The sequence below is a fragment of the Staurois parvus genome, unplaced genomic scaffold (genome assembly GCF_062004578.1).
Source record: "Staurois parvus isolate SC_StPar_1 unplaced genomic scaffold, SC_StPar_1.0 ptg000133l, whole genome shotgun sequence".
Lineage (NCBI taxonomy): Eukaryota > Metazoa > Chordata > Amphibia > Anura > Ranidae > Staurois > Staurois parvus.
The window spans coordinates 1075465-1136412 of record NW_028317929.1 but is presented as its reverse complement, the minus strand read 5'-3'; the positions used below and the strand labels follow the sequence as shown (position 1 = coordinate 1136412).

At 42.0% G+C, this 60948-nt stretch overlaps 1 long non-coding RNA gene across 1 annotated transcript; it reads right to left on the bottom strand.

Annotated features, from left to right (window-relative positions):
* Nucleotides 1–1416: 1416 nt before the first annotated feature.
* On the bottom strand, nucleotides 1417–21091 carry LOC149466028 (uncharacterized). Its single transcript, XR_016312169.1, has 3 exons — nucleotides 20977–21091; nucleotides 2117–2226; nucleotides 1417–1592 (listed from the first exon to the last, which is right to left on the bottom strand). It is a non-coding gene; the product is annotated as an uncharacterized LOC149466028 (long non-coding RNA).
* Nucleotides 21092–60948: the final 39857 nt, after the last annotated feature.

The window sequence follows — 60948 nt, the reverse complement described above, 5'->3', positions numbered from 1 at the left end:
AGACTATTGTTTTTTAATTAGATTATTACAGTATCACTCGCTTTCTGCTCATTGTTCGCAGTGTATTATTTTCAGATGACTTGTCATAGATTTCTCTGCAGGTTTCTAGTTGCCCACTAATTCTAATGAATTCAGCAAGTTAACTGTCACTGCTGTCTGTGCAGAAACCTGAAGCTCACCTTCTTTTTTTGGGTAATATTTTTTTTGGATTCCATTTTTTTATGACAGATTATTAAAGCTGAAGTTTAATTTGCTTATATATAGTTTCCCTTGTTCCTCCCTCTTTCATCATTGACATGGCTATTACATTTTAAAGTATAACTAAAAGCAAAACCTTATTTAGGCCCCTTTCACACAGGCATTCTGTATATCCGTTTTTCATCTGTCCATTTATATCTGAGAAACGGATACCCATGTATTCCTATGGACTAGCGGATGTAAATGGATGATCATCTGTTTACATCCATTAATGTCTGCATCCGTTAACATCCCTTTTTTGAACGGAAGAAAACCCTATTTTTCTTCCATTAAAAAAATGGAACGGATGAAAAACTGATGTAAATGGATGCAAACTTAAGAAAAATGGATGTAAATGGACAAAAATGGATGTAAACAGACAAAAAAACATACAGTCCATTTTTGCATTGGTAATGGATGCAAAAAAATGGATGTAAACTGATGAAAACCAGATGTAAACTGATGAAAAACAGATTTTTCTTCCATAAAACAAAACGAGACACATGGAAAACAGATGTAAACAGATGATAAATGTATATAAATGGACATAAACAGATGAAAAATTGATGTAAACAGATGTAAACGAACAAAAACAGACGTAAACTGATGAAAAACGAATAAAATGGACATAATAGAATAGATAGACGAAAAATGGATGTAAATGGACATACTGTCCATTCTTGCATTGATGAAAGACTGACGTAAACTGATGAAAAACTGATGTGAACTGGTGAACTGTTGAAAAACTGATTTTTCTTCCATAAAAATAAATGTAACACATGAAAAACAGATGCAAGCGGATGAAAAACGGATGTAAACTGATGAAAAATTTATGTAAACAGACAAAACAGATGAAAACAGATGAAAAACTGATGTAAACTGATGAAAAATTAATGTAAACGGACAAACTGATGTAGGGGGCAGGCTAGGGACAGTAAGGCCAGAAAGGAAAGTGCTGGGTGATGCTGGATGACCTCAAGCCAGAAAATGAGATGGGTTCTATCTGACTCAGTGCAGACAGTCTGCAGTGAAATTAGAGTAAGAATTTTCAGTACGAAAAAATTTAATTTCGCCAGATGAACTGGATATCGTGGGCACCACATTCTATGAAAATGTAAAAACACCAAACTTTGTTTTGAAATATAAGGAGGTGCCAAAAAAGGACATAGACAATCTCTATAAACATTCAAATTTTTATTTCAAAGAAATGCAATTTAAAAGACAACAGTAGTTTTTGTGGTTGTTCTTTATTAAACCACCAGAAAGGTCCATGTAGCTCAAGAACATCCATACTGTACAGCAGTTTCAACTCAACATGTTTCGCCAACCATTGCCTTCCTCAGAAGAACAGATTACTGCATAGGATTGCCATTAAAAATGAAAAAACAAATATACATAAATACATTATATATAAACATATAATGATACATCTAATATTAACACAACTACATATAATATTAATTACAATGGCTCTTCAATGGCCATCTCGCCAGGAATGCTCAAAGCCAAAGTAGAACTTTTTTTTTTTAAGTTAAAAGATCCAAGCACCCACATGACCACCTAAAGGGGGGACTAGCACCCTATAAGAGGGACACAATCTGTGGAAAGATCCCTAGACAAAATAATATTTATCACCAAGGGTGGAACGACAAGCATATACAGATTGATAGTTCTGCTGTCTAAGGCATAGCTAATTGAATCATCTTATATTGTGGGAGCAATTATAGGGAGTCTACCAGCTTTACAGCGGTTTAGGAAATCCCCTATAGTAACAAAGAATATGAATAATAAGGACAGGGAGAAAGCCCATTGTCACTATCAAGAGTATTCACAACATAGATAAGCTTCAAGCATTGCGGAGTTCAAATATGTCACTTACCTAACATACAAACTTGGTGTTAAATAGGCCAGAACCATCCCAAGCAGCCAAGGCCACAGCATGTCAGAGCAAACATACAAAGGGTTTCCCAGCAACACTTACCAGCCAGCCTGCAAAACAACCAATTTGGCCTTAGTCTAACAGTTTGCGTTAAAAGCAGAGCGTTTTGTTTGCACACATTTGCAAATACATGCGTAAGCCACAGTCCTGCGTTAAGGGTCCTTTGTATACTGTGGCCCTAACTAAAATTTCCAGAGTCTCCATAGTAGGAGCACATGTTTCAATGGATAGGTTAAGTGCAGGTGTGCCTGGAGGAGCCCATCCCCCCTTACAGGTACAGGACGCTCGTGATGTCCAACTATACCAAAATGACAGCAAAGGCATCCAGTACGTCCCTGCATCCAAATTAGCCAACAACACAAAAAATATCAACCGTCCCAACCTATAACCAGCCTTAACATAGGCCAGAACCATCCCTGGCAGCCAAGGCCAAAGCATGTCAGCACAAACAAACAAAGGATTTCCCAGCAACACTTACCTGCCAGCCTGCAAAACAACCAGTTTGGCCCTGTCTAACAGGTTGCTTTAAAAACAGAGGGGTTTGTTTGCACACATTTACAAATACATGCGTAAGCCACAGTCCCACATCAAGGGTCCTCTGTAGCCCAATGTCACTATCAAAAGTATTCACCAACATAGATATACATCAAGCTCCAAGCCAGGGGCGGACTGACCATTTGGAAACTCGGGGACTGCCCGGGGTCAGTAGGGGGCCCCATGAGATGCCCCTGGTACCTTTTTCAAAGGCTTTTTTGAGTTTGGGCAAGGACACAGGTGCCCCATGATCCCCTATTGCCCAGGGGCCCCATGAGTTGTCAGTCTGCCCCTGCTCCAAGCATTGCAGAGTTCAAATCTGTCGCTTACCTAGCATATAAACTCGGTGTTAAATAGACCAGAACCATCCCTGGCAGCCAGGGCCATAGCATGTCAGCCACCACATGGCTGATTTTATGTCTCCCCCATTCCACCAGCGTCTGACGTCACAGATGGGGTGCGGACGCCCAAAACAAACCATGCGCACAGCTGCCCACCGATAGTGACATCATACGCATGCATGACGACACTCCTGCGCCAACGTGGAAGGTCTCCCTGCCCAAACAAAGGTTCGGAGTGGGCCTTCCACAGGCAACCACAGCCTTCCCACATGGTATGGTCGATGGCTGCAGACACATCAGGGGTTGCGAGGATAAAGCTCTGGATGGAAATGGGAGGGGACACCATTGCAGGGGTCATCAAAGTGCCGCACCAGAGGGGGACCATGCCAGCACCGCTAGGGTCAGCAACCCAAGCAGCCAGCCCCTACCCCAAGGGCGCCCGATGGTCGCTAATCCACCCAAAGGAGGCCAGAAAAAAGGAGGAGGTGCACATAATAAAAAATATCAATAAAAATATTAATAAAATAATAAGTATTTTCAGCACAGGTGAAGAGCCTCTACAACTATTAGTAAATATAAGCTTTTACAGCTTATAATATCTTATCCTGACACCACAAGGTTTTGATAATTCGACTATTAGGTACATCACACACAACAGTGCCTGAAAAGGTAGTAGTTTTTTAACTTGACAAAGTATAGATAACGTTTTACCATTGAACCTGTCAGTAACCAAGCTTCTGTGCATTTTTCTACTAAGGGTTACAGATTTAAAGCCCATCCGTGGACAAAGGTCTCTCATCTCCAATTCCTCCATTCTATCTCTTCTCATCCATTCAGCAGCTTTAAAAAACAAATTACTTTGATGCTTTTTATTTTACTCCCCTAACTCTGCCATCCAGGTCATGCGCCGGCACCGACAAATCATCTTTGTGACATCATTACTCTGCTATTGGAAAGTGTCCTTGTCACCGTAATGTGGACACCCAAAAAAGAATCCTCTTCCTTTACAGTAAAAAAGGTTTAGAAAGGTTAAAAGATTTTTCTTTTTAAAGTCGACCATACTGTACATGGTTTGAAATGTGGCCAGTTCAGCAGGGACTGGCCATATTCCGATCCATGTATGGGCACCCTGGATGTACACAAGTCAATCTGTCAATTGGTTTGTGTACAATCAGCCTAGCTTTTTTTTTCCTGAACGATTAGTGCCACCTGCTATAGCCAGCAACACTAATCATTCTGTTCTGCTGGCAGGGAAGGCTCCCCACTGGCTGAACACAATAGCGCTGCGGAAAGGATTCCCCCATCAACACTGAATGTGTTGATGGGGTCACCAAGCAATTTTCTTTCTTTCCACTCAAGGTGAAAGGAAAGAAAATTGAATAAATCATGGCATGCCTAACTTATTTTGTGGTTAGCGGAGGTGAGTGTTCTGCTCAATGTCCGCTTTAAATAAAAGTCACAATTAGTAAATAATTGTCAAAAAACTTGTAATAAGTAGTTTTGGTGATCTCCTCCAAATTCAGTTGACTGACTATTGTACTGAACCTCTTGGTCCAATACTTCTTGAGTTCAGGAACAACCATACAGATAAGTCACAAAAATACCGAAGTCTTTATCTTCTTTATTATTCTGGTTTAGTAACTAGAAGTTAAACACTAGAAAAACACTGAGGCAACCACAGTAGTACCTTCAGAAGAGGTTAACATACCTCAAAAGAGTTAATTGGTCTAGTACTAATTATATGACTATATGGGTACACATATTTATAAAGCAGTGAATCTGACATTCACCAAACAACCACTGCAGGGGAATCTTCTAGGTGTTTTCAATGACAGTGATTAATTCATCACCAGTGAATAATGGCTGAATGTCACACTTTTTTTGTTTGTAATTCCTTTACAATCTATGTGCCAGTAGCCTGAGAGCGATTGTTACTGGGTTAAGTTAATTACGCAATTAACCCTTCAAACTCCAAACTGCCAACAGATAGCTTCACAATGTTAGCAAGAACAAATGTGAACAATAAATGTCTGTAACCACAAACAAGTATGTTCAGAGGATTACTATATACAGCAGCACTCTTCAAGAGAAAGGAATTCTTTAGTTTGCATTAAAAGCTTTAAAGACAGTTTCAACACTTTTCAAAATAGGGTTTATTACTAAAAAGGTCAAAATGGTACAATTTAAATATTTACAGAAAGGAATGTTACAAAGACATAAAGAGAACAATAAAGCAACAGAGAAATAAAAGAAAGGAGTTAAGAAGGCGGAATACTTGCAACGTCCTGGTATTAGCAGCATCCAATTGTCCAAGTAAAAACGTTGCCTTGGCTCTCAAGTCCATTAAGATGTTCCTTGATTGATGTTAAACGAGAGCTCAATCTTAACAAGTCCTGTCAGTCCCTTTTCCATGATATCAAGGGGTGTGGACAGAGACCAACTGACCAATAATCCGGTTTAAGGGATGGGTGCAGGTAGGTCACCAGATTTATGACCAATTCCCAAATACAGTTTGGCACTAATATTAATAACCTCCAATACGTGCAGTTGGTATTCTAGCAACTGGCAGATTAATATTCAGAATTATATTTTGAACCAGGGATACCAAACACAGCGTACCTTTGTCACCCAGGAGGGAAGGGACAGCTTTCTCCCCTTTCTTATGTGCTAACATATTCATGTATGACCTTGATTTGTTCGGTATAATATTCCCTATTCAAATATATACCTAATATTAATGTGCCCTGTTCCTGTTGAATTCTTTGAATTGTATGTGGAATTGTTACATGTGGAATAGACGATTTATGGCATGCTCTGCATTCCTAGAACCTTAATGGCCTTACAGGTCATGTGTGACTGCTTGACTGAGTTATTATTGTTTTATGATAGGGCAGAGGAAAGTGTTTTCCATGGTTAGTGGAAACAGACATCCTGCCAAGACTAATTAACTGTTTTACAGGTGGAAACCAGACCTAGGCTCTGGCGTCTATTGTGTTTTAATTAAGATAAGAGGCTCTTTTGAAGTCTGTTAAAAACAGCTAAAAATTCCATAGCTTTCAGGAGAAGGGAGGGGAGGAAGATCATGGCTCATGAAAAACAAAATGCTGAGACCTTAACAAGATGGGTGTTGTGTACAACTTCCATGTCTATATTGCACACAATCATTACACAGAGAACTAAAAACAAAGAGGGGGAAAACTTGGCTATGAGTTGCGGAAAAAAAATATGGTGGTCTAACTGGTAAGGGACCAGTTGTCCCTAGGAGGGAGTTAAATAGAGTGAAGAAAGTAAAGTATCAGGGTCAAAGTAGGAGAGAGGGAAAAGGAGAAAGATGGGAAGACTGAGACAGGATTAGAGGGAGAGGTTAAGGGGAGGAAGAAGGGAAGACACGGTCCCTCTCTCCTGAGAGACTTAAGAGAAGTACGGAATCACAAAGGGGTGGAAAGCTTTTTGAGATAGGCGTCAGTGTACACAAAATAGTTCCAGGGTCTTCAAGTTTCTGTGAACCCCTCCTCAATCTTGTGCAAAGTAGCTGTAAGGTCTTCCATGTCCCAAAATTGTTAACTCTAGCAAACCAGAGAACTTTTTTAGGAGGAATAACATCTCTCCAGCGGAGTGGGATTACAGTCCTTCGCAGCATTTGAAAGCTGCATCATAAGAGATGTCTTGTATTTTTTTATAGATTTCTCCATCAGGTGCAACAAGCAGGCTGCTGGGTTGTCATGCAAGTCTACAGTGGTGAGTTGTTTAATGATACCAGTCACCTCTTGCCAAAACGTCTAGATTTTCGGACAGGTCCAAAAAATGTTGAGCATGGCCCCCCTTTCGTGCCACAGTGCCAACACGAGCTGGGTACCTGTAGAGAGATTCAATGAAGCATGGTGGGGACCCTGTACCATCTGGTGAGGATTTTGTAGCTAGTCTCTTGAACCCTGGTGATGATTTTTGGGGAAAATAAAGAATTTTCAATCTCTGATTAGGAGTGAAATGGAAGCCGGGATCAGATTCCCATTTGGTGACAAAGGAGGGCACAAATCCTCCTTCTGTGTGAATCAGGGAGGCATACATAATGGATAGAGAGTGTGGTACCTGATACTCTTTATGGCACATGGACTCGAAATCCATAAGTGGTCGAGAAATACTCAGAGAGCGCTGACAAAGAAAATTGCGAAGGTAAAGTCCACCTCAGAAGTCCAGGGGAGGGTCGGCGAGGTGGGTAAGATCTGTAGGGATCAGGGCATCCTCTAAAGTTAAAAAGTCTGAAAAGTGAGTGTAGCCTTGAGTTTTTAGACAATGGAATTGCACATTGTGACCAGGAGTAAATTTGGGATTGCCCAGGATGGGAATCATAGGCGTGGGAAGCAAAGCGACTGTGGAGCTATGGAATATCACTCGCGAGACCTGAAGAGTACTACTAAGGGTAGGATGTGCACAAAGCTCTCCGGGCAGAGGAAAGGCAAACTGAGGCCAACTCATGCTGTGCCCTGAGAGTCTTCGAATTCCATGGCAACCCAGTGCATAGTCTTACTGTGGCAGTGCCAGTTGATTAGCCTGGTAAGATGGGTCACCTGATAGTAAGCACAAATATCTGGAAGGGCTACTCCCCCAGAAGACTTAAGTAGGGATAAGTTGTGTAATGCCAGACATGGTTTCTTGTGGGACCAGGCAAAATTCTGGAACCAAAAACTAATGTTCTGGAAAAAGAGAGGAGGAAGTTGTATAGGAAGGGCTTGTGTCAAATACAGGACTCGGGGAAGCACTGTCATTTTGAGTGCTCTGCATCGACCAAACCACGTCAAGGTTAATGAGTGTCAATGCAATAATTATCCTTTGAGCTTGAGGAGAAGCGGCTTGAAATTTGCAGCATAAAACTTGGACAGATCAAGTGTAATGTTCGTGCCAAGATACCTGATTGCATTGGTTGCCCATTTAAAAGAAAAGGAGAGATGATGAATTGTGCCAGGGTCCACAGAAATGTAGAGGGTGGAAGACTTTGCAAAGTTAATTTAAAGTGGGACAAAGCTCTGTAAACCCTGAGAGCCTGTAAATGACTTGGTAAGGAAATGAGCCGGTCTGTGACAAAAAAGATCAAGTCATCTGCAAAAGCCTCTACTTTATGAATGCCCAAAGGTTTATGGGAGCCAGTGATGTTGGGATCGGATCAAACTGAGCAGAGCAAAGGCTCCAAAGTTAAGATGAAAATAAGTAGGGAGAGGGGGCACCCTTGCCTTGTCCCGTCACAAATTTGGAAAAAGTCAGATCTAATCTCATGGACTTTCACGGCAGCTGAATTAGCAGAAATCCAGCAGAGCATGGGGGTCCCAAGACCGATATGTTCCAGGGTCACCAGGCATGAATTGCCAGTGGACCCTGTCAAATTCTTTTTTTGCATCTGTGGAGAGCAGCATAAACGGGCGCTTAGAGGTCCTGGAAGTGTGTATAAGATTGAGGACATGTATCATATTGTCTGAAGGTTCCCGAAGAGGAACAAAGGCTGCTTGGTCGCTGGCTGGTAAGTTGTCCAAGAACATTGTTCTCTCCCCTTTATTCACTATGTGATGCCTGTTTATGTGTCCTTGCTTCATAAGCCAGTTATAGACTTGGGCGGGTGGCCACTTTTATGCATGTTTGAGTTTTTGGTACGTGGGTGCACTAGGGCCCTGGTTGCCATTGTGCTACATGCTGGGGTCCAGTGCACTCCTTTGCCTTTAAGAGGGGTGGCTCCCTCAGGTCCACCTGCCCATGATCTATCCATTAAATGCATGTGCCTCTACTATGGGGACTCACAAATTTTAGAGTTAGGACCACAGATTACCAGGGTGCTGTGTCGTGGCTCTGTGGCTTACGTATGTATTTGCAAATGTGTGCTAACTAAACCCCTGTTATAAACGCATACTGTTAGACAGGTTAATTCGGTTGTTAGCAAGCTGGCTGGCAAGTTGTCCAAGAACATTGTTCTCTCCCCTTTATTCACTATGTGATGCCTGTTTATGTGTCCTTGCTTCATAAGCCAGTTATAGACTTGGGCGGGTGGCCACTTTTATGCATGAATTGCCAGTGGACCCTGTCAAATTCTTTTTTTGCATCTGTGGAGAGCAGCATAAACGGGCGATTAGAGGTCCTGGAAGTGTGTATAAGATTGAGGACATGTATCATATTGTCTGAAGGTTCCCGAAGAGGAACAAAGGCTGCTTGGTCTCTGTGTATCAGGCGAGGAATGTGCGGAAGTATCTGATTGGCAAGGATTTTTGCAAAAGTTGGTGTTTAAGGGAACAATCAGTCGATAGCTGCCACACTGAGCGGGGTCCTTGCCTTCCTTGGGAACCAAAGAAATGTAAGCTCTAAGGGTGTCCAGAGGCATAAATTCCCCCTTCACTAGAGAGTTCAGCGCGGTCACCAAGCATGGTGCGAGTAGATCAAAAAAGGCCCTAAAAAGAGGCCATCAGGGCCTGGTGCCTGCTTCGGTTTAGACTGGGAAAGCTCCACTCCGAGTTCCTCCTCTGTCAATGGGGAATCCAATTGCTTATGGATGGAGAGAGGGAGAGATAGCATGCCCGAAGACACAATATAGGAGTGGACAGTTAAGGGCTTGTGCAACATCATAGGTGGGTGTTGGGTCCAAATTGAAGCATTGAAAAAGATCAGAATTCAGAAGCCATAGTGTCCAAAGTGGGCACCATGGATACCCATATATGAAATGATGTGTGGGACAAAGCATGAGGACCACGGAAAGCCCTTACAAAAAGAATGTCAGGTTTACTTAAAAGCTTGCACATTGTATGATGGGACCATACCAGTTTTTGTTTGGCTTTGTGAAAGAGAATGTCACACTTGAAACGGTAGTAATTTGCCACAAAAATAAAAACATTGGGCCCACTGCAGGTTTAAGTCATAATGCACTAGTATGCACTGCATACTAGCACATTATGACAGACTTACCTGCACATGGAGCTCTCCAGTGCAGCGCTATCACAGCTCCCCAGCTCTTCCATCTGTATGAATGCTCGAGGCCACAATTAGTTCACTCCCACACATGCGTGTGGTAGCTCTGACCATGACACAGCACTCTGCATTTCCCAGCACGCTGTATGCCCCGAATGCAGAGTGTCACTGTGCCTGTGCTGGTGACGTCATCAGCTATTGCCAGTGTGAATATTCCCTAAACGGTATATGTTTAGGAGATAGTCATTGTATCTACAGGTAAGCCTGAAGGTAAGCTTATCTGTAGGTAAAAGTAAAAAAATAGACTTTAGTACCACTTTAAAGCAGAACTACATTGCATCTGAGCACCACAAACCAAAACGCTATTTCATTAATTTTTAATATTCAAAGCAAACTAATCAATCCACGTCTCCTTGTTTTATTTTACTGAGAAATCACTTTGAATAACACCTCTAGCATTTCTCATTGTGGCCTTAGCTCAGGCATGCAGGCAGAAAGGTGTGCCTAGCTGAGAAAACTCTTCCTCCCCTCCTGAAGACTTCTGGAATGTAGGATATCATTTGCATAGGACTGATAACCAGGAAATAAGTGAAGAAATTAAAAGGATTAAAAACAGTCAATGTTTATTGAAAGAGTAAACTTCTGCTTCAAAGTGGCTGCAAAGGCTGAAGGTTTTTTACCTCCATGCATTCTATGCACAAAGGTAAAAACCTTCAGTGTGCAGCGCCGCCCTCCCCCCCATACTTACCTGATCCTGATCTCGGTCCAGCAATGTGCATGAGAGCAGTGGCTCTCCCTCCTTGTTGGATGAGACCAAGCAGTAGCAGCTCTTGGCTTCTGCTGCTGTCAGTCACAGCCAATGAGGGGGAAGGGGGGTGAGGCCAAGACACACTCTGTTGTCTTATGGACACACAGAGGCAACTTGGGAGTGAGCAGGCACTGGGGTCACTTAACAGGGGAGAGGAGCCAGGAGCACCGTCAGGGACTCGAGAAGAGGAGGATCGGGGTTGCTTAGTGCAAAAACATTACACAAAGCAGGTAAGTATGACATGTTTGTTACTGTAAAAAAAATCTTAACTTTTGCTATCACCTCAACTACTTTGTAAAGATGCCCCTGTGAGCTGAAATACATAGGTCTTTATATAACCACAATGATGTACAGACACCCAATTCTGATTTCTGCTTTTATCTGCTTAATGTAGTCAGACGAATGAAAGATAACTGATGAAGGATGCTAGGGGAGCGAGGACTTTTCACATTCCCTTGCCTTATTACATGTAGACCGTATTGTATGTCTTCCTCTAAGGAGAACATGTGTAGTTTTATACTAAATCTTGCAATTATATTATTAATTTCAACCTTGGTACAAAATAGCACATATCTTGCTCTCACCACAGCACTTGTCATTTGCCTAAATATAGACAGAGGTATTAAAATAGTAACATACATTCTGTGTTGACTGGAGAGATAATAAAAGTGACAGTTCTGCCTCTCAGACAGGCGATGTGTTCCTGAATCACATTGTGATTAATGGCAGTCTCCACAAAATTCTGCTTTGTAATGCTGACTTGATAGAGGAGGACTGGTGTGTATTAGCTTAAAATTTGATATCTTTCTGCTGATAGATAAAGATACCCATAGGAATATGATCACTGCCCTTCCAACTAATAGCAGTCGAAAAAGGAAAAAGATTGTATGGTGTGGCAGTACGGTATCCTGCCACGGTGGAAATCACGATGGAGACCCAGGATTCTCAACCATACAGGTTGAGGGGCTCCAGGCAGATCTCATAATGCAGAGGAAACTGGTTTATCAGTTTCCTCTTTGGTTTGTAAAGCCTGTTTTGGGACCTGTAGCCTGGAGGTTTCTAAGAGATTTGGGAGGGATGAAATCTCCAATCCTGGGCCCATATTTTGGGAGCAGCCAGCGCGCTGATTGCACAGGTGTGTGCAGGCCTTTTTGTGGAGGCCAAGCCATGATTCTGGGCTCCACCCCGGCAGATAGGAGTCAGGAGGGCTCCACCCCGGCAGACAGGAGTCAGGAGGGCTCCACCCCGGCAGATAGGAGTCAGGAGGGCCCCACCCCGGCAGATAGGAGTCAGGAGGGCTCCACCCTGGCAGTTAGGAGGGCTCCACTTGGAAGACAGGAGGTCACTGCCTGGAAGTCAGGTGGGCTTCACCTAGGAGAGGTGGAAGCCAAAAGCAGCAAGGGGCTGCTAGAGACTAGCTGTGTGCAAGAGCCATAATTCTTGAAGAAGTCTGCAGGAGACAGACATCAAGCTGAGTATAAGCCAGGAGGCTGAATCATTGTTTTGTTTGATGGTGGATACCCCTGCGTGGGAAGCTTTATGTTATGGGACATTTATTTAAATAAAATTGGGCAAAAAGGCCCTTAAAGAAGCGAGTCGCTGTGTGCTTTAAATGAAAAGCTCTACCACTTTGAAACGAGTTCCCACAATGGGTATAGTCATCTGGCCTAATGGAAAGGATTGATCATCAAACATTTTTGTGGAGCTTTAGGTGCTAGAAACTAGTTAATAGCAACTTTTCATTTACTGTCTATACGTGGAAAACTATCCCTGGCACTAAAGAATTCCCCCTGCACAAACTCATTAAAGTGATCCTTTTCATTGTGTGTTAAAGCATGCGCGTTAATGCTCATTATAGCATGGGTTGTATTAAGGCATTCTGTTCATCATGGATAGAATGTCAACACACCATAATTCATGAAAAACTGTGGGTGACTCTTTTTTGAAAAAACTAAGTGCACCACAATGCATGTTCATCACGCATAGAGCAGGTGTGAATGAGCCCTTAAAGTGGTTCTAAAAGCTCAAGGTTTTTTTACCTTCATGTATTCTATGCATGAAGGTAAATAATCCTCTGTATGCAGTGCCCCCCTCCCCCAATCCTTACCTGAGCTATTCTGACTCAACTACCAGGCCATAAACTTTATCTCCCAACGATGTATACAGCTATACCACATAGTGTTGAATGTATCCCTTGCATCAGATCAGAAAGTTTAACTCAATGAATAAACTCACATGTTGAGGAAATCAGATGAGGAAACCCATTCAAATGTTCCATTTAATGGAGAATATCATAGGCAGAAAAATGTTAATGTTGTAGCCTCATGGAAGATGCATTCAAGAAGGCAGGATACAGTGGAATGATTACAGGGAGAGGCAGGGGGGAGGAGTATACACAAGTACAGTGAGAGAAAGAGCTTAGCTTAGACAGAAGGAGCCGGCTTAAAGACACAGAGCAATAATAAACAAGTGATGATCACAGAGAAATAATAATAACTCAAATAGTGTAACACAACATGATCCCCCTCCGATCCAGCAATTTTCTCGACAGCCTCTGCTGTCTGGGGACTCTTCCTCCTCATTGGCTGAGACAGGAATTTTAGGAAACTTTGTAGCAGAGTCATTGTTACTTGTGAAGAAATTGGCTCCCACTGCTGTCAATCACAGCCAGTGAGCCAATGAAGAGAGAGTAGGGGGGCTCTATGTGTCTTGTGGATGCATAGAGCAGCGGCTTGGGCACGAGTATGCAACGGTGCTCCCAGGGCAAACAGCTTTTCCTGGGGGCACTGCTTGGGAGAGGAGCCAGGAGCACCGGCGGGGACCCGAAAAGAAGAGGATCAGGGCTGCTCTGTGCAAAATCACTGCACAGAGCAGGTAAGTATAGACATGTTTTGTTTTTTTTTTTAAATGAAGATTTAGTGTCATTTTAAAGTTTTTCCAAAGTTATACCATAATATATACACTGCTGGGGCATGTCTAGGCAGGCAATGTGAACAGCTGTACTTTCTATAGCTCTAAAGAGACTCCTACAGCTGTAGTACACATAATGAACTGGAAGCAGCTTGTTTTTGAATCAGATACCTGAACACCACCCTGCATGGACTATCAGCAAAAACAACCTCCACCTGCTATTCACAAGACTGCATGATGACCAGATATGGCGGACCCATGCTGGCCTAAGACAATTGTCTAGTCCCCACTACAGAGCTTTCAGGACAACCCAAAGATAGGGTTGCCACCTCATCCTTTAACAAACGAACATATTAATTACACAGGTTCTGTGCCTGATTAAAGTGGTAATTAAACTCACATAGTTCCTTATCTGCATTAACCACTTCCCATCTGACCCATGTACATAAACGGCTGGACGGGAGTAGTGCAGGAGCGGGTGGCCATTTATAAATGGCCTCCACATTCCCTGCCTGTGCACGCTCCCTGGGGCCGATCGCTGTACGGGACCTCTGTGAGAGGTCCCGATTCATGTGATCAGTGATCACATGAATAGTAGTAAGCAAGATGTCACTTCCTGACATCATTGCTTACTACTTGTGAAATCTGTAAATGATCACAGAGGTACAAGGCTATTCACAACAGCCTTGTGCCATGTGACAAGCTGTGACCAATCACAGCTCTCACAGTATTTCTCAATGGCTCAAAGAATGCAGCCAGAGGGAAGGAGAAATGATTGCTTTTACAGCCTTTATGGGTGTAAAAGCAATCAGTGTAAAAAAAAAAATAAAGCTTCATCACCCCCCATAAGTAGTACAGTGTCACTATGGTGACACTGTACTGCTAGGGTGACAGTATGTTAAAAAACCCATAAATAATAATATAAAAAATAAAATAAAAATGTAAAAAAGTTTTTATAAAAATTATAATTTTTGGTTATAAACTAATTTGGGTTATTTTTTTACCAAAAAGATAGCTGAATACATTTTGCCCAAGATTTATGAAGAAAGATTATTTATTTGCAAAATTTTATAAGAAAAACGCTTTTTTTTCTAAATGTTTGGACATTTTCATTTATATAGCAAAAAAATTAAAATCCCAGTGGTGAATAAATACCACCAAAATAATGTTTTATCTGTCTCAAAAAAATGCTAAAAAATTAATACGGGTACAGTGTCGCATGACTGCGCAATTGTCATTCAAGTGTGATAGCACTGAAAGCTGAAAATTGGCCTGCACTGGAAGGGGGTAAAAGTGTCCGGACTCGAAGTGGTTAAATTAGCCTCAGAACCTGTGTAATTAATATGTGTTTGGTTTTAAAGGGATGAGGTGACAACCCTACCCAGAGAAATAACCCCCATCATCCCCCACACTCATTAGCATTCTTTTATTGAGCATTATTGGAACAGATTTTCACTATCCATTGATGTAGTGGCCTTTGACTCATGTATGGAACAAACCCTTGTTTAAGTTCTAAAATTAATTAAAGTGTAACTCCACCTTTGCTGAGAAAAAACAATTCCCAGTGGGTGATCAGTGTACATTGCAGGGATTTTAGGAAACTTTGTATCGGATTCATTGTTACTTGTGAAGGAATAGCAGACTAATTGTCTGCTGATTCTAAATTGGGGTGACTGGTCCATTATAGTCATCTGATTTATTTTATGTGTTCTAATGAGGAAAGCTGCAGCATCTGCATCCCTGTAGAAGTATTTAACCCTTGGGGAGTATCTCCCCAAAATGTATGCAGTAAGACCTGTGTACCTACTTATTTTTAATCTACGCTAGACCAGTCTTAACCTGCAGCTCGGACTCCCCTGTATTAGTGGGCTGCTTCTACAGGTGGAAGGAGGGAGCGCCAACAATGGCTGGACCATGGCAACCTATGGGTGACGTCATGGCTTTCAAATTCACAGCCGTTGATGGAACGCTCCCTTATACAGGGAGCTGGAGCTGCAGGATCATGTGACCAGACCAGACTGGAATAAAAATAGGTAAGTATCTTTTTTTTATACAGGGTAGGCAGGATAGGTAGGAGGAGGGGGGTTGGGAACATTCTTAAAAATAGGCTTTTCTTCCACTTTAAATTACAGCATGGCTTATGCACAGGGGTGGACTGACCATTGGGGAACTCGGGCAGTGCCCGAGAGCCTGGGGTCAGTAGGGGGCCCCATGAGATGTCCCTGGTACCTTTCATAGGCTTTTTTGGGTGTGGTTTGAGTGTGGGCATGGGGCCCCATGAGTTGTCAGTCCACCCCTGCTTGTGTAGCAATTGTATATGCTGTATTTGTTTTATTTGCTATATTTTTTTACAAGATAGTAAAGTTACCCTTTAAAGCTAAACAAAAATCCCTGCTGGGGAAAACAGATGAGGTGATGCTAGATATTAACATTCTGAGGGTGGATGTTCAAAAGTTCAGAGAACGTGCTGCCAGTGTGGAGAGATGCATTGAGGATTTGCACAGCTGAGAAATACACAGCAGCATGTTTCCCAAATAAACCACACACAGCACATGTTGTAAAACACAACACAGCACACAGTTAACCCTTTGATCGCCCCAGATATTAACCCCTTCCTGCCCAGTGTCAGTACAGTGTCAGTGCTTTTTATTAGCACTGATCACTGTATTAGTGTCAATGGGATGTCAGTGGCCATTAGTCAGTTCTCACTCAGTGTCAAAATGCCCACCACAGTCCTGCTATAATTTGATAACCTGTGCGTTTTTATTTCTTGCGCTATAAACAAAAAAAAGGCCGACAACTTTGAAAAAAAATTAATATTTTTGACATTTTGCTATAAAACATATCCAGTAAAAAAAATGTAAAAATAAATTTAGGCCAAAATGTATTCTGCTACATGTCTTTGCTAAAAACAAATCCAAATACATGTAAATTAATTGGTTTACGTGAAAATTATAGCGTCTCCCGCTATAAGTCACTGATCGCCGCCATTACTAGTATATATATACAGCTGCAAGAAAAAGTATGTGAACCCCTTGGGATTACGTGGAGTTTTGCATGAATTGGGCATAAAATGTGCTCTGAACGTCATCTAAGTCACAACAATAGAAGAACACAGTCTGCTGAACATAATACTACACAAACATTAGATGTTGCCATGGTTTAATTGCACATAACATGTAAACATTCACAGTGCAGGGAGGAAAAAGTATGTGAACCTTTGGACCTAATAACTGGTTGACCCTTCTTTGGCAGCAATAATCCCAACCAAACGTTTCCTGTAGTTGCAGATCAGACCTGCACAACGATCTGGAGTCATTTTGGACCACTCCTCTTCACAAAACTGTTTCAGTGTAGCAATATTCTTGGGATGTCTGGTGTGAATCGCTCTCTTAAGGTCATGCCACAGCATTTCAATGGGGTTGAGGTCAGGACTCTGACTGGGCCACTCCAGAAGGCGTATTCTGTGCTGTTGCAGCCATTGTTTTGTTGAATGACTTGTATGCTTTGGGTCATTGTCCTGTTGCATCACCCATCCTCTGCGGAGCTTCAGTTGGCGGACAGATGGTCGTACGTTTTCCTGCAAAATGTCTTGATAAACTCTGGAATTCATTTTCCCATCAATGACAACAATCCGTCCAGGCCCTGAGGCAGCAAAGCAGCCCCAAACCATGATGCTCCCTCCGCCATGTTTCACAGTGGGGATGAGGTTTTGATGTTGGTGTGCTGTGCCTTTTTTTCTCCACACATAGTGTTGTGTGTTCTTCCCAAACAACTCAATCTTGGTTTCATCTGTCCACAGTATATTCTGCCAGTAGTGCTGTGGAACATCCAGGTGCTCTTTTGCAAACTTCAAACGTGCTGCAATCTTCTTTTTGGACAGCAATGGCTTCCTCCGTGGTGTCCTCCCATGTACTCCATTCTTGTTTCATGTTTTCCTTATTGTAGATGTGTCAACAAAAATGTTAGCATGTGCCAGAGATTTCTGTAGGTCTTTAGCTGACACTCTGGGATTCTTCTTTACCTCATGCAGCATTCTGCGCTGTGCTCTTGCAGTCATTTTTACAGGACGACCGCGCCTAGGGAGAGTAGCAACAGTGCTAAACTTTCTCCATTTGTAGACAGTCTGTCTTACCGTGGACACATGAACATCAAGGCTTTTGGAGATACTTTTGTAACCCTTTCCAGCTTCATGCAAGTCAACAATTCTTGATGGTAGGTCTTCTGAGAGCTCTTTCCTGCGAGGCATGGTTCACATCAGACAGTGCTTCTTGAAACCAGTAAACCCAAAACAGGTGTCAGCAACACATCCAATATCATCACACTGATTGGAGTCAAGGTTGGCTCACTCCTGGCTCCAATTAGCTCTGGGAGAAGTCATTAAGCTAGGGCCTCACATACTTTTTCCTCCCTGCACTGTGAATGTTTACATGTTATGTGCAATTAAACCATGGCAACATCTAATGTTTGTGTAGTATTATGTTCAGCAGACCGTGTTCTTCTATTGTTGCGACTTAGATGACGTTCAGAGCACATTTTATGCCCAATTCATGCAAAACTCCACGTAATCCCAAGGGGTTCACATACTTTTTCTTGCAACTGTATATACAAATAAATTCTAGTATATATACCGCCATTTGTAAACACTATAACTTTCACATAAACCAATTACTTTACATGTATTTGGATTTGTTTTTAGTAAAGACATATAGCAGAATACATTTTGGCCTAAATGTATGCCGAAATTAGATTTTTAAAATTTTCTACTGGCTATGTTTTATAGCAAAAAGTAAAAAATATTGTTTTTTTCTAAATTGTCGGTCTTTTTTTGTTTATAGCTCAAACAAATAAAAACGCACAGGTGATCAAATACCTTATGGACCCACAAAACTAACCCTGGAGTCAGCCCATACAAGTGCCCCCAAAATTAGTGGCTTGCAATGGTGGGCATTCGGTGAGGGGAAGGGGCAAAGAGTGGATCTGAGAAAGGAGGATTGGGTCTGCTCTGCGCAAAACCATTGCACAGAGCAGGTAAGTATACCATGTTTTTTTTTTTAATGTAAACTTTTACAATCACTTTAATCAATTTAAACTGCACAATGCAACTTTTAGATACTGTAAGTACTTACACACATTACAATCAATTTGCAATTAAAATAGTTTACCTACCAGTATGGTTTTGGTTTGCAGTGTCACTTCTGAAACTACAGGTTGGGAAGAAAATGCCTATCTTTATCTTGACTTATTCTACTGCTGCCCTGTTTACCCTTTATCTAATCTTATCATGTTTGGGAGTAAATGATGCCTTCTTGACCAGATCACTATTTGCAATTTTAGTATCTTTTAGTTTGCTTAACAATCACTGTCTAACCCTTTAACAATCACTGTCTAATTCTTTAACATCTGGGGCGATCAAAGGGTTAACTGTGTGCTGTGTACTGTTTTATATAATGTGCTGTGTGTGTTTTACTAGGGAGACATGCTGCTTTGTATTTCTCTGCTGTGCAGAGAAATACAAAGCAGCATGTCCTTGCTGGCAGGAGAGAGACCTGTGTTGTTTACACAGAGGACTCTCCCCTGTCAGCTTTCTCCGACGGTTGTGGGGTGACGGCAGGGAATCTCCAGCAGGGACCTGGTGATTGACATCCATAACAACCAATGGTGGCACAGGTAGGGCGGTGCGTGCCCCCTACCCAGAAATGCAAATTACGTATATTTTTACGCGCAGCCCTGCCACCCTGTAGCAGCAGTTCTACTATAGGGTGGCGGGCAAGCGGTTAATATACCAAAATGATAGGAATATAATGGAAGTGTCACCTGCACTGGGATGTACATGAAGCACTTTATTAGTTGTATGTTTCATTGGAACACTTGGATTCATTTTATTATTTTTTCACCAGATTTATTTAGAGGTCTATTTGAATTAAACAAGAGTGCTGTTGTTATTTTAAAAGTAAAATTGATAGGCATGCTATGAGTGACACTTGCTACTATGCAGGTACTGTTTGGCAAAGTGGTCTACTCTCTGTAAGTGCCTTCATGGCACTGGAATTGACATCACTTGCCAGTAACAAAACCTCCAGTGCAGGCCATAAGGCCTCACTTTGTCAAAGGCTTTGACAGATAGTACGGGGAGAAGTTTCTCCATACAATCTTTCAGTTTTGAAAACAGCACGGCCGTGCGGGGTCCTGTGCACACGGCCGCGTCAATCATTCACGGATTTCTGTGAATGAATAAACTGCAAGTCCCGACAGCCTTAGTGGCTGTCGGCTTGTAGTTTTCAATAAACTACCACGACACTGTGGAGCACCATGGTAATTTATTGAAGCTTCCTGTCAGAATATCTGCTTGCTCGTACATCACATACGGCAATCCTGGGGATAAGGGTGGTCCTCTGGGAATTTCTGGGATTTCTTCTGTTAATTTCGATATAATGGCAGATTGTCAAGGAACATAATAAAGGATGAGGGTGGACCTCAAGGGATCTCTAGGGATGAGGGAGGTCCTCAGGGGATCTGCAGGGATAAGGGTGGTCCTCTGGGAATCCTCAAGGATAAGGAAGGCCCTCAGGGGATCTCCAGGGATGAAGGAGGTCCTCAGGGGATCTCCAGGGATGAGAGTGGTCCTCAGGGGATCTCCGGGGATAAGGGTGGTCCTCTGGGAATCTCCAGAGATAAGGTTGGTCCTCAGGGGATCTCCAAGGATATGGGTGATCCTCTGGGAATCCCCAGGGATAAGGGTGGTCTTCAGGGGATCTCCAGGGATGAGAGAGGTCCTCGGGGATCTCCAGGGGTGAGGAAGGTCCTCAGGTTATCTCTAGGGATGAGGGAGGTCCCCAGTGAAAGGGGGTCCTCTGGGAGGTGGGGGGCTTTGGTGATAATGGGTCTCCAGGAGGGTCTCTGGTGATTGGGGGGCTCTGGGAGTCTGCAGAAATTTGAAGGGTCAGCTCAGCAGCCTCTCTTATGGGGCCTAAGACAATCTTACCATAAAAAGTATGATTGTTTTTGTGATAAAGTTTAATTTGTTTTTTTTTTTGCATACTTCTCTAGATCAAATTAAAACATGTTGATCCATTTGAAATTTAGTCTTATAAAATTACTTGAGAAATAATGTGAAAACATGGCCATAAAGTTAATTTTTTTTATAGATCAGAAGTTCTAATTGTTTTCACTCCCATGTAAAACTGGGGGCTCTGGGCTGTTGAAGGGAGCAGTGACAATCACACGTGTAAGGCTTTGTCTGGGTCTGGGGTGGAATCTCCCACCTGAGAGCTCGGAGTCCGCAGGCTTCTTGGCTTGCTGCTTGTGGCCTTGTTGTGCCTGGTCTGTGGATGGTCTGACTGTGCCACAGTCTGTGTCAGTCACAATCACTCACTCGAGGCTGTGTCTCTGCTCCAGCTGCTCAGATTCTGGGTTTTATAGCGGTCGCCGGCCAAACACACACTTAGATGGTGTCAGGATTCGTCAGGAGGCTCCAGATTCCAGAACATACACAGTTCCAAGCTGTCACAGCCATTTTTCCCATTATGGGCATTTATGGGCAGGAGAAAAGTGCCCCATTTTTACTGGCTGTCCGTAAAAACACAGACGGTTGGCAACACTGCTCTGCACTGGCCAGTAAGCTAAAAGTATACAATGTATCAGTGTGGAAATGTTCTGCTCTGAGCTGAGGCATGGAAATAAATTGTAACATTCACCAGAGAGAGATCAACTTTGAATGAAAGCACACTACAATGTTTTCACAAATTCATAATATCTCTGTGCACATTTATTTACAGAACTATCTTCCTCTGGTGCAGTGTTAGCATGTGAAAAAAATGTGGCAAAACAACATCAAAAATAAAGCTAAATTTAAGTTATAAATATCCCAAAACATAAATATTTAACAATGCATAAACACGTAAATAACGCATGTTTTTTAGTGAATCAACTACTTTTGAGATTAATACTGTATGAGTTATTTAACTCAAAAATCTATGCAGTATTTATCTCTCTTGACCCCATTCTCACCTAGGCAATAATTCCAGATATGCTGCTTTGCAACACATATACAGTATATAATTTTTTAGTGTTTCTAAATAGCTTTATTTAATATGTCTGGGCGGCACTTCCAGTCCCAGCCACCTAGGCGACGACGTTATTAGGTGATTCCCATGAACTCCTGGGATATCGGCGTCATTTATCCCAGGAGTCTTCAGGAAGCCTAATAGTTAAATCTTGCGTTATTTTGATACCAAAAATTACGCGATCGAGATGAGTTCTCTGTTGATGGACAGGTTGCCATAACAACATGGCGGAAACTTTGGCCAATGCCACCATTACTTTGACAACCTTTAATCAACAAACTGCGCTGTGCAGTATCATTTCTACGCAGGTGCAGGATCGAGAGATGTACGTATACTAGGTAGCCAGCTGCACCTAATCCCAGAAATACACAGGAGCAAGCTTCAGATGCTCACATCCTTGATGGCCTCTGTAACCGAAAAAGGAGGAAGCCAGAATCCATTGTGATCTTTGAGCCCACTCCCTAGCGCAGGAGATTTTGCATTTTGACCTCAATGGCCTCTACCTGCTTCCAAGATCATGTAAAATATTACAGATTTAAAAGCAACAAGCATGAACACAGTTAGGACAGTATCCAAATATTAATGTACAGTTACTAACAATAACGGGAAGTTTTTATTAAAAAAATGATTATGGGGACTGGAGCTCCACATTAAAGGTATACAATGTATCAGTATGGAAATGCTCTGGGAGAGGGAGATCATTCTGTGAATGAGAGCACACTAGAATGTTTTCACGGTTTCATAATACTGTATGTTTATGTACATTTATTTATTACAGAGTTATCTTCCTCTGATTCAGTGTTAACATGTGAAAAAAAAATGCAAAAAATAAAGCTAAATTTAAGTGATAAATATTGCAAAACAAATATTTAACAATGCATTCAGTAAATAACGCATCTTTTTTAGTGAATTGACTACTCTTGAATAAATACTGTAGGAGTTATTTTAACTCAAAAATGTATGTAGTGTTTATGCCTCTTGACTCCATTCCCGCCTAGCAAAAATTCCAGATGTGCTGCTTTGCATCTCTAAAATTCGCCCCTATTTAACTAATGAAAACACCAAGCTAATCCTTCACTCCCTTGTTACCTCACACCTTGACTATTGTAACTCCCTTCTCATAGGACTAGCTCTCCTCTTCAGTCTATTATGAATGCTTCTGCCAGACTTTTCTACCTTACCAACCGCTCAGTGATCACTGCCCCTCTCTGCCAATCCCTCCACTGGCTTCCAATTGCCCAGCAAATTAAATTCGAAATGCTACCGACAACATACAAAGCTGTTCACAACTCTGCCCCGAGCTACATAACCAATCTTGTCTCCAAATATCACCCAAACCCTCCTCTCCACTCCTCTCATGATCTCCTGCTCTCAAGTTCCCTTGTCTCCTCCTCCTATGCTCATCTTCAGGACTTCGCTAGAGCCTCTCCCATCCTCTGGTACTCTTTACCTCAATCTGTATTGCTATCCCCTACTCTAGCTGCCTTTAGGCGATCCCTGAAATCTCATCACTTCAGGAAAGCGTATCACACCTCCAATTAAACAGTTATCACTTCCATCAGCTCATCCCCCACAGTTATAACTTTTTGTGCCGCTTGCCCAACCAAATTAGATTGTAAGCTCTTATGACCTCTTAATCTTCTTGTTTTATTGTATTGTAACTGTACTGTCCCCCTTTATATTGTAAAGTGCTGTGCAAGCTGTTGGCGCTATATAAATCCTGTATAATAATAATAATAATAATAATAAATATGAAGCTTTAAAAAAAGATTCCATTTGTGATAGCGGGAGGGGAGGGTGCAGGAGAGCCCCACATGTCCTAAAGGGTGAAAATCCCCCATTTCCAAACCTCTCCCTCAAAAAAATCCCAGGGATTAAGGGATCTTGAAAGCCAGACTGCAGATATGGGAGGGCATGCACATAGGACAAAAATGTATTTCACACACGCATCCAAACCCAGGTTTACTGTTCACCTAGTGCAGTTAGGCAAACCAAATGTATAAAAAGCCACAGAACATAACCGTATGTTACCTACTTACCCTACCCAAGCACTCTGTGTATAATACTGTATGTTAAAGCTGTAGGTTAGTAACACTTGCATTTGAAGGTAACACACAAGCATACGGTTCACAAATTTATATTTGCTCTTATTTTACGCTATTAATGTTACAAAATGATTTGGATCTCTCTAAACATAACAGAGTAGCACTATGTTTATTAGCTTTTGTTATACCTAAGACCTATTAATAATTTACAAATGCAAACAGCCAGGTTAACTTGAAGTACCCCTCCTCTTGATTGTACAGAGTACAAGGGTTGTAGCTGCCTTGGAATAAATTTGCTTTCCAGTTTTTCCCCATGTTAGGAAATAAGACTCATTACTGGAGAGAGAACACACACAGGCTTCCTCGCTGCTAGCTCTCAGTGAGAGGAAAGCAGGTTTGTGCAGAGCAGCTGGGGCCCAGAGCCAGAAATCCCATTAAAATAAGCCCTGCTATTTCCAGCCCTTCACTCAGCTTTCCAGCATGATTATATTCAGCCATCTCATTCAAAAAGAGAAAGCAGTCTGTATGCTGCCTGCTTAGATGTAAAAAAAAAATGTTTTCTTCTCTTTCCCATTTCAATGTAACCTAATTAATGTAACAATCTAATGTCTTTACTTGGCACTGGGTTTTGTATTTAGAGAACATTTAGTCATCTGCACAGCTTTCTATTACAGTATTTTTGTCATATGCAGCAGAAGCAGTATTGGATGTTGATCATAACGAGAAGTATGGCCAAAGCTTGTTTTTGGAGATACACTATATTGTCAAAAGTATTGGGATGCATGCCTTTACCCACACATGAACTTTAATGGCATCCCAGTCTTAGTCTGTAGGGTTCAGTATTGAGTTGGCCCACCCTTTGCAGCTATAGCAGCTTCAACTCTTCTGGGAAGACTGTCCACAAGGCTTAGGAGTGTGTCTTTGGGAATGTTTGACCATTCTTCCAGAAGTGCATTTGTGAGGTCAGGCACTGATGTTGGACGAGAAGGCCTGGCTCGCAGTCTCCACTCTAATTCATCCCAAAGGGGTTCTATCTGTTTGAAGTTGGGACTCTGTGCAGGTCAGTCAAGTTCCTACACCCCAAACTCGATCATCCATGTCTTGGCATGTTGACGCCTTAAGCGTTCCCTTCACTGGAACTAAAGGGCCACCCACTTAAACTTAGGTAGGTCAAAAAGCACTTTTGGGTGCCTCAAGCCACTGTGTTGGACCAGCCTCCTGTGAATTTCCAAGACCGCTGTCCCCTGAGCCAGGATCCCGGTAAAAAGAAAACACTCCAATTCTCCTCCACCATAATAGGAATAATCACAGAGATAGGTGTATTGCAACATGAAATGCACGATTTGGGTTTATATCTCTAGAGTTGAGATCACACCATTACACACTGAAGAGGGAGGTGCATTGTAGCATCATTAATCATTTTTTTAATCAGACACATTAATACCCCTCAACTAGTGTCTCACAGGTATAGGAGTGGCAGCGCAGAATCAAAATTGTCCTACTACCTGAATCCAATGATTTGGAAGGTTAACCAATACTTTTTTCAATGTAGTATACTTCTATTCTGGGTCACAGGAATGCACTTAATTTGGCACTTATGTCACCCAGAAGCATTTGCTGTTGGCTGATGCCACAGAGCTGCTCCAGTCTCAGGAAAGATCCCTATAATAATGTCCAGATCCAAACAGATGCAGCCAGCCGCTCCGACCCCACCAGCACTGGAGATGCAGAGCACAGGGCAGTGACTGACAGTCCTGTTTACCATTATCACTAGAAGTAAAAGAAAATTCCAAATTTTTCACAGAACTACCTATAGGTTCCATGCGAAATGAAGGAAGAACAAAAAATGGGATCAGGTTGGAAAGAAAGAATAAAGGAGGCCAAGAAGTGGAACAGAGGAAGGGGAGAGAGGGCATGTGACTTCCAGAAGAGAAGGGGCAGTTCAGGACCGGACCAGTGTAGGAAATGGCAGGTAGGACCATCATAAGGCGAGACTAAAGCAAAATGTTAAGGGAGGAGCAGCGAATCGTCAAAATTTGACGGGAGGAAGTGTTCCACCCAGGGGTTCCAGATCTTTAGGAATTTGGGGACAGAGTCCATAATGGTTGCTTCCACTTTGGCATGAATCATTGCTTGCGTTACTTTGTTTCTAACAGCTAGAATACATAGGGATGGCGACTTCCATGATTTGGCCATAATTTGTTTAGCTGCTGTGGTGACCTGCAGGAGAAGCTTGAATTGGGATTTAGAACCGGATGGAGGGTGGAGGTTTAACAGGGCTATGATTGGGTCTGGCAACAGTGGTTTTGCAAAGAGAAAGGACAGCATATGAAACATTTTGGCCCAAAAAGCTTGGGCTATCGGGCAAGATCACTAAATATGAAAATATGTTCCTTTCACTGCACAGCCCCGAAAACAATTAGGGGAATAACCGGGAGTATATTTAGCAATCTTTGCCAGGACCAAGTACCATCGGGTAAAACTTTGTAATTTGTCTCTACAGCTATTACGTTCTGCGAGGAGGATTTGGTAGCCAACCAGATGCGTTCCCAAGCTATTGGACTCAATTGGAGTCCAAGATCCTTCTTCCACTTAGCAACATAGGTAGGGTTTGGCAGAGACTCAGGGGTTGAAAGGAGGTTATAGAGGGCAGAGATAAGGCCTCTCCTATGAGGGTCCCTGTAGCAAGAGCATTCAAAAAATGTCATAGATCAGGCCGAATGGAGTTGAGCAACAAGTGGGGTGTAAAAATGTTTCAGTTGGAGATACCTAAAGATTTCCGCCGCTGGTAGAGAGTGGGATTCATGCAGGGAAGGAAAGGACTTGAGGCCCTTATTGGTCAAAAAGTTATTGGTCAAAAAGTGGTGAGTGCAGAGTAAATTTGCAGAAGACCAATGCATGAAGGAGTGTGGAGAAGACCAGGCTGGGGGGAAAGCCGGATTCCAAAGGTATGAAAGCAGGGGGTTGTGTGGCAACTGGAAAGAATAGCAGAACTTTAGTTTGTCCCAGGAGTTTAATGTCAATATTGAGGATAGAAATGGGCCTGTAGTTGGACCATACCGAGTCGTCTATGTTGGGTTTCGGGATCATGGAGATAGTGGCCGTCAATGTTTTGGATCTAAAGGAATGACTTGCGAGGATGGCATTGAAGGTGTTTGCTAAAGCTGGTGAAAAAGGGTGAGCAAATTTCTTATAGTAGGCAGCGAAGAAGCCGTCTGGGCCTGTGCGCTTACACAACTTCAGAGCCTTGATGGCACTCAAAGTTTCAACAGGTGTGATTGGTTGCTAAAGGGTTTTTGTTTTTCAGTTTTTATATAACTGATGAAGTTGCTGTTCCATTGATTATAAATTTGCGAAATGGAAGTTCTCCAAAATTTGGAAATTAAAGTTTTAGACCATGTACACATTGGCTTTTGTTAGAGTTTAGTAGCAGAGCTTTGGGGGCAGGCAGAGTGCAAAAGAATCGTGTTCAGGAGAGGAACGTTTTGGCCAAAAAACGCCAAATGCTGGAAGAACATGTGTAACCGTGCCTAAGCGCTAGCCTTGTTTAGCGCTTTGGCGTTTATCCATTTCAATGGCAAGTACACTGGCCAATGAAATGAATAAACGTTCAAGCACTAAACGCGGCACTGTGTTTACACAGATTTTTGGAACACTTAGCATTTTTCTGCTTCCAGTAGAGTACACAATCAAGTGTACATGTAGCCTTATTAATAGAGATGAGCGAATCGAACCAGGCGAACCGGAATTCGATACGAATTTCAGGAAAAATTCGATTCGCGGCGAATCCGAATATTTGCCTACTTCGGGTGCGCGAATCGGATTTTTCCCGATCAGCCGGCAAAAGTGTCCCTGCAGAGAGCTCCGCTATTTCTGACAGTTCTCTGACAGAAGGAACACATGTACAGCGGTTGAAACATTGTATCTATTAGTTTCCATTTAGGATACAGATGTTTCAACCGCTGTACATGTGAAGAAGCTGTCAGAGAACTGTCAGAAATAGAGGAACTCTGCACATACACTTTTTGCCGGTTTGGAATTCTTATTTTCATCCTACTTCTTCTTCTTCTTCTTCATCCTCATCCTCAGAAGAAGAAGAGGATGAGGATGAGGATGAAGAAGAAGAAGAAGAAGTAGGATGAAAATAAGAATAATTCCAAGCCGGCAAAAAGTGTATGTGCAGAGTTCCTCTATTCTGCAGATACACTTAGAGGAGCTCTGCAGATACACTTAGAGGAGCTTTGCAGATACACTTTTTGCCGGCTTGGAATTAATCTTATTTTCATCCTACTTCTTCTTCTTCTTCTTCTTCTTCATCCTCATCCTCAGAAGAAGAAGAAGAGGATGAGGATGAAGAAGAAGAAGAAGAAGTAGGATGAAAATAAGAATAATTCCAAGCCGGCAAAAAGTGTATCTGCAGAGCTCCTCTAAGTGTATCTGCAGAATGTCATTTATGGAAACAAATAGATATAATGTTTCAACCGCTGTATGGAGTGAATGTCCCAGAACTGTCAGAAATAGACAGAAACTGTCACAGAACTGTCCTTCTTCTCATCCTTCTCCTTCTTCTCATCCTTCTTCTCATCCTTCTCCTTCTTCTCATCCTTCTCCTTCTCCTTCTCCTCCTTCTCCTTCTCCTTCTCCTTCTTCTCATCCTTCTCCTTCTTCTCATCCTTCTCCTTCTTCTCATCCTTCTCCTTCTTCTCATCCTTCTCCTTCTCCTTCTTCTCATCCTTCTCCTTCTCCTTCCTCATCTCCAAGGGCATTTAAATTAAAGGTACAGTGTTCTGCACTAATTTAAAGGCTCTCTGAAGCCTAGAAACCCTTTTTATAAGTTAACTTCGTAGCGAATTAATTCGCATCGAATCAAATTTCTTCCTGGAATTCGCCGAATCAGCCGAATCGAATTTTTGAAAAATTCGCTCATCTCTACTTATTAATGTAAAGTTTGAAATCAAGTTTTTGATTTTTTTTTGTTTCTTTTGGCACAAACTCCTCTTGATTTACCTCTATCGTTACTTCTGATGTATAGATCATATAATAAAGTACTAATTACCTACTTAAAACTTTAAATTATTGAGCTGCTTATTTTCAACTAGTGATGGGATTCATGACTCGAACATGTGCCATTCGTGTGTTCGCTGAACACATGCATGGTAAGGAATTTCGGCAGGCGAAATGCACTGCGTGCTGACAATGCATTGTGATTGGCCAAAGCAGTGCACCCAACCAAAGCAATGCTTTGGCCAATCACAGCACATGATGACATTACAAGGGGGTGGGGTAATCCTGCCCCCTTGTGACATAATCACAGTATTTAAGAATTGTGATTCCGGTGCATCTGTCAGACAGTAGGAGCCAGCATAGAGAGCGGAGTGTTTTCTTTTTTTCGGTCGGTGGTGGGCATCATGATTGATATTGGAACTACTTTGGGGGACTTTTTTTTATTTTTGTTTTTAATAAAGGACTTGTCAAAGACTGTCTACTTTCATTTTTTACTACACTTTTTTTTTGTGAATGGGTAGTGGTACCATGTACTGTGGCCTAGTATAGGTCAGAAGGGGGGGTGCGCTCGCTAGTTCCCCCCCCTTTCCTGCCCTGCCGGGCTTTATGCTCAGATAAGGGTCTGGTATGGATTTTTGGGGGGAACCCCACGCAATTTTTTAAACAATTTTGGTTTGGGTGTTCCCCTCAAAATCCACACCAGACCCGAAGGGCTTGTATCACGTACCTGGTGATGGAGGCCAGTGGAGAAAGTGCTTCCCTTGCGGCTAAGTTCTGGACTCCCCTGAGAGTGGGACAGTGAGAGTCCGGCCCAAAACTGGTGCACGGAGATAGGTCTGCAGACAGGAGGCGCCTGTGCGTGGTATGTAAGCCCTTCCAGGATTTAGATGTTTACTGGGTAGTTGGTTCAAGCCAAGGTCAGGTACCAGGTGGGAATCAGAGCAGACGTAGTCAGATGGGATAGCCGAGGTTATACACAGCGGAGCGAGAGAGAGAGTATCCGTAAGCCAAGCCGAGGTCAGATCAGGGGTAAAGCAGAGTAGACAGGTCCAGGAGCAAGCCAAGTCGGTAACAGGAAATCACAGGCCAGAATCACAGGAAACAGGAACAGTACACGGGGAGCTAGAGATCATCCAGCAACTTGAGGAAGTGATGAGCCTCCTTATAAAGGCCCAAACTGAGGCTGATGTGTACTTCTGCGGCCATGCAGAGTACTGGCAGAAATGCCAGATCTTCCAGAACTTCTGCCATGGACAGGACCCTGACATCTTGGTATGGATGGGAGGGGGGACCCCATGCTGTTTAAAAAAAAAATGTAATTTTCGGGCAATGCTGACAATTATTTTGATATTAAACTGTCTGCTGGAACATTAAATAATGTTTCACTTCTAAAATACTGCATAACTTAATAATATAACTCATGCAGTATTTTAGTAGCTGAGTGGTATCTTACTCATACTCAGATGCAGTAAGATACCGCTCAGTAAATTGTCCCTGTTTGAAGTTTGAGGTCAAACTTTCGGTAGATTTGAATGTTCGACCATGAACGGAACAGGGGAGTGTTCGGCCCATCACTATTTTCAACCACTATTACAAAAAAAATATTTTCAATTTACAAATAAATTAAAAAAACATGATGAAAACTCAGCTGTTATAAACAGCAAATAGTCTTGGGCTTCCGTAGTATCCTTTATTTTTACAGATGGCTGTGATTTAAAAAAAAAAACAAAAAACAGAAAAGTACTGTACCTAGGTCTGGTTGTTTTCACATATCCAAAGGCATAGCAAGTTTTTTTTTTAAAATTTAAGCATTTTATTTAGCAAGTGTCTTTTTTCCATCTCAGGCTAGGTTCACACCTATGCGATTGGTGCGACTTGCTTGTTTGTGTGGGCACAGCAGCCCATTCACTTTAACTGGCTGGTGTGCCTGCGGAAAACACAGGAAAAAGGTCCCTACACCTTTATAAATCGCTTTTACACCATACAATTTCTCTCACTGGAAAACGTGCTGTTTTTTCAGATCGGAGGGGGTGTCATTAAGAGTCAATGACAGTCCCGTGCATCTGTTAAATAGCAGCGTGGTTTGCCTGAGGGTGCTTGTGCGTAAGGGAATGCTTGTAATTTACACGCATTCCTGCATCCGCGTATGTGTGAACTTAGCCTTAGGAAGTGGGGAACACTTATTAGTTCTGAGGAACTGAAGGAAAAACACTGAGAGGTAAAAATAGAAAACTGGAAGGAGAGACAAATGCTAAAAAAAGGAGAAGAGGCTCAGGAGCCTTCTCTCTTCAGCTTTCTCTCTATCGCATCCTTCTAACGTTTCCCAATTACAGTTGGGCCAGTCACATCTGCCGCACCAACAACCTAATTCCTTAGTGCTGCTATGGTAACAAGCAAACATGATGACAAATAAAGCTACTAGAAAGTGTAAAGTAAAAAAAACTTAAAGCACCTGCACATACTGTACCTGCAGAAAATTGCCCTCTATCTGCTCTGTATGCTCAAATCTCATCCTGTTTTAACCACTTGCGAACATCGCCACCTACTCCCCCCCCCCCCGGCACTTAGGGTATGCTACCCCCCATGCCTGGCACCAGCTGTGATTGCACACAGCGGGAGCCTGTCAGCAAGTTCCGGCCAGTTATTCAGGCATGGAAAAATGAGAGATAAGTTAGTAAAAGCAGCACGCTGTACACACCTTAACCATAGTTAGGCCCTTATTTAACCCCTTGCTTGCCCAAGGTGTTAACTCCTTCCCAGTCAGTGTCAGTACAGTGACAGCGTATAGTATTATCACTGGTCACTGTATTAATGTCACTTGTGATTTCAGTGTCAGCTAGTCAGTTCCCCCCAGCATCAGTTAGTGTCAGATTGCACACCGCAGTATCGCAGTCCCGTTGTAAGTTGCTGATTGCTGCCATTGGTATTATAAAAAAAATACAAAAATGAAAATTATAGTATATACAGTTGCAAGAAAAAGTATGTGAACCCCTTGGAATTACATGGAGTTTTGCATGAATTGGGCATAAAATGTGCTCTAAACGTCATCTAAGTCACAACAATAGAAGAACACAGTCTGCTGAACATAATACTACACAAACATTAGATGTTGCCATGGTTTAATTGCACATAACATGTAAACATACACAGTGCAGGGAGGAAAAAGTATGTGAACCTTTGGACTTAATAACTGGTTGACCCTCCTTTGGCAGCAATAACCTCAACCAAACGTTTCCTGTAGTTGCAGATCAGACCTGCACAACGATCTGGAGTCATTTTGGACCACTCCTCTTCACAAAACTGTTTCAGTGTAGCAATATTCTTGGGATGTCTGGTGTGACTCGCTCTCTTAAGGTCATGCCACAGCATTTCAATTGGGTTGAGGTCAGGACTCTGACTGGGCCACTCCAGAAGGCGTATTCTGTGCTGTTGCAGCCATTGTTTTGTTGAATGACTTGTATGCTTTGGGTCATTGTCCTGTTGCATCACCCATCCTCTGCGGATCTTCAGTTGGCGGACAGATGGTGATACGTTTTCCTGCAAAATGTCTTGATAAACTCTGGAATTAATTTTCCCATCAATGACAACAATCCGTCCAGGCCCTGAGGCAGCAAAGCAACCCCAAACCATGATGCTCCCTCTGCCATGATTTACAGTGGGGATGAGGTTTTGATGTTGGTGTGCTGTGCCTTTTTTTCTCCACACATAGTGTTGTGTGTTCTTCCCAAACAACTCAATCTTGGTTTCATCTGTCCACAGTATATTTTGCCAGTAGTGCTATGGAACATCCAGGTGCTCTTTTGCAAACTTCAAACGTGCTGCAATCTTCTTTTTGGACAGCAATGGCTTCCTCCGTGGTGTCCTCCCATGTACTCCATTCTTGTTTAATGTTTTCCTTATTGTAGATGTGTCAACAAAAATGTTAGCATGTGCCAGAGATTTCTGTAGGTCTTTAGCTGACACTCTGGGATTCTTCTTTACCTCATGCAGCATTCTGCGCTGTGCTCTTGCAGTCATTTTTACAGGACGACCACGCCTACGGAGAGTAGCAACAGTGCTAAACTTTCTCCATTTGTAGACAGTCTGTCTTACCGTGGACACATGAACATCAAGGCTTTTGGAGATACTTTTGTAACCCTTTCCAGCTTCATGCAAGTCAACAATTCTTGATCATAGGTCTTCTGAGAGCTCTTTTCTGCGAGGCATGGTTCACATCAGACAGTGCTTCTTGAAACCAGTAAACCCAAAACAGGTGTGTGTTTTTTAACCACTTGCCTACCAGGCACTTATACCCCCTTCCTTACCAGGCCAATTTTCAGCTTTCAGCGCTGCCGCACTTTGATTGACAATTGCGCGGTCATGCAACATTGTACCCATATGAAATTTTGATCATTTTTTTCTCACAATAGAGCTTTCTTTTGGTGGTATTTAATTGCCACTGGGCGCTTTACTTTTTGCGCTATATATAAAAAAAAGTGCAAAAAATTTGAAAAAAAAAAAAAAGTTTATTTGTTTCTTATATAAAATTTTTCAAACAGGTATTTTTTCTCCTTCACTGATGTGCGTTGATGAGGCAGCACTGATGGGCACTGATAGGCGGCACTGATGGGCACTGATAGGCAGCACTAAAGGGCACTGATAGGCAGTACTAATGAGGTGGCACGGATAGGCGGCACTGATAGACAGCACTAATTAGGGGTCACGGATAGGCGGCACTGATATGCAGCACGGATAGGCGGCACTGATAGGTGACACTGATTATGGGTACTGATAGACGGCACTGACTGGCATTACTGCTGGGCACTGACTGGCGGCACTGACTGGCACAACCCCTGGGCACTGACTGGTGGCACTGACTGGCAGCACTGCTGGGCTGCACTGGTGGGTGGCACTGGTGGGCAGCACTGGTGGGTGGGCACAGGTGGGTGGCACTGGTGGGCACAGGTGGGTGGCACTGGTGGGCACAGGTGGGTGGGCACAGGTGGGTGGCACTGCTGGGCACATGTAGGTGGCACTTCTGGGCACAGGTAGGTGGCACTGCAGAGTGGCACAGGTGGGTGCACTGCTGGGCACAGGTGGGGGCACTGCTGGGCACAGGTGGGTGCACTGCTGGGCACGGGTGGGCGGAGCTAGTGGGCGCACTGCTGGGCGGAACTTGCAGGTGTCACTGCTGGGCACCGATCATCAGGGCACTGATCATCAGTGCCCTGATGATCGGTGCCGATCCCCGCTCTGACAACTGCCGGTTCTCGGCAGTACTTTCCTCACGATCTGACAGCGTGAGGAAAGTGCAGCCGAGAACCGGCACTTGCATTTCCCTGTGATCAGCGTGTCATTGGACACCGCTGATCACGTAGTAAAAGGCCGCTGTGATTGGCCTTTTACCACATCACGTGATCAGCTGTGTCCGTAGGACACAGTGATCACGGAGATTGCCGGGTGCGCGCCCCCTGGGGCGCGCAGGAGAGCGCGTTCTGGGAGGACGTCATATGACGTCCACCCAGAACTGGCCGCCCGCGGTGAAGCCGTCATTCGGCTATGCGCAGTCGGCAAGAGGTTAAGGGCAGGACAGCTGTCAGCAAAACATCCAATATCATCACACTGATTGGAGTCAAGGTTGCCTCACTCCTGGCTCCAATTAGCTCTGGGAGAAGTCATTAAGCTAGGGCCTCACATACTTTTTCCTCCCTGCGCTGTGAATGTTTACATGCTATGTGCAATTAAACCATGGCAACATCTAATGTTTGTGTAGTATTATGTTCAGCAGACTGTGTTCTTCTATTGTTGTGACTTAGATGACGTTCAGAGCACATTTTATGCCCAATTCATGCAAATCTCCACGTAATCCCAAGGGGTTCACATACTTTTTCTTGCAACTGTATATTATAGTTTTTTTTGGTGCTACAACTTTTACGCAAACCAATCAATATAGATACATAGTTAGTCTGGCTGAAAAAAGACAAGTCCATCCAGTTCAACCATTAAAAAAAAAAAAGTTATAATCCTACACCCACAGTTGATCCAGAGGAAGGCAAAAAAAAACATTAAAGCATGATCCAATTTACTCCTGCAGGGAAAAAAATTCCTTCCTGATCCCCCGAGAGGCAATCGGATATTCCCTGGATCAAATATACACTTATTGGAATTTTTTATCAAAAACGTAGCAGAATACATTTTGACCATCATTTATAAAGAAATTAGATTTTTAATTTTTTTTTATTGGATAGGTTTTATAGCAGAAAGTAAAAAATATAGTTTTTTTTTAAATGTTGTTGTTTTTCATTTATAATGCAAATAATATAAAACCCAGTGGTGATCAAATACCACCAAAAGAAACCTCTATTTGTGTGAAAAAAATGATATAAATTTTCTTAGGATAAAGCGTTGCATGGCTGTGCAATTGCCAGTTAAAATAGCACAGTGCCAAATAGCAAAAAATGGCCTGGTCATGAAGGGGGTAAAATCTTCTGGATCTCAAATGGTTAAACAGGTAAAACTCTGATGACTCCATACGCCAGATACTCCTATTCCACCCCACACACTTTTTTATTGGACTGCCAGTGTGAAGAGCTGCCTATTTGGCCGAAAAATGGGAAAATGTCAGAGGGGATAGACAAGCTCCAATATACCTAGAAAGTACCTGAGCTGAGACTTTCATAATCAGAATGGCCTAGCATAGATAGGTCAACGAAAGCTGCTATGGGAATATTCATGCCTGCACGTTATAAGTGCTAGCAGCTTTATCCTTTGTGTGTGAATCACATTAAACTTCAAATACAAATATTCACATCAAGCACACTATGCTATGTTGAATAAATACAATACAATGGGAAGGCAATTTGCCTTCAGCTCTATCAGTCAAGTTCATACCTTTGGGCTGCAATGGTGTGCACTGAAATAAATTAGGATGTGCTGTACTTTTTGTTCCGTCCACTACACCGTATCGCAACACACTGCAGTGAATGAAGATGAATGAAATGTCATTTTCTGATATTGCAAAACCTCCAAACGGGAGCCTCAAGGTCTTTGGGTAAATTAGTTAAATTTAGTGAACCAGGAGTCCCTAATCACCAACACAATGAAATACTGCATAAAAACTCAATTAGTTATGGACTCAACAAGGGTATGGGTTTGTATATGCATATTCATATTGAAAAACAATAATTGCAACGGGATGGTGGTCAATAGCATACACTAGTTTCTTTTTTAGACATGGACATTTCTAAAAACAGAAGAAATCAAACCACACTCCACAAGTCCCAGGAGACATCCCCCAGAAAAGAGATGGGGAATGCTTATTTGAATAATGGAAAAACAAGCTGGTAACATTATATCTCTCTCCATATAAATTGCATTGTGCTCTATATATAGATCTTCAGGAGTTCGTTATTCAGAGTCCTCTTTGTGAAGGGAATATGCTCTATAATATATATATATATATATATATATATATATATATATATATGCCCATCAGGAGAAAACAACTGGAAAAGGATTTGGAATTCCATATAGAAGTATAGTTGTGTAATCCAGGGGAGGATGTTGCAGACTATATAAACCTCCATCTTACACTTGACTAAAGTCAACCATGTCATATTGAGGATGACTATGGGAAGTCCCAGACAATACATTTATATACGCATGTAGTCCAGAGGAGGAAGTCTATAATAGCGGCTGTATATGGAGTTGATGAAGATGATGGCTTCACCTTCCTCTGGTGCCTATATTTAAAGCACCATCCAGGGGAGGACATAAACCAAGAGAACCTCCCTCATACATTAAGTGAGAAAAGTCCTTGTTTGGGACATAACCAAGTTCACATCCATTGGAAATGATTAGATTTGGTAATTCTGAAAACAAAGTAGCTCCAGTTTTGCTGAAATAGAAATATCAAAATGATGTTTTAGGCAGAGATGAATAGCAGTAGAGGCAGTCCCCTTAAGTATATATTGGCATATTGAGCAAAAAGTTCTTCCAAAGATGATACAATTGGAACATCAAAAGAGCATTGAGAGCAAACTTGGAGTACTTATCATGTTGTAGAAACCCATTGCGAGTTTCCTGAGAGACCTGGGAGTACGGTAATGGCCCATTACTGACCGGTTTTGCCGGTACAACCGGCTGCCTCAGAGGTAGGCTAAGATTTGTTTGACATGCTTTCCTGTGCTTAAAGTGGCCATTCCGCTTCAACTGCACATGCGCGGGATGGGGTTGCGTCATGACGCAACGTACGTGATGACGTCACGCACATACGTGGGGACAAAAGTACAAAAACAGCTCACACAGAGTTCCCAATACAAAATATGAATATGCATAAACAAAGCCATACTCTGGATGAGTCCATAACTAATCGAGTTTTTATGCAGTTTTTAATTTTCTGATATTTCAATAAGGTTGAAAAAGGTAAACGGTTCAACGCATCATTAAAAAGCATTGGCACTGCATACGCATTGGCACTTCACTGCACAAACTGCGACTGTGGAATAATGTGGCCGCTGGTGTGAATGAGACTTGAAAAAAAAATACAGCAACCTATAAGGTTGTGTGTTGCATCAGGAAGACCATACATGACCTAATCCTGTCATTATTCTGGTACTGTCTGCATCAATTACATTGATGAGGCTATGCAATCTTTCACTTGGTTGCTTGGTAACTGCAATAACATTTTCATTGTTTTCCCACAGGCTGTTAGGACATTAAAATGAATAAAACATATTTTTACATTACATTGATGCAGTGTTAATTCAGTCGAAAATAATATTTTTGTCATAGTTTTCGTCAGCTGCATGTTTTCAGTGACAAAAACTAAATGGTTCAGATAACTAAAATACAACTAAAACTAAAACAGCATTTTAGTTTTAGTTGTAACTGTCTACTAACTACTAAAACCAATGGCCATTACTCCATACTCATACTCCTTGACCTTTCCGCTGCCTTTGACACAGTCGATCCCCCGCTTTGCCTCAGTAAACTCCACTCCATCGGCCTCCATGACTCTGCTCTCTCCGGGTTCTCCTCTTACTTTTCTCAGCACACCTTCAATGTCACATACAACTCCTCCTCCTCAGCTCCCCTCCCTCTTTCTGTTGGGGTACCCCAAGGTTCTGTCCTTGGGCCTCTCCTTTTCTCTCTCTACACCTCCTCCCTGGGCCAACTGATAGCCTCCCATGGCTTCCAATACCACCTCTATGCTGATGACACCCAGATCTATCTCTCCACTCCCCAGCTCACCCCCTCAGTCTTCTCACGTATCACAAATCTACTAAGCAACATATCAGCATGGATGTCACACCACTACCTTAAACTCAATCTTTCCAAAACTGAGCTTGTAATATTTCCTCCCCCCCCCTCGATCCCCCACTCATGACTTTACCATTAAGATCAGCAGCACAACCATTGGTCCTTCCCCTCATGTCAGGGTGCTAGGCATAATCCTAGACTCTGATCTCTCCTTTGGGCCCCACATCCAGTCACTGGCTAAATCCTGCTGCCTCAACCTCCGGAACATTTCCAAAATCCACCCCTTTCTGACCAATGACACCACAAAACAACTTATCCACGCCTTGGTTTTATCCCGCCTTGATTACTGCAACTCCCTCCTCATTGGTCTACCATTACACAGGCTATCCCCCCTTCAGTGTATTATGAATGCTGCTGCTAGACTCACTCATACACCTTACCAACCAATCAGTGACTGCTGCCCCTCTCTGCCAGTCCCTTCACTGGCTTCCACTAACCCAACGTATAAAATTAAAATACTAACCACAGCTTACAAAGCCATCCACAACACTGCCCCTAGCTACATCGTCAACCTCATCTGCAGATATCGCCCAAATCGCCCACTCCTCTCCTCCCAAGATATCTTCCTCTCTAGCTCCCCCATCACCTTCTCCCACGCTCACCTCCAGGACTTCTCCAGAGCCTCTCCCATCCTCTGGAACTCCCTACCACAGTATGTCCGGTCAGCCCCCACTGTGTCTGCCTTTAGGCGATCTTTGAAAACTCACTTCTTCAGGGAAGACTACCCCACCTCCACGTAAGAACTGTACTTGAATCACCTCCACCAGATCATCCCCCGCAGCTATCACCTTTTCTATCACCTCCCCCTTCCTTTAGATTGTAAGCTCCACGAGCAGGGCCCTCCTATTCCTTCTGTACTGAAATGTATTGTAATTGTACTGTCTCCCTTATATTGTAAAGCGCTGCGCAAACTGTTGGCGCTATATAAATCCTGTATAATAATAATAGTCAAAAGACTATGACTAAACCTTAATCCTTAACTTAAATCTATATTAGCACCATAAAGTAAAAAAAGCAATTAGTGATTAAAACAAAGTGCTCAGTCCAAAAAGAATGTCCTGAAACCAAACCAAAAGCCAACCAACCAAAAATGGTGGAAACAGATCAAGCAGATTCAGAAGGCAGAGTCCAAGAAGCAAGCCAAGGTCAATCACATGTATCACGCACAGGCTAATAGTGCTGCTGGGTTTAAATAGTCTCATTGGCGCCAACATTAGCAACAGGCAGTCACAAGTACTGCACACAAATGTGCAAGACTATGCATAGCAGAATAGACCCTCGCACATCTGCGCCTGCGCCGCTGTGTATGTCCAGAGGCTTCAGCCACACTATGGCAAGTATCTTTCTGACAGGTGTGATAATTTTTTATCTACAATAAAATGGCACTCGCTAGTTCCCGCGACAGGCTATTTAAGAAGGCCACGCACTACATCAGCAGTAGGCGTATCCCCTAAAGTGCTGGTGCACGAAACGTGTAGGGAGGGGCCTTACATGCTGATATCATGCCGCCGTATCCGTGGTTTGGAACGTTGGCCATCTTAGTAAGTCTGACTGCTGGACGTTTATGTCTTTTCAGAACATTCATTTTATTTGTTTTATTGTATCTGGTTCTTAATAAATTTACAACTTTTCATAGGATCGTTGGCCGTCTGTGGCAATACATGGAAGATGAACGATCTTTGGAGCTTTTCGCACACATTGGACACAACTATAGTCTGTCTTCTGGTGAGTGCATAGTGGTGGTGGATTTATGCAAGGAGATTTCACAATTTGACCATCTGCACAGATGAATTGTTATATATGAAGAGTCCATTTTTTGTTTCTGGACACTCTTTTTGGACTGAGCACCTTGATTTAAATCACTAATGGTTTAATTCACTTTATGGTGCTAATTTAGATTTCAGTTAAGTTTTTATTGAATGGATTTATGTGAATTTATCTATTTATTTAGATATTCATATCTCATATGCACATGCACTGCACCCATTCACTTTATTTATTTTTTGGCTTCTCACCAGTTTTGTGCTAGCTACTTTCTTCTCTAAGCACTCACTTTTTGTTGTTGATCCTGCTAAATCGAAATTTGATGTCAAAATTACCAGTTGGTGTTATTTATAAACATGTTACTTGTTTTCATTATTAACAGAGAACTGGTAAAGTTTTCATATTTAGGTAATATGTGCAATGGCATTACCACCAATAGAGTTTACAGTTTCTTTATTGTTATGTTTTTTTTAATTTGGACGCCTGTTTGTCAAAAAGCAATATTTCTGTTTGTTTTTGATACTGGAGATTTTAGTTTACTAAAATATGACTAAAACTAAAACAATTCAAATGACTAAAATGCGACTAACACTAACATGGCATTTTGATCAAAAGACTATGACTAAACCTAAATCGAAATTTGACATCAACATTACCATTGGTCAACAAGGAATATTCTTGTTTGTTTATGAAACTTGGTTTTATTTACAAAGATGTTACTTAATACTTCTTTTCATTATTAACAGAGAACTGTTAAGGTTTTCATATTCAGGTAATATGTGCAATGGCATTACCGCCAATAGAGTTTACAGTTTCTCTTTGTTTTTTTGGGTTTTTTTTAAGTTCCACTTCTGTTTGTTTATGATAATAGGGATTTTAGTTGACTAAAATATGACTAAAACATTTCATATTCAGGTAATATGTGCAATGGCATTGCCGCCAATAGAGTTTACAGTTTTTTTTGTAAGTTGCACTTCTGTTTGTTTATGATAATGGAGATTTTAGTCAACTAAAATATGACTAAAACTTAAACAATTCAGATGTTAAAATACGACTAAAATTAAAATGACGTTTTAGACAAAAGACTATGACTAAAACCAAATTGAAATTTGACATAAAAATGAACAGTGTATTAATGAAACTCTATCCACGGGCAGCACAGTGGCTAAATGGTTAGCACTTCCACCTGGCAGTACTAGAGTTGTTGGTTTGAATCCCAACCACGGCACCACCTGCCTGGAGTTTGCTTGTTCTCCCTGTGCCTGCATGGGTTTCCTCCCACATTTCAAAGACATGCTGGTAGGTTAATTTGATCCTGTCTAAAGTAGCCCTAGTATGTGTATGTATGAATGTTAGTTAGGGACTTTAGATTGTACACCCCTTGAGGGCTAGGCGTTCATGTGAATGTACTATATATATATATATATATATATATATATATATATATACTGTATATACAGTGAGGAACAGAAGTATTTGAACACCCTGCGATTTTGCAAGTTCCCCCACTTAGAAATCATGCAGGGGTCTGAAATTCACATTGTAGGTGCATTCCCACTCTGAGAGACAGAATTAAAAAAAAAAATTCAGGAAATCACATTGTATGATTTTTAAAGAATTTATTTGTCTTGCACTGCTGAACATAAGTATTTGAACACCTAAGAAACAGCAAGAATTCTGGCTCTCAAAGACCTGTTACTGTGCCTTTAAAAAGTTCACCTCTACTCCACTCATTAATCTAACTTAGTAGCACCTGTCTGAGCTCTTTAAAGACACCTGTCCACCCCACAGTCAGTCAGACGCCAACTACTACCATGGGCAAGACCAAAGAGCTGTCAAAAGACACCAGAGACAAAATTGTGGACCTCCACAAGGCTGGAAAGGGCTACGGGGCAATTGCCAAGCAGCTTGGTGAAAATAGATCAACTGTTGGAGCAATTGTTAGAAAATGGAAGAGGCTAAAGACGATTGTCAGTCTCCCCCGGACTGGGGCTCCATGCAAGATCTCACCTCATGGGGTATCACTGATGATAAGAAAGGTGAGGAATCAGCCCAGAACTACAAGGGAGGAGCTGGTCAATGACATGAAGCGAGCTGGGACCACAGTTTCAAAGGTCACTGTCGGTAGAACACTACGCCGTCATGGTTTCAAATCATGCATTGCATGGAAGGTTCCCCTGCTCAAGTCATCACATGTCCAGGCCTGTCTGAAGTTTGCCAATGACCATCTGGATGATCCAGAGGAGGCATGGGAGAAAGTCATGTGGTCAGATGAGACCAAAGTAGAACTTTTTGGTCTAAACTTCACTTGTCGTGTTTGGAGGAAAAAGAAGGATGATTTGCATCCCAAGAACATCATCCCTACTGTGAAGCATGGCGGTGGTAACATCATGCTTTGGGGGTGCTTTTCTGCGAAGGGGACAGGCTGACTGCACTGTATTAAGGAGAGGATGAATGGGGCCATTTGTTGTGAGATTTTGAGCAACAACCTCCTTCCCTCAGTCAGAGCATTGAAGATGGGTTGTGGCTGGGTCTTCCAACATGACAACGACCCGAAGCACACAGCCAGGATAACCAAGGAGTGGCTCCGTAAGAAGGTTCTAGAGTGGCCTAGCCAGTCTCCAGACCTAAATCCAATAGAACATCTTTGGAGGGAGGTGAAACCCCGTGTTGCTCAGCAACATCCCCGAAACCTGACAGATCTAGAGATCTGTGTGGAGGAGTGGGCCAAAATCCCTGTTGCAGTGTGTGCAAACCTGGTCAAGAACTACAGGAAACGTTTGACCTCTGTAATTGCAAACAAAGGCTTCTGTACCAAATATTAACACTGATTTTCTCAGGTGTTCAAATACTTATGTTCAGCAGTGCAAGACAAATAAATTCTTTAAAAATCATACATTGTGATTTCCTGAATTTTTAAAAAAAATTCTGTCTCTCAGAGTGGGAATGCACCTACAATGTGAATTTCAGACCCCTCCATGATTTCTAAGTGGGAGAACTTGCAAAATCGCAGGGTGTTCAAATACTTCTGTTCCTCGCTGTAAATATAAAGTGCTGTGTAAATTGATGGTGCTATATAAGTACCTGAAATAAATAAATAAATCTATGACTATATTACAGAACATAATATATTATATTGAAAATCAGAGATGTCTGACTGGGAAAACAGTTTAGAATACTAAGAAAGTAGCGCACACTGCTGTGACAAATGAGCATGGGTAATTATATAACGGGTGTGTCTTCAAACATATACTGTAAAAAGGCACTTATAACATGCATAAGAAAAAAGATGTTGTGTAGGCAAAATAAATTGTATAGTGCAACTAGCAAATAGGTGCCAAGAAAACTTCCTGAAATCATGAAAAGAGGTTAGAGAATAAGAACAGATACTGGAATGTGCAATGACCATACAGAATAAGAACAGATACTGAGAATTCCATCCAGCATACAGAACATCAACAATGTTACTATTCAGTGTCCATACAAATTAGGAGCAGATACTGAAAATTCCACCCATAATACAGAACATGAACAGTGATACTATACAGTGTCCATACAAAATAGGAACAGATACTGAGAATTCCACCCATAATGCAGAACATGAACAGTGATACTATACAGTGTCCATACAGAATAGGAACAGATACTGAGAATTCCACCCATAATACAGAACATGAACAGTGATACTATACAGTGTCCATATATAATAAGAACAGATTTTCTCAACCTGCGAAAACATGGGAACCCTGGATCAAATATTTATCTGGAGCCACATGATATGCTCGAGGGTACATAACTGGATTGGATAGGTTGCACTTCCCTATGCACTCTCTTCTTTCCTTATCTTTCTCTTTTCTTCTCTTATCTACCTTTGTCCATTCCCTTGCAGTTCAGAGTTGGTGTCCTGAGGAGCACAAGTGAGATGAGGGTCTGAGACACTAGGGCAGGCATCACTAAATGGCAGACTGCGGTCCGGATGCGGACCTAGCCACTGTTTCATCCGGACCCGATCACGCCATTTAAGAGTCGCTTCTTTCCCCCATCCTCCACTGCTGTTATAACAGCAAAGTGGACAGCAGGAGACAGAACATTTCTGGAGCGGTGTGGAATAACAGCACAGCATTGAACAGAGCACGGGAGCGCGAGCTGTCATAACATTTCTGGATCGGATACAGGAAGCACAGTACAGCATTGAAAAGAGCACAGAAGCTGCCGGGGTTAACTTTTTAAGCTAACCAGTGGCTGATTGGAAGCAGGGCAGTGTTAGCAGCCAGTCTCCTGCTGGTTAATACAAAAAGTTAACCCCCGCAGCTCCCGTGCTCTTTTCAATGCTGTACTGTGCTTCCCGCATCCGATCCAGAAATGTTATGACAGCTCGCGCTCCCGTGCTCTTTTCTATACTGTGCTGTTATTCCACACCGCTCCAGAAATGTTCTGTCTCCTGCTGTCCACTTTGCTGTTATAACAGCAGTGGAGGAAGTGGTTGCAAAGGCTCAAGGTGTGCAGCTCCCCTTCCCCCCCCCCCCCAGCTTCCCCTAATACTTAACTGATCTTGAGCCTGATCCCAATCCAGCAATGTGCATGAGAGCAGCAGTTCTCTGGGTTCTCTCTCTCCTCATTGATTGGGACAGTAACGGGAGCCAATGGCTCTCACTACTGTCAATCACAGTCAGTGAGTGCATGAGGAGAGAGTGGAGGCGGGCTGATCCATGCTCTCTGTCTGAACAGACAGATCAGTGGCTCGGGAGGGAGCCTGCTCAGGTGCCCCCATAGCAAGCAAGAGGAAGGAGTCAGGAACACAAATAATGAGATACCTGGCATCTCTGCAGCTTGGGTAAATGAATTAGAGGAACTCTGTGGATTTGTACATTATCCAGAGACAATGGTGGTCATACAAGCTTCGATTTTATTATCAGACCGATGTGCTATGATGATCAAAAATTATCACATCAGTAACCACAGAAATAACCATAACTTCCCTTTCTGATCAATATAGAATTGGTTTGGATCAGATTCAGTCAAACTGAGTGGATTGGTCAGAAAGGAAATTATAGATTGTTTTGCATGGATTGGCAGTACTGAGATACTGTTAATCTGCTTGTATTTTGATTGTTCAGATTTTGAGATTACACTTGAGAAAATGACCATATCTTAACTATTATTCAAAATCTACCTCCCTGTGTATGGCATATTGACTGAATGGGCTATTGCCTATAGATGAGTTATTCCTATCTGAAGAGATGGAGGAAGTCAATCAGGAAATAAACTGATGATTTATAAAAGTGTATGTCTGATTTTTGGCTGATTTGACAAGGCTGTCACATAAAGGTACATACTACAGCTTGATTATTTTAGTAATGCAAAGTTTAGCAATAGAATAGCCCCCATTATAGTAATGATTCCTCAGTGGAGCTTACATTCAAGTGCCAAAATACTGCTGTTTGTATTCATTGCAAAGCTTTGATGTATCTTCTGTGGCTGTGGCCACCACAGGGTGGCAAACAGGTGCCTTTTCTCTAGGCAGTGACAGATTTCATTTCCCTGGGTACATCTGCAGATGATAACTACAGTCATGAAACAAAAAAACATCTGGGTCTCAAAAGGAAATGTATGCCAAATCTAGAAAGGATACTAAGAAGTAGAAAAATCGCATTGTCAGTAAGGTTCATATAGTCAGAGATGCCGTGCTTGCAGAAGCTTTACAAACACAGCCGCTGATCCCATTTTGACAGCTGTGGGTTCAGGGACACACCCTCATCTGAGTGGTTGTACACGTGGAAGTATGTCTGTGTGAATGAGATCAAAAGAAGAAAAATGTAGCATACGTTACAATGAATTGTGTTATATGTTGTCCAACAAGTTCATTGGTAGTGCTGGGCTTGATGTTCGAATTGTACCGAAGTTCGACTCGGCCATTTATGTGCTCGCCGAACACATGAACAGTAAGTGTGTTTGCCGGGCTATTCGCCCGCCACGCCCCACCATGCACTGCGGTCTCACAGTGCATTGTGATTGGCCAAAGCAATGCACCTGATCACAGGTCAGGTGCAGTGTTTTGGCCAATCACAGCACAATTAGGCTGAACTAGCAGTGACGTCTCTACTAGCTCCTCCCAATTGTTTACATCTGACTGCCAAATGTAAGACCTGTCAGACTGCAGAGAGTGCTCAGCGGGCGTCAAGTTTTTTTCTTATTTCAGCGTCATTTTTGGACACAGTGATTGACGATGGATTACAACGATGGAATTTTTATTTTTTTTTTAAAAGACTTGTCAAAAACTTTTGTTTTTTTGTTCAATAAAGGAATTTTTCAAAAGATTGGTCTCTTTAGTTTTCACCCAATGTAATCTTTTACTGAATGGGTAGGGGTACTCATTCACAAGGGGGGGCAGTATTATTTAAAGGGGTACCCTGATGCTAATGAGCTCCCCAGCCCACAGACTCCCACAACCACCAGGCCAGGGCTGTGGGGAAGAGGCCCTTGTCCCCATCGGCACTGTCCAAATGCCAAAGGCACGTGGCCTGGTAAGCTGGAGGGGGGGGGCTCGCTCCTTCGTCCCCCTCTTTCCTGCCCTGCCAGGCCTATGCTTGGATCAAGGGCAGGTAGGAAGGACCCCACGCTTTTGTACCCCCATTTTTGGGGGGTGAGGTTCCCTTTAAAAGTCCTACCAGGCCTAAAGGGCATTATATGGCTTTTAGGGGAACCCCACGCACTTTTTAAAAAAAATTCTTATTGTGGAGTCCCTTCCTACCAGACCTAAAGGGTATAGTATGGATTAGGGGGGTACCCCACGCTGTTTCGTTTTTATTTCTTTTTTTTTTATAAAAATATCATTAAAAAAAAAAATCAGTCCAGCTGCATTCTACATTGTACAGATGTGCAACTGTACAGGTAGTTTAGGTAAGATATTTAAAGGAATTTTTCTTTTTTTTAGCTTTAAGCAATAAAAAATGACTGCCCCTTTAAAAACAGTACTTTTTGAAATGTGTTTTTTTACTGATTCACGTCCCTCAGGGTAGTACCCAAGTCCCCATACCCCTTTTATGGCCAATAACTTGCATATAATCCTTCAAAATGGGCACTTTTGAATTTAGAAGTTTGAGTCCCATAGACTTGCATTAAGTTTGAAGTTTGCGGTCGAAAATTCATTAGGTTCGAATGTTCAACCATGAACCGAACACGGGGGTGTTCGGCCCATCACTATTCATTGGCTGTAGGCAAGGCACCACATCCTGGTTGAATCATGCATTAAGAATTTGGCGATGGACTTTTAGGGCTGGATTTACACTATAGCTGTGCCAGAAATTGCATGTGATTCCGACAGGAATTGCACCACATTCCAGTTTAAATCACATGCGATTCTTTGCAGTGTGATTTGAGTCCATTCATTTTGTATGGCCTCAATTCGCACCGCACCCGCACAAAAACATTGCAGCAACCTTTATTTTTACTGCACCGGAATCGAATCACATGTGTGTTCACACCCATGGAATCCAATTCTTGCAACCGAACTGTATTTTGCAATCTGTTTTGGGGTGTCTTAAATTTACACTTACTGGTACTGGTGGCCGAACACATGAACGGAATGTGATTTCAATATGGTGTGGGAAACACTCAGGATTTGCTGCGTTTTCAGCACCGCATATACACTCACTGACTACTTTATTAGGTACACCAATTCAATTGCTTGGTAACACAAATTGCTAATCAGCCAATCACATGGTAGCAACTCAATGCATTTAGGCATCTAGACGTGGTAAAGGCGACTTGCTGAAGTTCAAACCGAGCATCAGAATGGGGAAGAAGGGGATTTAAGTGACTTTGAATGTGGTATACAGTTGCAAGAAAAAGTATGTGAACCCCTTGGGATTATGTGGAGTTTTGCATGAATTGGGCATAAAATGTGCTCTGAACGTCATCTAAGTCACAACAATAGAAGAACACAGTCTGCTGAACATAATACTACACAAACAGATGTTGCCATGGTTTAATTGCACATAACATGTAAACATTCACAGTGCAGGGAGGAAAAAGTATGTGAACCTTTGGACTTAATAACTGGTTGACCCTCCTTTGGCAGCAATAACCTCAACCAAATGTTTCCTGTAGTTGTAGATCAGACCTGCACAACGATCTGGAGTCATTTTGGACCACTCCTCTTCACAAAACTGTTTCAGTGTAGCAATATTCTTGGGATGTCTGGTGTGAATCGCTCTCTTAAGGTCATTCTCTTAAGGTCTCTTAAGGTCAGAGAATGGTCCGAAAAAGAGAACATATCCAGTGAGCGAAAGTTGTGTGGACGAAAATGCTTTGTTGATCTCAGAGGTCAGAGGAGAATGGGCAGACTGGTTGCTGACACATTCAGATGTTAGGGTCAGAATTTGGTATAAACAACATGAAAGCATGGATCCATCCTGCCTTGTCTCAATGGTTCAGGCTGTGGTATAATTGTGTGTGGGATATTTTCTTGGCACTAGCAAGGTGTACCTAACAAAGTGGCCGGTAAGTGTATATGAATCGGCTCTCAAGGTCTCTAAACACTAGCTGAAACTAAAAAAGCAAGTTCTCTGAGTGAGAATGGTATTAGTGGCATATGCACTGTATGTGACGGTAAATGGAAGCATAGGGTACCAAGGAGGTCTACAATAGGAGGGAGTCTTATATAATGGCTCTGATATTTACTTTATACATTGTTTTTTATATACCGGTAAATACTTTTACATTTTTGTAATCAATACATTTCTCAATTTTAACAAAGTTATGTAGGGTCCCGGCACCCATAGGCTCTATGCACATTGGCTTAAAAAACCACTGCTCCTAGAGAGTTTAGTATGTTGCCTGTGGAAGCATAATGTAATCCTATGTTTCCATGCACATTAAGTAGTCTAGAGGCATTTTTTAAAGGATAAGTTCACCTTGTGGACAAAAATAATAAATACACATTTTTTTTGCAGGTAAAAAAATGTGCATTTATTTTTTTTGTTCCAAAGGAGCCTGGAAAGCATTGCACCAGCGATCAGTAGATGGGTGGAGCCTCGCACAGCCACACTGTTTTCAAAGCTGACAGATAGTACGGGGAAACTTCTCTCAATACTATCTGTCAGAGGGAGGGGGGGGGGGGGGCGGTGGCTGTGACTATGGGAATGTGTTACATGCTCCACCCTAAAAACAGGTGGAACATATAAAATGGTCCAAAGGTGAACTTTAAGATCCTTTAAGATCAGCATAAAAGCTGAAAAAGAAAAATATTTTGGTTTGCATTTTTGAGAGCATTTTTCTGGCAAAAAAAATTAAACACTCCTAAACTCTAGTACAAAAACACTCAAAATAAACAATTTTTTTCTGCCAAGAGCACTGGTGTTTTTTAAGCCAGTGGCATGGAGTAAGTCCATTTTTAAATTCTTAATCAATAAATAGTGTTACCAAAAACATAACTGAGTACTGTCTATGATACTTTTTTTTTATTTGCACCAACAGTTTTTTCAAGACAAGAGGTACACTACCGTATTCTAAAATTTATCTGTTACTGCAAATAAAAAAAAGTATTGCAGACAGTACTCAACTGAGTTGTTGCAAGTACACTAGTATTGCTACAATCACCTTAAAGTGGAGTTCCACCCAAAACGGAAAGTTCCACTTTAATGCTTTGTCCCCCGCTCCCCATTAAGGATTGGCACCTTTGGGGAGCAAGGGGGGAGTGGGTACCCGAATTTGGCTGTTTCCTGCTCCAAGTTCAACTAGGCATTCGAAGCAGAAGTTGTCCTCCCCTCTTCCCTCCCCATAGTCTTCTGGGACATGTGACAGGTCACAGAAGACTACGGGGCCATTCACAAAGTGCACCGTTTCTTGCACATGCGCAGTGGGCACCTGGCTGTGAAGCCACAAGCGGTCACAGCCGGGTGCCCACACTAAAGATGCCAGCGCCAGGGAGAGAAGACAGCGGTGGTGATGACAATGCTTGACCGAGGGAGAGGTAAGTGTCTGTATTTTAAAGTCAGCAGCTACAGTTTTTGTAGCTGCTTTTTTTTCAGCTGGAAATCCGCTTTAATGTGATTGTATAGTCTAGTTTTTTTTTAAAATAACAGGTTTATACTTACCTGCTCTGTGCAATGGAATTGCACAGAGCAGTCCCAAACTTTCTCTTCTCAAGCCCCCTGCTGCTGCTCCTGGCTCCTCTTCTTCTTGATATGCCACCATAACAAGCTGCTTCCTATGGTGGCACATAAGTGTGCTCGATCCTGAGCTGTGCTGCCTGTTTGCATTGACACAGACAGTGAGATTCCCCTTGGATCCCTCATCACAGTATTTGACCTACAGTAGGGGGAACCAATGGCTCCCGCTGCTCTCAGTGAAGAGAAGAGAGCCGCTGTGGACTGGCTCGAGTGAAGACTAATCACGTGACTTCCCCTGGGTATAACCAGGCTTTATTACCCTGAGGAAGTCATGTGATTAGTGCTGAAACTAGCTGGGTGGAGCTGGTGACAACATTTCATTGTTTGTTGTTTTATGGATGATTTAAAAGTTATGATGACATAGATATAAATATTTTGCCTTGTTTTACGTAAAAAAAATGCAGTCTTTAATTAAATACTTGCATAAAACAAATGTAGGTTAGCTGTGCCATTCATAGTCATCTCAAACATTGTAACACGTTACTGAAGATTACTGGTTAGTTCCTTCTAAGTCCTCATACACACTGGACGTTTTTACAGCGGCTGTTTTCGACTTTTGATGTTTTTTTCTACAGCCAGTTAACTCCCCAGCATGTTATCCTATGTATCCATGTACACATAGACTATAATCAACATTTTTTTGGCAGGGGCGCTTTTTGGCTGGAAAAAAACCCCAGGACTAGTGGGTTTCTAGAGGAGTTTTTTAGCTGTAAAAATGCTCTAATGCTGTAAAATGCGGAAAAATGCAGTAAAATGCTGCAAACTGGCGTTTTTGGGTTTTTTTACCCCCCAAAATTTTTTGGTAATAAAAATGCTAAAAAGTGCAAACAAGGAAAAACACAGCAAAATGATAATGCAAAGACGCTAAAAAAGCTGAAAAATTCAAGTTTTTAACATAACTTTACACAGCTAACATTACCAGCGTTATCAGAACATCCAGTGTGCATGGAGCCTAAATCCAAAAAATTCCCGCGCCCTATAAAGCTATTTTCATTTTTACTCATCAGCCACTCCTGAAAGTGGTAATTTCTACACATAAGGGATAAAGTACAGTACATGTGCAGTTCTAATGGCATAGTACTAAAAAATTGAACCAGTTGTTAACAGTCACCTGTTTTACAACACATCAATATTAACATGTTGTGAATGAGTTGATTACCAAAAGAAGTAATTATTTAACATTCCATGTAGTTTCACTTTGTACATCAAACAGCCAACATGTAGTAATTGGCTGTCTAATATAAAGAACAAAATATCTCGTTTTAACCACTTGCCCTCCTGAGGATTTACCCCCCTTCCTGACCTGGCCATTTTTTGCGATACGGCGCTGTGTTACTTTAACTGACAATTGCGCAGTCATGCAAATGCTGCACCTTAATAAAACATATGTCCTTTTTTTCCCACGAATAGAGCTTTCTTTCAGTGGTATTTGATCGCCTGTGCGTTTTTTATTTTTTTGTGCTATACACAAAAAAAGACTGACAATTTTGAAAAAAAAAAAAACAATATTTTTGACTTTTTGCTTTAAAACATATCCAGTAAAAAAATTTTAAAAATCTAATTTCGTCATACATTTAGGCCAAAATGTATTCTGCTACATGTCTTTGCTAAAAAAAATCCCAATACGTGTAAATGAATTGGTTTCCGTGAAAGTTATAGCGTCTACAAATGGCGGTATATATACAGTTGTGACCAAAATTATTCAACCCCCAATGCTGTAAAGGGGTTTAGGGACTATAGTGTACATTTGGAATTGTATTCAGAATCAAATCCTACAAGGACGTTGTAACTACCCAAATGCAACTAAAATGACATCAATTGTTTATGTAATACAGTAGTAAATGGTTCTTATGTGGTTTCTTCATTGCCACAATTATTCAACCCCTTAAAGACTACCACTCTGAAGAACAGAGGTTCATACAGGTGCTTTCCATCAGGTATTGAAAACACCTGTGGATGTCACCGAGCAGCAATCAAGCATAATAAGCACCAATTAGGCAGCTTTAAAATGACTGTGATACTCAGCTCCTTCTAGACATTTACTGGTGTGGTTACAAACATGGTGAAGGCAAGAGAATGGTCCAGGAAGACAAGAGAAGAGGTGATTTCTCTTCACAGGAAGGGCAATGGCTATAAGAAGATTGCAAAGATGTTAAACATACCAAGAGACACCTTAGGAAGCATCATTCGCAAATTCAAGGCAAAGGGCACTGTTGAAACGCTACCTGGTCGTGGCAGAAAGAAGATGCTGACTTCGACTGCTGTGCGCTACCTGAAGCGTAGAGTGGAGAGAAGTCCCCGTGTGACTGCTGAGGAACTGAGAAAAGATTTGTCAGATGTGGGTACAGAAGTTTCAGCCCAGACAATAAGACGCACACTGCGTAATGAAGGCCTCCGTGCCAGAACTCCCAGGCGTACCCCCTTGCTGTCTCCAAAGAATAAGAAGAGTCGACTGCAGTATGCCAAAAGCCATGTGGACAAACCACAAAAGTTGTGGGATAGTGTTCTGTGGACTGATGAAACAAAATTAGAACTGTTTGGGCCCATGGATCAACGCTATGTTTGGAGGAGGAAGAACAAGGCCTATGATGAAAAGAACACCTTGCCTACTGTGAAGCATGGTGGAGGGTCAATCATGCTTTGGGGCTGTTTTGCTTCTGCAGGTACAGGGAAGCTTCAGCGTGTGCAAGGTACCATGAATTCTCTTCAGTACCAGGAGATATTGGATGGAAACGTGATGCAGTCCGTCACACACCTGAGGCTTGGGAGACGTTGGACCTTTCAACAGGACAATGATCCCAAGCATACCTCCAAGTCCACTAGAGCATGGTTGCAGAGGAAAGGCTGGAACATTTTGGAGTGGCCATCGCAGTCACCAGACTTAAATCCGATTGAGAACCTCTGGTGGGACTTAAAGAAAGCAGTTGCAGTGCGCAAGCCTAAGAATGTGACTGAACTGGAGGCCTTTGCCCATGAAGAATGGGCGAAGATACCCGTAGATCGCTGCAAGACACTTGTGTCAAGCTATGCTTCACGTTTAAAAGCTGTTATAACTGTAAAAGGATGCTGTACTAAGTACTAAGATTGAATGTCACTTGGGGGTTGAATAAAACTGATAATGCTGTGAGCACAGAAAAGACATTTGTGGTTATTTCATTATAACTGTTATGTTATATTTGTCTGACCTACAAGTGCCTCTTTAATGTAAATGTAAGCAAGATGACTGAATGATCAAAAGCAATGTCAAACTGGCCAAAACACTCAATTTCAGTGGGGGTTGAATAATTTTGGTCACAACTGTACTGGAATTTATTTTTTATGCTAGTAGTGGCGGTGATCAGCGACTTATAGAGGGACTGCGGGACTGTGGCAGGCATTCTGACACTGGGGATGGGGGGACTGACTGCCACTGACATCCCAATGGCACTAATACAGTGATCAGTGCTAATAAAAAGCACTAACACTGAACAAATGACACTGGGCAGGAAGGGGTCAACATTTGGGGTGATCAAAGGGTTGACTGTGTGCTGTTTTACTGTGTGTGCTGTGTGCGTTTTACTATGTAAACTTGCTGCTTTGTATTGCTTTGCTATGCAGAGCAATACAATGCAGCATGCTGGTGCTGTCAGGGGAGAGATCTGTGTTGTTTACACACATTCCTCTCCCTGTCACTGTTCCTCAGTGATCGCCGGGTGCCGGCAGGGAATCTTTGGCCAGGACCCGGTGATCGACAGCTGTAGCCAACCAATGGCAGAGTGGGTAGAGCGGCGCGCGCGTGTGCACCCTACCCTGAGATGCGAAATCATATTTATATATGTGATTTTGCGCAGCCCTCCCACCCTGTAGCAGTAGTTCTGCTGTAGGGCAGCAGTGAACCAGTTAATGTATAATTTTTTTTTAAGAGGAAACCAGTCAAACTATGTATTTGTCAGTATAAACAAATTCAGTTTTCAGTTATGCACTGTGATGTATAAAATAATGTGCTGCATATGACATATAAATGTTCCTTCCTATGCATTCTCAGCCAATTTACAAGAAAGGTCCTTGACACCCAGTGACCTGGTTCAGTGGTTATGCAGATGCAGGCATTATCCTGGTATTGTTTTTTAAAGCTGGAGGAGCACTTTTTTGTAACTTCATGCTTCTGCGGGGTGAAAGGCTGAGTGGTCTCATTCACTTGAATGGGTCATACTTGGCAGGTGCCACACCCACCAACCATGACAGGGCATATAACTCCTGCTGTAGCTGTGACGTGTACACCCCTGGCTACTGCATCTAAAGGGTTGGGGTGGTAAAAACATGTCTCAACTATGGAGTTTTACCATGCCCCCCCCAAACTGCAAATGCAAATTATTCTTATTGTTCTGAGCCCCCTATAAGGCTGCTTTCACACTGATGTGCTTCAGCTTACCTGAACTGTGGGTGCAGAGCACTGCATCTGCAACTTTCCTGGGTTAGCTGTGCGCTGTGCATTGCCATAGACTTCTATTATATCCCACAGGTGTGGTGCACTTTCGGAATGCACATCATAACTCCTGCAGTCACGAGTTTTGGTGCGATTTCAAAAAGTGCACCAAACTCGCAGAATATAATAGAAGTCTTTAGTTAAGCACAGCAAGCCCGCAGGAAAGCTACAAGTACACTGCACTGCACCAGCATGGACAGGAGCCAGCACTACACAGGAGGCATTGGCTTATGCGGCTCTTACTCCCTACTACAGCTCCAACTTTACAAGTAGTCCCTGCATTGCACTCTGATGCTCTGGGATGATAGGTCAGCAAGCCCAGGTCACGATCTATGAGTCACATGGCCGCGTTCTATTGATAGGTCACAACCTATGGGTTGCTGACCCCCGATAGAAATGCTGCAGAGGCTACAGCTGTGTAAACCTGACCATTAGAAGGACAGTTGTAATCGGGGATAATAGGCTGATATGTTCTGAAAGAATACAGGCAAGTGTTTACTGTTTTACCACAAGAATGAATAGACCGATGATATAGCACTGTAAAATTTGTCAGTAGCAGGGCAGTTTTAATCATGTATAAAAGGCCTAAAAGGTACATGCCTATTTCTTTACTATAGGAAGGGGGAAATACAGTCATTGTGACTAATATAATCTGTGGTGGTTTAGGTGCACACTGAAAATTCCAAAATACCAACTCCTGAAATAAAAGTAAAAAAAAAAAGGTTTGCAACGGAAATGCCAGTTACTAAAATGACCGCTGACCTCAAATCGACCACAAAATGAGGGTAAAGAGAAAAAAGCCCACAAAAATCATAGGAAAATGCCACAAAGGGGTTGATTGACAAAAGTGCTAGCAATCAAAATTAAAATACAGGTTTCTAACTGACCCTAATCTCGCTGTATGCAATTTGTCAGCTTATCCAATTTTTTTCCTACAGCTCCCCTATTGTTCCTTCTAGCCATAATTCATACACCATGCAATTCATTTATGGTTTTAAGAAAGTTTTGCTCATAATTATTTTTTGTTTCTTAGGAAGAACTGCCTCCAAAAATGTGATGCTTCCATGATTTGGGAGGAGGAGCACAGTCTTTTGGTACATTGACGATCTTTTTGTTTATAGTGTATAAAAATGTGGAATCATCTGAAATTATGGAAATTTTGAATGCCAATGACAAGTAACAAACATCAGAATGTGTCCATTAACTGGATATAACCTTAGTACTCATGCACACTTGATGTTTTTACGGCTGCTGTTTTTGGATTTTTACCTTTTTTTCTACAGCTAGTAAACCTCCCAGCATGTTATCGTATGTGTCCATGCACACATAGACTGTAATCAACATTTTTTGGCTGGGGTGTTTTTTGACTGGGGAAAGACATCCCAGAACTAGTGGGTTTCTAGAGTAGCTTTTTAGCTGTAAAAACGCTCTAACGCTGAAAAATGCGGCAAAATGCGGTAAAACGCTGCAAATCAATGTTTTTGGCCTTTTTTTACCAACAAAAAATTATTATTTATTATAAATTTTTATTAAGGGCCAAAGCCTATTTTTTCAAGACAAAGTTACAACACTTTAGATGTAAACTATACACTTTAGGTGTAAATATATAAGGGGGAGGGGGGGGAAGTCTACTAAAGGGAGAGTGATCCCATGGTTCCCAAATAGATCGAAAGTGACCTGAGTAATCACCCACTAGAATTGCAAGATATTCCATTTCTCTGATTTCAGAGATTGCGCTGAAGAGGTGATTTAATGTGGGGATATTGACTGATTTCCAATGTCATGGTATCACCCATCTAGCAGCCATGAGAATATGTATTCCCAACCTCTTAGACCGCTTAGAAATAGCCCTAAAGGGTGGCCCCAGAAGGTAGTTTAATGGGTCTAGGGGAAGGTTAACATTGAGCACTTGCTCCAAGACCATCTTAACCATGAACCAATAACCCATAATCTGTGGACAAAACCAAAAATTATGCGCCAAGGTGCCTACTCCTCCCATGCACCTCCAGCACCTGTCAGACAGATTTGGGTTGATCGCATGAAGCACTACAGGGGTCTTGTACCAATGCATCAATATCTGATATAAACTTTCTTCGTACACAACACAATGAGAGGTCTTAGTAACAGAGTCCCAAATCATCTGCCAACATGTCAAAGAGGTTGGGTATTGAAGTTCTTCTTCCCATCTCTTCATATAACAGTGAAGGTTATCAACAAGAAAAAAAAACTGTGAAAAACGCAGGGAAAACGTGGGAAAACGCCGCTAAATGTGGCAAAACACCGCTACACGCTAATGCAAAAACGCTAAAAAAAGCTGAAAAACTCACATTTTTAGCATGACTTTACACAGCTAATGTTACCAGTGTTATCAAAATGTCAAGTGTGCATGAGGGCTAAAGGGAGATCCTTCGAAAGCAAAAAAAAAGATGACAGTTGAGACATATAAAAAACCTATTTCCATAAACTCCCTCTTAATCGGTAATAGATGCCATCCTAAACATGTGATTATGGCCAAATTTAGGGGACAGTTCATCAGGATTAGGGAGAATTGTACTTCTTTAGAAAAATATAGAATAGAAGCACCTAGCTGAAGGAGGGAGGTTTCTGGATATGGGATATGATATCCAGTGCATTAAGGAGACCTGCAAATTTGCCAAGAATAGGGATAAAGACACCATATCTCATAAAACAAGGGAGATAAAAGTAAACATGTTTTTTTCATATAGTTTGGAGTATAAAAGGAATTAAAATGTGATTTGGAAACACTTTTTCTTTATGGAGATCCTAAATTAAGTGGCATACTGGTTTCAGGTGTACAATTAGAAAGGCACCCACATTGGGTTGTCATTTGTCAGCCAGTCTCTTTAGCACTATGAAAAGAACCACTGCTTGGTTGAATACAGCAGGAATGTTCAAAGGTGGTATGTTGAGGTGTTCCAATATACATTTTTGGAGGACTCGTGTGGCTTCATCTTGTAGTACAGGGAAGTCTTTTACCATAAAACTATTTGTTAATTGCAGGGTTTAGACCATCTAAATTTCACTAAGACGTAAAGGAAGTCTGATGTGGCAAGTCATTTTGTTCTAGTCCATAATTCTAATTTGCATACCTTATCAATACAGATTATAGAGACCATCAATAGTTAGGGGTGTTGACAGGTTCTCTATTTTCAATACATTACCTGACCTGTCTCCACCCTGGGAACACTCAGTGTGGAATATAATCTGAAAATGGGAGAGGTTGTGTTCACATGTAGTTAATTTATACAAGTCCAACAACATTTATTTGATTTTAATTATATGGGCGTCAAACAGTTTTTAATACTTTGAAAACTTATTAAAATTTTCTGTTCTTACTGGGGAAGATTTTTTGATGGGGGATATAATTTGTGAAAACATCATGTGAAAACAATTTGTTAAAAGAGTTCCATGGTCACAGCATTCAATTTAATTTTATAACATCAGCATTGCCATAGTAATATAAATAATAGTTTGACATTATAATAAAATAAGGTATGGCGCTAAACATACATATTAGATGAACAATATTCCAACTGTGATAGAAGCATGTAAAAACCTAAAAGTGATATATATTAATGAGCCCAAAGTCAAGAACAAAAACAAAAAACAAAAGTCCCAATGGGAGACCATTGAGAAGATAAACCTCTTTTATTAAGAGGTCATGGATTGTTGGTGAGTGCAATATATTGTTTTATGGTGGTGGAGCCCAAAGGATCTGGAGCAATTTATTTAGCACCTCAAGATTATGCACTGCTGTTTTTGATCTACAACCTGGCGTGGGATTTTTGTTTTTTGTTTTTGTTCTTGACTTTGGATATATCACTTTTAGGTTTTTACATGTTTCTAACACAGTTGGAATATTGTTCATCTAATATGTATGTTTAGCGCCATACCTTATTTTATTATATGGCCACAAGTGATTTTCCACTTCAAGGGGCAGCTAACATTTTTTCTCTATTATTTTTATTTTTGTTGGCGCACTAAATGGTTGAATAATTACTTATATTTTATTGCATACAAGATACACTGTTTGTGTAAGGAAGTATTTATCACTTTTTTGCATGTAAGAGAAGGCGCTAAGTTTCTCCCTAAATAATAGTTAGGCAATCCAATATAAGCTTACTTGAAAAATCTTATTTTATATTGTGAGTGCTGCCTGTCTGCTAGCCATCTCTAATAACAGCTTTCCTGACTCCTTGGATGCTTTGTAGCTTCAGTTCTGCTAATTCCTTTGGTTTATTATTGATTTCTATGGACCAGGGCGGACTGACAACTCATGGGGCCCCCGGGCAATAGGGGACCATGGGGCCCCTGTGTCCTTGCCCACACTCAAACCACACCCAAAAAAGCCTATGAAAAAGGTACCAGGGGCATCTCACGGGGCCCCCTTCTGACCCTGGGCCCTCGGGCAATGCCCGAGTTCCCAAATGGTCAGTCCGCCTCTGCTATGGACTACATATCCCATGGTACCTTGCTGCCTGCAAACAGTGTTTCCTCTACTGACTTCACCTCCCAAAACTTATCTCAGCACCTTTGTCGTTCAGACAACAGGCTCTGTAAAATGTGTGATACAGCAGTTCATATTCATAAGGCAATGCGCGTCATGGAATTTAAGGACGTAAATGCACGGAATTCTTCGCAAAGTATGTTTACAAACTTCTAGATCAGTGGTGTCCAACTATTGGCCCTCCAGCTGTTGCCAAACTGAAAGTCCCATCATGCCTCTACCTTTGGGAGTCATGCTTGTAACTGTCAATCTTGCAACGCCTCATGGGATTTGCAGCTTGGCAACAGCTGGAGGCCCACCAGTTAGACACCTGTGTTCTACATTATTCAGGCAGTCTGGCCAGATCAATGGATAAGTTTTTTGGGCACCCCCAGGCACAACTATCCAAAAGAGGTCAATAGCAACTAGACATGTTCATTTTAATCAGATTTGTTTTTCTTGAGATAGCAAGCACTTGAGACGTCTGCACATACCTCTGCTCCTTCCTAATTAGTATTAGATATACAACAATCGTATTTATTTATTACAGATACTTATATAGCGCCGTCAATTTACGCAGCGCTTTACATATACAGTCAGGTCCATAAATATTGGGACATCGACACAATTCTAACATTTTTGGCTCTATACACCCCCACAATGGATTTGAAATGAAATGAACAAGATGTGCTTTAACTGCAGACTGTCAGCTTTAATTTGAGGGTATTTACATCCAAATCAGGTGAACAGTGTAGGAATTACAACAGTTTGCATATGTGCCTCCCACTTGTTAAGAGACCAAAAGTAATGGGACAATTGGCTTCTCAGCTGTTCCATGGCCAGGTGTGTGTTATTCCCTCATTATCTCAATTACAATGAGCAGATAAAAGGTCCAGAGTTCATTTCAAGTGTGCTATTGCATTTGGAATCTGTTGCTGTCAACTCTCAAGATGAGATCCAAAGAGCTGTCACTATCAGTGAAGCAAGCCATCATTAGGCTGAAAAAACAAAACAAACCCATCAGAGAGATAGCAAAAACATTAGGTGTGGCCAAAACAACTGTTCTGAACATTCTTAAAAAGAAGGAACTCACCGGTGAGCTCAGCAACACCAAAAGACCCGGAAGACCACGGAAAACAACTGTGGTGGATGACCGAAGAATTCTTTCCCTGGTGAAGGAAACACCCTTCACAACAGTTGGCCAGATCAAGAACACTCTCCAGGAGGTAGGTGTATGTGTGTCAAAGTCAACAATCAAGAGAAGACTTCACCAGAGTGAATACAGAGGGTTCACCACAAGATGTAAACCATTGGTGAGCCTCAAAAACAGGAAGGCCAGATTAGAGTTTGCCAAACGACATCTATAAAAGCCTTCACAGTTCTGGAACAACATCCTATGGACAGATGAGACCAAGATCAACTTGTACCAGAGTGATGGGAAGAGAAGAGTATGGAGAAGGAAAGGAACTGCTCATGATTCTAAGCATACCGCCTCATCAGTGAAGCATGGTGGTGGTAGTGTCATGGCGTGGGCATGTGTGGCTGCCAATGGAACTGGTTCTCTTGTATTTATTGATGATGTGACTGCTGACAAAAGCAGCAGGATGAATTCTGAAGTGTTTCAGGCAATATTATCTGCTCATATTCAGCCAAATGCTTCAGAACTCATTGGACGCCACTTCACAGTGCAGATGGACAATGACTAGAGATGAGCGAATCGAACTTGGCGAAGTGGAATTCGTTTCGAATATTAGGAAAAATTTGATTCGCATCGAATCCGAAAATTAGCAAACTTCGGATGCACGAATCGAATTTTTCCCGATCGGCCGATTTTCATCCCTTCTACAGCCGGCAAAAAGTGTCCCTGCAGAGAGCTCCGCTATTTCTGACAGTTCTCTGACAGTTCCTTCACAT